The sequence below is a fragment of the Alligator mississippiensis genome, chromosome 9 (genome assembly GCF_030867095.1).
Source record: "Alligator mississippiensis isolate rAllMis1 chromosome 9, rAllMis1, whole genome shotgun sequence".
Lineage (NCBI taxonomy): Eukaryota > Metazoa > Chordata > Crocodylia > Alligatoridae > Alligator > Alligator mississippiensis.
Genome location: NC_081832.1, coordinates 65638106 through 65710194, shown reverse-complemented (window position 1 = coordinate 65710194; position 72089 = coordinate 65638106). Strand labels below are relative to the sequence as shown.

At 41.7% G+C, this 72089-nt stretch overlaps 1 long non-coding RNA gene across 1 annotated transcript; it reads right to left on the bottom strand.

Annotated features, from left to right (window-relative positions):
• Window positions 1–15407: 15407 nt before the first annotated feature.
• On the bottom strand, window positions 15408–26278 carry LOC109280889 (uncharacterized). The gene is made up of 3 exons (XR_002087348.2): window positions 26153–26278; window positions 25347–25537; window positions 15408–16603 (listed from the first exon to the last, which is right to left on the bottom strand). It is a non-coding gene; the product is annotated as an uncharacterized LOC109280889 (long non-coding RNA).
• Window positions 26279–72089: the final 45811 nt, after the last annotated feature.

Sequence of the window (72089 nt, the reverse complement as noted above, 5' to 3'; positions counted from 1 at the left end):
GAAGTGTAGCTTTGGATCTTAGCCTCCCAACATTTTATAAGAAATCATTACCTTTTCAAGGACAGATTATGTCAGGCAACAAAGGTACAAGTTAAAATAAGAGATGTGAAAGTAATAGAGTGCTACCCATAACTAGCAGTGGGTGCCCAACCTTTTCACCTGCTGACATGCCAAAAGTGTTTTTTTCCAGAAGATAAGCCGTGAGAGATGATGATTCTGGAAATTACATCTGAACTCCAGTGAATCACATTTTCCAGCCTGAAGTCACTCACACTGAAAGTAGCACTCTGCTTGAGCTCTTTGAACTTCCAGACACAGCCTGCAGTGAGACAGGAGGCTAAGATATCAGCTCTCACCAAGGGCCATTTGAATTGAAAATACATAAACATTGTTGTTGATGCCCCTAAGTTTTCACTGAAAAGATCACTGTCATCCATCTACTTTTCATCTCCCACAATCTCCATTTCCCGATACCTGAAGAAACTTACATTTTCTTTTGGGCGTACTGCCTCCACACTCACTCATTCTGCCAGTGGCCTCTTTCAAACATGAAAGACCTAGACATCCTCAAAGAGCCATGAAGGAAATATTGCGTTTCTCTTCAGCTCTTTCCCCCTCCAACTTCCCCCTTTACTCCCACACTCCCTGCCCCTTTCTGTATGAGGAATGCTTTATCTGACTTGACATATAGGGGAGAAAAAAAAGTCAGTCTTGAGGCTGTACCAACCATTGTTTGATGTAGCAATAATTTTTCTTCATTCTTCCTGGTCTTCTGCAATCCTTGTACAATGAGTCAGTTTTAATCCCTCCAGTCTCCAATATTAGTGGTCCAGCTTGTCCTAGGTCTTCCTCCTGCTCTTCATCCATTCACAGCACTTTGAAGGATGGTGTTGGTAAGAGTGCTGGGCCTTCTTGCTACATGCCCAAACTCCTTCATGTAGACATGAAATAATGCTCACTGGGTTTCTTCTCAAGTCTTTCTACTTGCAGTTCCAATATCGGTCCAACCACCAAGCAGGCCTCTGATGTCTGAAGCCAGTAGCAGCGATACTGTTAACACCTTCTTCCTAAACAAATCACAAGGCTTCCATTTCATATGAACCTTGCTTGATCTCTCTTCCTCTGCAGCATTACTCTGTCAGTCACACTCTTTTTAACATCATTTAACTTCCTGTCATTTTAGTTTTTCATTACAGTGTCTTCTCCTTTCTCTTTTTTCATTCCTGGGCATTGCTTCAATTTACCTTTTGGGTGGCTATTCTTTTCTTCCTATGGTTGACAGTTTTTTCCTGGTCTCCTTCTATTCCTTCCCCTGTAATTTTATCTGTATATGGATTTAAACTGCTACCTGTGGGTGTATCTACACATTCAATTAATGTGATGCAATCAACCCTGCAGTTGTTCGAGCTGGAGTCAACTGCTCCTAAGAGCAGCATCTACATGTGTGCCCAGGACAGCAGCACAGTACTATCTTATGGCGGAGTAAATTTATTTACTGTGCCCCACTACTGGCGCTCACGTAGAGAGTGATGCTTTACTGCAGAGTTAGTCAATTGTGCACCAAAATGCACATGTAGATGCACCCTGCGCATAGCAGTCTCACTCTCTTGACAATGCTTTTCCATCCAATCCCTATTTCACCTCATTTTTCCATCATATCTTCTGAATGTCTCAAAGTTAGCTCTTATGGTAGAGGTGATACCTTTATCAGACCAACTAGATGCTTGCAAAAAATCCGGAGTTAGCTCAGAATTTGGATGGTGAAAGTGGTCCTCATCCTTTTTCTGAAGCCAACTCTCATATCCTCATTCCTTTATCATCATCTAGATTACTTCAGTCTCCCACCATCTGGCCTCTCCGAGATCAGCATTACTTTCTTCTTGCCTTGACCGTCACACCAAGAGTTACTCCAATGATTGTCCCTGCCCTGCTTTAAAGTTCAACTTCTTGTCATCTCTCATCTTGTCTTTACCTTTAAATGTCCTCCATAACTATACCCCTCCCCCAACACTGGATGGTTCACCCTAAACTCTCCTCCCCATCCTACCTGTGATGCTGGTTCCGACACATCAGTCATCTGCTTGGCCCTCAACAGTGGACGTCTTGCTGCCATGTTATTCATACCATTTCTCACTCAAATCCCATCTTAAACCCTTCCTATACAAACTTAGCCAACTATCTAAATTAGTGAGGACATCTGTTTACTCCAACTAGAAATGCTCCTCAAGGCAGTGCAGGAAACCCTTGCTGGAGTAACACAAGCTGAATGAGGTCCTTTATTGTTTATCTTTCCATTGCAAAATATCTTGTTCTCTTATGTCACATCAGGTATTATCTCATAAACAGAAGGGCAGAAATCAAGCTTAAAATCAACAGTATCATCATGTGGATTAATGTTTATGAAAGACTAACTGCATCATTTTAGACATCTATTGTAAGTACTGCATATATGAAATTCAGTTACTTCTATAATTCTACATTTCTTCTAAAAAGTTTAACTTGCTAACTTCTCTTTTGCTGATTTTTTTCCATCCCCTGCACTGTATGTTGGTTGTCTAAACAAGACAAAAATATCTCATCTAGCTGGCAAAAAATAAAGCTGTATATAATGTTTTCTTTTTCCTTAGTATTTACACATAGCTATTAATTTCATTTTTACTTCAGGTATGGAAGCTGAGGTTTCCAAATAATGGTTAGGCTTGTTTATTTGCTAAAGGTCCTATGATTTAATTATTTATGAGAATTATAAATTAAGAATGATGAATAAACATGGATGACAATTAATAGATTCTTTGTTGAATTCTCATATGGAACCAGATGGTCTAGTGATGCATGTAAATAGATCATTTATTTCATTTGGAAATCTGAATGTTGAATAAGGAATTAGATATTTGTAATTAAAGAGCTCACCAAATGTTATAGCAAATGCAGAATGAGGAAACAGGGGAGTAGATTTTTATCATACAAGAATAAATTCAAAAGCTCCTTCACAATTATCAGTTTAATTGTGCCATATCAGTTTATCATAAAATCCCAGTTCCTGTGGAAAGAACTGTAATATTTTTCAATTGCTGTCTTTACCATCTTGTTTTATGTTATAATATAATATGTTATGTCATAATATAAGATGTATATTATGATGCAAGATGGTATGCCTAGTGCAGTAGAAAGTAGAAGTTTCCTGGTGCTTATTAACATTCGGTTTATTTTTACATGATTACTTCAAATCGGAGCTGCCTACAAATTGATCACATCACAAATGTGACAACTTTAGCTAGAGAGAGACCAAACCAGAAACAAAACTAAACAGCAATGTGAAGATAAATTCATTCCATACGTGCCCTATTTTGTCTCTCGTATTTTAAAAGGAACAGAAAGCAATAAGTACGTGAAACCAAGACATCAGGAAAAGGATGATGCTGTGACATGTTTGCAAATACCTGCAGGAGCAACAATTACTAAGATACTAATCACTGTGGTTTAACAGCTGAATAGTGCACATATATCTATTTCAATAATTGATGAATAACCTTATAGATAAACCACAAGAATTATGATTTCCATTGCCCACTTAATATTTTAGGAAATGGTAAATATGACTGTGACCTTACAGCAGATCAGTAGGGTGCCAGCTCTCTCTAATTAATTGACTCCCTGTATAATTGAAACTTATCACAGTGACCCAGAAAAATAATTTATGAGCATAGATAGAAAGAGCTAAAGCTCCTCTTACTTACACTGGTATAAATCATAGGGCAACAGGGTTATACCAATGTTAAGCTAATCAAAGTGAAAGGCAAAATGAACTTGATGCAATAAAGGCAGAGGGGCTAATTCTCTTCTGCACTCAGTGCCATTTTAATTCTCCAGCAATTGAGAGGAATTGAAATAACCCTTGGGACATGCTGCCTATGCGGGGTTTCCCAGGCTGGTGTAGCATGCCTTCATGCCTCTATGTTGTCCTCCTTCTGGATTGTAGGGGAAGGCTTACACTGAGAGAGCAAGTCAGGGTTGGTGCCAGTGTGACATTAAACTCTAGTTATTCCCTGGTTTCCTTGGCTTGCTCAGAGGCATAGACAGCCCAAGTAAATCTTGGAGTGAGTATCTGGCTTCTTCAACTTATACTGGTGGCTAAGAAGGAGTTGGGCAGGGCCAAGAATATCACAGTTGAAAAGGTGGAGTAAGCCCATCAGTGAAATGGTTGAGGTTCAACACAGTTAATATTTACAGCCTTCTATAGGAGGATAGCACAGCTCTTTAAATACATGAATAAGTTAAGCACACATAACAAGGCAGCATTATTTCCATCTTACACATGGGAACACTGACTCATGGAGATGTCAAGCAATTTGCTTGACATCACAGAGAGAGTCTGTTGCAGAGTTTGGAAAAGAACCCATTTTCCTTGGATCCCAAATCCAGCCTCTTACCTACAGTTACCTGAAATACTGCAGGAATTATGAATCCTTAACCTGGGAAGTAGTCATATGCCTTTAAAGATTCAGATAATTGCTAGGTAGATCAAATGCCTATCCAGACCATCTGAATGATCTGATGATCTAGGCACTAGGCAGTCTCTAGCTAAAAGGTTTACTCATAAAAGATACCTGGTTAAGAGGGCTGAAAGTATTGCAAGCAGAGCATTTAGTGCTTCTGTTGTTAGTCCAAGGATAAGAAAAGCTACAAAAGAATAAGAGGTGAGAGAAAACTTGTCACTATTTTTCTTACCATGAGATTGGAATGAAAGTGTGCGTTGGTTCCCATTTTATTTGCACTAGCTGTGCCTTCCTGGATCTTGATAATCGTTTGAAACCTCCTTTAGCAGCCAAGGTGAGGGCTCTAATCCACCCACACTCCTCCTCCAGCAGGGCTGAGAAAACCCCAGAAGGGACCTCTCATCCAGAGACAGCAGCTGAGCTGGGCTGCTGCTAGAGCTGGAGCAAACAGAAATTAATGAAGTCACTCTTTAAGAGCAGCTTCATTTGACCCTCGTACAATGAGGATTAATTTGTTGCGTGATCAGAGGGCTCTGCAGCCATACGCTTCTGTTTGGTCACAGCTTTAGAGCGATTTCAGGGTGCTGATTGTGTGACAAATGTCATATCTGTCTGTGCCCTTCTGAAGTCATCTAAAGCTTCTCAGTAAGTCAGTTTTTGTGCTCTGCCCTCCATCTGACTGATTTCTGGTTTAAACTGTGAGAAAAGGACTCATTCCCCTCCCTGGGATAACTAGAATGATTAGCATACAAATGGGCAGGCACAACAATATTTAGATTACAGTCAAAGAAGTAATCTTTGTGGTTATGGAGCATCGATCATGTTGGAGTCTAGCAGTGCATTTCTCCAGCTTTCATCTTCAATGAGTACAAGGAAACAAGTATGAACTGCCCTGCATCCTTTTTTACAATTCTAATAAATAAATAGTTGGGGAATGGGCAGGTCGAGTGAAGGATATGAACTGCCTTCAATGGGAAATGGTTAAAACATCTATTGAACACACAAATAGGTGTAGGCCTTTATTTTTCACCCTCCCCCTTTCTTTCTGGCCATTTTCCCTGGGGTATTGAGAGACTTTAAACCCATATACCGAACCCAATACTCCGAATATTCAGTGACTTTGCCGGCACTTACAGAAGGCATTTTAGTGAATTTTGTTTCCTTTAGGGTTGTCTTCATTTCTTTTGGTTGAATTTTAAGCCACTTCAAAGAGTCTAAAAGAATAGCACTTAGAAAACAACACTTACAGGCTGCTGCCTCAGAGTGCGGATACCATGATGAAGCACTTCATACCTATGTGGAATTGATAAAGAACCAATAACTGAAAACAATAAAATTGGAGATCTGTGTAAAGTTAATGAGCTACCAGGTCTTCCACGGATGCATGGGTTATGCTGAGAGAACCAGGAACCCCTCAAAAAAGCAAAAAGATCTTAGAAGTAAAGTTGCAGTCATCCTCACATGCAAAAAAGGGAAAATAAAACTAGAAAGTGACTTGTTGAAAGTCCCTATGGGAAAGCAGAATAGTGAACTCTGGTTTCCTGAGGTCCAAGCTCATACCCAACTCGCTGGATCCGACTCCCTCTTGAAGGACACAGTCTAGCCTGGTGTTTGGACTTTAAATAAACACTAAATGAACAGAATTAAGACCTGCCCTGTTTGTTAAAATTAACAAATATTTGTTACTTTTATTTTACTGCCTTCAAACAAGAATACTACATGCAAGAGTCTCAACCGTTTACTTTTCTATAGCCATGCCAGAAAATTTCCAATTGGAACACTTTCTTTCTCCGAGCCAGGTGCCACCCTGCCCTGCTTTCTGCTTGACTTCAGATTAACATGGCTAACTACCACTCTCCCAGCTATCTATATTGCAGGTGAAAAGTTATCAGGGCCCAACTCTGAGTGGATGGGGTAAGGAAAGGATTGCGTGACATTCGATAATAGCACATTACTTAACATTTAGGGACTGTATTTTATTTGGACCCAAATGAATGAGATTCATATGAGCTATCCCTGTGGTAAAGCAATACTAGACTCTAAAATGTATTTATTTTTAATGGGAACTGGGATTGCACCCATCTTTCTGAATCAGTGCTTCCAACTAGATCACCTGGAGTCTCAAAAAAATGCTTCCTGAGCAACAGCTAAAATGACTCTCAATTAGCATCCATCCTAGCCAGCATTAGTAGATCAGCCAGAATACAGTCTACCATTCAGGATGGAAACCGAAATACACCGTTTCCTGGTCCTACTATCTTGGCAACAGCAGCACTAAATAAACATGCTATTTACAGTTGAACTATACACTGTAGATATTAAAACAAGTTCTAGTATAATCGTTAAACAATACAGCTACCTGTTTCAAGGTCAGGCATTTTTAAACTTTTCAAGCATTGTGGCAGTATCGGAAATAGTCTACAGTTGCTACTATCAAGTATAACATAAGGAGGTGTGGCAGCAAAACACAGCCAAGTGTAAATTAAGGTACACGCTGGCATAATAAGAAGTTAGCAAAATATAAGCACAGCTTTTCATTGCAATGTACTGTAAACATCCTATCAATGGAGAAGCAGAAACTACACTTCTGAAACAACAGCGCTAGTATGTCTTGGATAAACTTACTGCTGCAGAGGTCTATGTGCACCCTCTGGTGTTAATATTAGAACTCAGTAGTGCTGGCTGCTTCCATCTTGTTTATAGTAATCGGAAGTTGCTTTAAGATGAGTGCAATGTGTTGAAACTTTTTCTTCTTTTTGTAGTGCTGGTTTTTAAAATAAGTTATGAATCATATTTATCAAATGCTGAAGGATAGAGGAATATGCATTGTGTAGGCAGGTTAATAAAAATCAGATTTGAAGTCTACTATACCTGGTCATCTTTGCTATTATGGGAAACATCAAGTACTTTTTATCTCCTTCAAGAGATAGTAGTTTTCTTTAAAAAGGCAAATTATTCTTCTGCCAGAAGTTTGTTTTTTTTAAAGCCTTGCTCAGATTTAAAGTATTTAAAAGTCATTGGTTTCATATAGATTAATAGCAGACAGCTTTTCCCCTGCATACAGCAAGTGAAGAGTGCATTTGTAGCATAGCAACATGCCATTTAGACATAGTCAAATAAGTTGTTATGAGCATGCACCAATGCAATCCACTTCTGGTTAGCTTCTTCAGCAGATAGCTAGAGAACATTTTGCTGTCATGTGGGTGTACATGTGAAGTAAATCCAGAGTCCAGGAGAGCTCACTTACATTTGTGCTGATATAAACAAGAAGTAGAAGCCCATTTTATCTCACGCTTCGTAAACAAAGTGAAAGTTAGACAGGCTAATAATCACACTAAACAAAACAGTTTAGAAGATAGATGGTTAAGAGTAGTGATATTTTAAGATGCATATAATGGTTCCTAAAAGAGGAATCTTTGCCCCCCATTCATGAAGGGCCTGATTGTATTCTCATCTCCAGAGCTAACACAATAGTCTCATTCACTGTTACCCGAAATCTAGGCTAGGGACAGAAGTTACACATAAGTCTGTTTAAGTGATCAAAACCGGTTCAAATCTGTAATAGCATGAACTGGTGCTTCCTGAGACTGGGGGGGGGCACCACTTTTAGTCAGCGGTGAATGGGGACCACCTGCAAATGCTGGCGGGGAGGAGGAAAGGGGGAAAGGGAGGGGGCTGGTGAGCAGCAACTGCTCACAGCAGCTTATCTCAGAGGGGGCACATGCCCCTACACATTGCCTATGTGTAACAGAATGCAAGTTCAGTGCACACAGACCAGTTTCAAAATGGCCAAAACTAGTTTGAGATAAACCTGGTTGAATGTAGTATCAGATTTAACCGATTGAGCTCAAACCAGTTTATAGAACTTCTGTCCCAGACCCCTTCACAGTTTAAGTTAAGCCAGAGTCCCCCAGCATCCCAGTGTGCTCTGCAGCCCTGGGCTGGACTATGCTCTATGCTCCAGCAAAGCAGGGCTGGCCCTGCCCCTCTGCTCTCTAGCTAGAGCATGGGTGGGCAGGGGCATGGCCGGACACCAGCCTCCTAAGGTGAAGGGGGCTGGGAAGAGGTTTTTTCCCTTTCCTTCCACTGTCCCACCATCATAGACCCCAGGCAGGGTCTGACAGGCAGGGGCACAACAGCCCCTGCCAGGCATTTCTCCTGTCACTGCTCCAGTGGTGGAGGCATGGCCAACCCCGGCAGCAGACTCAAGTAAAACTGGCCAGGCAGGGAGTTTAATTCCCCACTCTGTCCCACCAGCACAGACCCAAGCCAGGGTTTGCCTGGTGCTCCCCCATCACTGCTGCAGTGGCAGAGGTAGGAGCATGGCCAGACCCTGGCCAACATGCCCCTTGAGGCAAAAGGGAGTAGGGATGGGTGTTTTCCCCCTCTGCCCCCAGGAGACTGCAGCTGGGGTCTGCCAGCCTTGTCTGATCACTACCTGTGCAGGGCAAGTGGTAGAATTTCCCTCCTCCTTCTGGAATAACAGGGAGGAGGGAAATAATCCCCCTCCCTGTCCCCTCGCTTAAGGGGGAAATGCCAGCTGGGCACTGGTTGCTTTCCCACACCTGCCACTGGAGTGGTGAGGGGGGGGAAGCAAACCCTGTCATGGTTTCCCAGGAATGCAAGCCTCTTCCTGGAGTGGGGTGTGTGTGGAAATGGTGCTGCATTGTGGGTGAGAGCAGGGGGGCAGAGCTGCCACAGACTGCACAGGGTGAGTGGTGGGTGGTGTGAAGGGGTCTATGACCTCCCCTTTGAGCCCTGGTGCCACCACTTCCCACCTGCAATACAGCTCCCCCCCTGCCCCCGCTCCCAAAAGAAGCTTGTGCTCCCAGGAAACCATAGCAGGGTCTGCTGCCCCATGAGGGTTGCTCACCCCTCACCCCTTCAGTAGCAGGGGTGGGAGAGCAGCCAGAGCCTGACTGGCAGGGCCCTATTAGGGGAAGGGACAGGGAAGGGCATTATTCCCCCTCCCTCCAGCATCTGGCAGAGGGAGCAGGGAAGGAGCTTATTCCACCACTTGCCATGCCCAGGGAGGGAATTGGCAGAGGCAGCAGTCAGGGCTGGCAGACCCTTGGGGGAAGAGGGGGAACTCCCCCACCCCCTTTGCCTCAGGGGGCTATGCCAGCTGGCCATGCTCCCACCCCTGCTTCTGCAGCAGAGTGGGGACGCTAGGTGGACTCTGGCTCAGGGCCATGCTGGTAGGTCAGGGAGGGGAATTAAACTCCCTCCCTGGCCAGTTCACTTGAGCCTACTGCTGGGGCTGGCCATGCCCCCCCAGCGCAGCTTCCCTGTGGCCAAGGACTCACTCTAGTGCCCCCAGCTTCTGGCTTGTGCCTGCATTGCCCTGAGTTAAAAGTAAATGTCTATTCACTTGCAAATTGGTTCAGTCTAGGCAGGTTAGATTAAGCTGCAAAGAGTGAATCAATTCAGGATCCAGCTTTTTAAAAGTCTGTCCCTAGCCTTAAAGTAATTTCATCCCTGACCACTGTGGGTGTGAAACAGGATGGTGGCATCTTTCGTTGTCTTGATGCAGCCATTTCATTCTGTGCAATGTGTCAGGGAAAAGTGGGATAAACACAGATGTTAAGAAAACAAGTCAGCATTAGCAATGCTGGAACCACCCACTTTGTTATAACTTTTGTCTTGGATTACATTGGCAACCTAGCTATGAATACAGTAGTAAACAGTCTCCCAGCACATGCATATCATTCCCAAAGGAGCTTGGGTCAATGCAAAATTTCCGTACATATTCCTAGTGTTTTATGAACACAATTGAAACTCAGTGAATACGTTTTTTCTCTATCTTCTTACACTTCGGGAAAGATCTACAGTCAATACATTAGGACTTTCTGCCACAGACTTATGTTGAGATCAGGAGCATCTCCCAAGAAAGTGACTTCTTCCATTAGATGACTTACTTTTATTAAGCATTACCATCATTTTTTCCCCCCAATTAATTGTTTATAGATTTCCCTGAAGAGTAAACTTCAATGGGAACTGAACGATCTTGCTCAAGAGCCATAGTAGAGGTAGGAGGGCTTGTACAAACAGACTGATCACACCAACTGTGTACCAGAGAGCAATCCATTCTCCCTAGTGAGACACTTCCCTCTAGGAGTGATTTCTTTCATCTGTTTTATAATCTAGGAGCAACAGAAGTGGCTGCTTGTCTCCCATGAAGAATGGAGAAACAACTGATGTGTTTGTGCTGGCAAATAGCTTTGTTAGTGACATCAGAGCATTCAATCCTGTGGCTCTGTCCTTCCCAAAGCACATAAAAAAGTGCCAGAGAGTCTGATCAGGGATAATTAAAATCAGAAATAAATGGGCAAAAGTCCACATTAAAAACAAACAAACAAACAACTTACATATTGTTTGGGTGATCATAAAACTGGAAAACTTGAAGCCAGGGACTGGGGCTGTAAGAGATATTTTTGGTAGATTAACCATGATGCATCCCAGCTAAAATATGGATAATGCGTGAAAGCAGAGAACCCCAATATTAGAGGAAAATGCCATAAGATCTATAGGAATGAACAGCAGTCGGAGCCTAAATGTCCATTTCTTCTGAAAGAGCATTCATAGTAAGAATCAGATGCTGAAAATAGCAAAGATGTACATCATAACATCTGATTGATTTCTTTGCCCCTGTATAAAATCACTGTGATCCCACCTAAACCACAAGGTTTAGTGATCCAACAAAACACCTGTATCTCTCTCATTGAGCATAGTCAAGTAGTGTCTGTTTTTTTAAGCCTTGTCAGATAAACCCTTTGTTGGCTCGGGCCTAACTAAATCAAGTCAATGATATTGTACTGGGATATGAGAACCGAGACTGGAGAATATGCACGAGCCTTAGTAAAGAACAAAGTTTTATAATGAGATCTTGTATCTAATTACAAGGTATATTTTTAAAATTTCAGTTTTGGTCAGCTCTTGATTTTGGATGAATCCAGCTATATCAGGAAGAAGTACAAGTTCTCATCTATCTACTAGCAGGAGGGGAAGATACCAAAAATGTACCAATATTGTAATCTTGAATATTCACTGAATAGTTTACCACCACAAACCCTTGGCAGACCATTAAAAACAAAGAACTGATTTTGATTTAACCTCAGCGAGAACCAGAATTAACAAAACCCAAAAAGAAAAAACAAAAACAAAATACACAACACAAAACAATGATGCTCTACTAGCATAAAACTAATTTAAACCATAAATTAGGTCCTGTATAACATCTTCAAGGAGGCAATGGTCTAAATGATTAGATTAAAACATAATACTTCCTTTTCCCACCCCCACCCCCCGCCAGCCACCCCCTCTTCCACCCCTATCTTGACTCACTTGCATCAGGGAAACAACTGTGTGTATCCAGTAACGTTGCATCTTGTGACATTCCTCCTTATCCGACTAGGACTTTTGTGATACAACATAAAAACAAAGGGCATTTTTACACGTGCTCTGGGGGGTGGGGGTGGGGGTCCTTTAATTAGAATGGCTCTTAGAGAGATTCTAATTAAAGCACCTCTGCGTCTTATGCATCAGCATCCCTGTGGTTCAAAATGGCAGTGAGGGCACTTGAACTAAAGCTTGCCAAACACGCTTTAGTTCAAGTGCCTTCACTGCCATTTTGTGAAGCATAGGGACACTGATACAAGACATGGAGGCTGGCTGGAGTGCACCAATTAGCACGTTCTAGCAGACTCAGTTAGTTAATTAATTCCAGCACATCAGAACAGCTTCCCAGCATGTCTATGGCCACCCAAATATAGCAAGTGTTGCAGAGATGCACCCGTCATGTGCAGTACTGTATTGTGTTGTTTCATTTTAAGTGATCTTTCTAAAACTTCCAACCCTCCATCCCACCATCCATTGTAGCTTTGATTGCAATGACCTGCCTCACCGCTTCATATGCCTTGTTATTTTAAGAGGTAAAAAATTTGCCAGATGTCACTTTGGTGCTAAAACTTCCTACAGAGCCTCACTAAAATTTCCAATGATGCATGAACTCTGGGCAATTTCTAATGAGAAGAAATTAAAGTAAGTTATTAAGCAGAGTTTCAAAGGCAGTTCATTGTCATTTCCCCTCCCTTCTCATATGAATCTTCAATAGTGCCTCTTTTTAAATGAAAACAGTTATTTTCTCAGTGTCAGGGGTCTGTTAATGCTACAATTTACTCTCTCAAAAGGCATTAGAGAGTCTAGTCTTGATAATGCATTCATGGGGAGAAAGGAGAGGCACTATAGCATTTCCTTTCAGAAGCCCATCCAATTGATTCTTCATGGAACCAGGATTAGGATAGTCCTGCAAAATGATACTATTTATTTTCTAAGTTGGCAGGTCTTCTCATGCAAAGAGTTACAATACTGCAGTCTGAGATTGAGGCAGGAGGTTTTATAGAACAGCGTTAGTTCTACTTTTGCATATGTACTAAAAGAGGTTTTGTAAGTTATTTGCAAGGCAGGCGAGTATCATCCTCATTTTACACATGGGAAGATGGAGGCAAATTATAAAAGGTGACTTGGCCCAAGGCTAGTGGCAGAGCCAGGACCAGAAACCAGGCATCAAGATACCTTCTGGGAATTAATCCATACCGCTTCATCCTACTGGCAGCTAATTGCAAATGTAAAGTGTAACCTTTCTGCCATGAGTTGTCAGTAACAAGAAAGAGTAGGTTCAGATTGGTTTGGAAGTCTTTTTAAAGTTACAGAACGAATTATGTACCTTGAACCAACGTATTCAGAGGGACTCTTAAAACAGCATCTTGCCATGCACAAGCCCCGAGGCCGCGTATGAAACAAAAGACTTCACTGGGGGGGGGGGACCCCGAGAGATTCAACTTGGGAAATGAATGATAAATAAAAGTACTCTTTGATAATAGCTGTATACCCAACTTCTAGTATTGGCATATTGAGATATATTTTGAATAAGCAAAAGGTAAACAGCTGGGTGTCTAGAAGTCAGTCCATTAGTCAGGAACCCAATTGCCAGTTGTGCCTTTAAATTTTTCCCTTTGTATATCCAAATAATCAACTGGAAATAACAGAGTCCCATTGCCAATAGCCACATGGCTATTAGCCACAGAAGGCTATTAGCAAATACCCAATCACTTCCTTGCATTGAGCAGTCTTTTGAAACTAATCCCACTACATTCTCTTCTCTCTGTCATGATCCAAAGGTCTGATTTTTTTGTGTGTGCTTCAGCACTAAGAATTATCCCCGTGGGTTTACAGCTTCATTGCACGGAGGAGTTCTGCTGCACAGAGAACCCGCGTGCAAGGGAGTGTTCCCTCCACTTTGCAGCGATCTTTGCAGGGTGCATTTTCTTTGCAACACAGAAATGCACAGTGCAAAAGAGTTCCCGCTCGTCGTATGCAAATTCGTGCCCCGCAATTGGCTAGTGCTAAATTATTCCCACATGGCGGCTAGCGATTGGCCTGCTAGCCGTATAAGAGGCTTGAGCAGTTTCTGCTCAAGCCGAAGAGGACTCCGCATCCATCTTGTGGGGACTCTGGGTGTGCGTGGCAGGGTAATAGAAACCCTGTGTGTTGCCCAGAGGAGTTTGGCGACCTGATCCACCGCCCACCTCTTCCCGTCTTCGAACGGAGCCTACTATAAGACGTACCGACCAGTTTTATGCGCGCTTGTCCTGGACATCCGGAGTTCTGTCTGCGTGGAGCCTAGCAAACTCCACGTGATTGTTCGTGTTCTGTCTGCGTGGAGCCTAGCAAACTCCATGTGTGTTCGTGTTTTCTGTTGTAACCGCAACTCAAGCAAGTTCTCAGCCTGCACCGCAACCATCTCGGTGTAAGTAAACAATCTTAAAATCAACCGTTACGTGCCTGTGCCCAATTCTAGCTTGGCGCCCGCCCTCTCCGACCCGGCCTGCCGGCCACAGCCCACGTGCAGAGCGACGAAAAGGGCCCAGGGCCTGACCCGGCTCGCCCACTCTCCTCCCCATCCGTCATGAGGGTAACTCTGTTACCCCCAGTTCCATTCATCATACTGCCCTATAGTCTTTTCTATTAATCACTTTGGACTTTTCCTTGCCTTGTGCCTGGCATAGGCATTTACTCTTATGCAAAGTATGTGCAAGGTCTGAAAATCCAGAAAATTGTGACAGGGTTTCAGACTTCTCTTGCAGAGAGATGAGTGATGAACCATTGTCAGTGGGAAAAAAAAGTCACACATTTTTCATGGAATTCTACCCTCGGATGAACATGCCTGGCTCCCAGTAAAGCATTCATCTCGTATCAAAACCTACCTCTTAGTTTGAAAGTATACTCCTCTGCTTCCCAAATTTACCTGCCTGTCAATTTAGTGCAGTCATATTTACCAGCTTCACAGGAAATTTGATGCTTTAATTAATACTGTTTGTCAAACACTTTGAGTTGCTTAGGTGCAAGATTTTATTTATTACCAAAATAATTAACCGCTAATGAGTAAAAATGCTAATTGCTGCCAATAAATTCACATATATTCAAGAGCATCCTGGCTGGATATTTTTAGAGCTGATTTTTCATTATAAGCCAATCCTGACATGAAATAACCCCTCTACCTGATTTACGTAACTATTTGCATCTTTATCCTACTTCCTATAGTGATACATAAACAGCTCCATGTTCATTTCAGGTGGACTTTTCCCGATATGGGAAAGAGGGTCTCTCTGCATGGTTCATTGTGACAAGTGATATCAGAGTCTTAACTTCAAAGGGTGTTGTACAGTTGCACTGAAAGAGTTCTTCTAGTGAGTTGGAAGGATTGCAAACTAGGCCCTTTGGGTAACATAATAGACCATGTTAGTGGTGCAGAAGCTAATCATAACTGCAGTAAGTGGTGGTAGGCAGGCCACAGAGACTTCATGTCAAATGACTGCACTGAACTATCCTTTGCGACTGAACACAGAAAACTGTAGAGGTATTTGGGCATGTCTTGCATTGCATACAAGCAGAATTGGCTGGAGATAGAGGGGGGAAAATAAAAGTCATTAGTGTAGCAGGCATCATCCCCTTTGTGTCTGAACAGATGCAACAGGCTACCAGTATCCAGAGCATGATCTCACTGTCACTACTGTGTACACCGATTTGCAACCTCTTCAAGATCATCTGAAAGTCAATTCTTGTGAAATTTAGAGGATTCATTAAATAACCTCCTAACCATCTCAAAAACAAATCTTTATCAAGAGCCAAAACTGTGCATCCCATAACTGATTGATCAGTGGTTCATGAGATTCCTATCTGTTTAATTGTTTCAATTTGAGATCATTTGTTAGCTTTAACATTACACTATCCACTCTGCCTGACCTAGACAAGGCTGGTAACAGCTACTCTACCCTACTCTTCTTGGCCAGTCCTATCGGAATCACTGTTAGGAGAGCCTCAATATTTCTAATTACCTTTTTCATAAATTAACTCCAAGGGGAAATATGCAGTCAACAGGAATTTATGGAAGGGTGATTCGGTCAAATATTCAAGACATTTATATGGGGGCTTGAATTATATCTTCTTTGGAAGCTCATTTATTGAGAAAGCATTCGGTCAACTGCTCAAACAAGATAGCTTGTTCAGCTTTTCATAATAATGAGGGCATGAGCTGATCTACTTATTCTCCATTGCAAGTCAGAGAGACTTTGTATGTGATCAAAAGAAATAAGGCCTCCATAACTTCAGATTGATTATTTCTGTAGAATAGCCAGTCTGGAATAATGCAGTGCTGTTGATGTCTGTCTTTCAATCTTTCATTAGTAAACCTTAACTAGTAGAAACAGGTATTGGGCTTTAGATAAGAAATGCCTTGCAGATTGGAGGATTGTGCTCTTGAGAATCAGGGCCACTGTCTCTAATGGTGTTAATTATCTTGGCAGCCACAGCAAGCTGGCAAGCACAACATTTGCTATTTGGCCTAAATCCATTTGCATATCAAGTTGCAGGTGCTCAGCATGTTTCAGGATGAGGACTGTAGAAAGGTGCTTGGCTGGCAGTTTGGTCCAACTCTTCCTTTATTGCTTTTGGAAGCTCCATTGTAGGCCATCTTAATTAAATCAATATCAGCATTTTCCCTGGCGACTCCTTAGGTTTAAATTTGAAGCAAGTAGAATCTTCTCTTTCTTAAAAGAAAGGAAAAAAAGTTTAAAATTTGTTCCCACTCTTTCTGTAAAATTAGAAACGCATACACCCTGGCTAGGCCTCAGTCCTCACACTGTTAGCAATTTGTATCCAAATTACTTCTTGCTGAACTAGAATTGACTCTGCTTTAAATAGCTAAAATTGACACCAGTGGCCTTTGGGGAAACCTAAAGACTCTTATAGGATTATCACAGGTGGCATTAAAATGCTGTTGCATCTCATCACCATCTGTTCTTAGATAAACCTTCCTTAAGGAAGAAGCCTGCTAACTAGTTTATGCCAACCTTGAGACTTCATTGCTTGCTGCTGTCAGGCAGTATAGGTTCCTGAGCCATGTTTCTCAGCTCTCTTATTTCTGACACGGTAAGACCAATTGTCCTCAATTACATCTGTGACTTTGAGGGGAGGCTCCCTATTCAGTAGCATCTCAATTCAGCTGTCTCCTCCTTCCAAATGTAAAAGTAGTTAATTTAAAAAGGGAACAAAAATAAAGATCCACAAATCTTGGAGAAGGAGTGGTAGAAACACTCCATCATTGTGACTAAGAGACAGATTTTGGCCCATTTGGAAGATTCACATGGTCACAGAATATTTTATTTTCCTATGAAGATGGATCAAAAAAAAAAAAAAAAAAAAAAAAAAAAGTAGCTGTTCTCCTATCCAGCAAAATAAATTCAATATATTCCCCCCCCCCCCCTCAGGTCTTGGAACTAGCTGCTTGTTTCTCCAACAGTATGAAACCTCAGAAATGGAGGTTTTTTTAAGTGGTACTATTTCAGAAGTTAAGTACCATAGGATTCAAACTATGAAATTAAAAGGGCCATTGACACTGCAGCATAGCTAGCTTAGGTACCGAAAACTATCTAGCAGTGGCAGAATAGAGCTCTGTGTTTAAGTAGCCAAGCAGGACACAGGAAGATAGCACTATAGCAAAAGGAGGACTCTAGGTAAAGCACCATGCCACATTTTAGCATCTTCTGAAGTAGACTGTAGCCTATGAAAGCTCATACCTCTTTGAACAGATTAGTTTAGAAGGTGCCATCTGTCTGCCTTTCAACTAACCAATCTTAATAGCCTGAACCATTGACAATACATAGAAATAAGGTATTTATGTTTCTTTAAAAACAAAAGAAACAAACAAAAACTTATGAAGAACAGGCTGGAAAACAAGCAGTTTAAGCAACGGGCTTCAGATGATTAGCTGAGCTCATGAGGTCCGACTGCCTTCTAAGTAACTATGAATATTCAGGTAAATGTGTTTAGCTGGAAGATTACTCAGATGCCACATGCACAAAATGTACTCCTGTCTAGTTCTAATTAACTTAAAACCTGGTACTGGCCAGCACTCTTGATGGCTTACTGGGGTATGCTTTTAACATTTTTCAGGTATAATTTTTTCTGCTGGCACATTACAAAAGACAAAGCAGCATTGCCATCAGGGTCTGAATAAAGAAAATATGTGGGGGGAGGTCCAGAACATTTCTTTTGAAGAGACAATGGTACCTTCAAGGTGAGTCAAGTCTTCCTGGAAAAAAGAGAGTGTTATGGGAAGGATTTGAGAGAGGCAAAATAAAAGCCTGCAATGCATGGAGTATTGTATTAGGTTTAAAGTTGCACATGGAAGGGAAGAATACAAACAAGGATGCTGGACTTGTACGCTGGGTGGAATAAAAAAAGAAAAAAAAAAAAAAAAAAGAGGCATCTCTGGCCGTCTCCTTCTCAAAAGGAGAATTTAGGGAACGCTTTGCAGAATATTAAAGGTCATCAACCAGAGCAGATTAAAAAGTTATTGCCAACCAGTATTGTGGGCCAAAAACAGACTCTAATCTTATGCACTTAGTGTTGCAAGAAGTTTGGGGTAATGAGGATGTGTATGGGTGAAGCACTGACCCTTGTTGGATGGAGATTTTGGCAGTGGGTATAAAATAAAGAGAAATGCATTTCAGAGAAAGGGGGAGAAGTAAGCTTGGCAGGACTACACAGCAGCCTTGATGTTCAGGCAGAAAGCCCAGATATTTCACTAGAGCCAATACTTCGGCATTACCTGTGGGATGGAAGACATCTTGGAAGACATTGCTTTCTTCACGTTTTCTCCACATGGAGTCTGAATCAGCTTCAGGGCATCTAAGTTACTATGCTACAGTCAGACTCAGATTGATGCAAGGCATACTAGAGAGAAGTGAAGTGTTCTCATTTTTCCTCAAGTGTTTTCCATCATGGATTATTACGGGATATAGAAGTGTATGAGCTATTGCAGCAGCCACCATATTTGACCATTAGTTGCTCTGCAAGATGTATGCCATATGCTCTCAGGTAAAATGGACTCAAGGTGCTGTATCATAGCTTAGTAAACTGTAGATCTATGTTGAAGTTAGTGTATCAGTTTATGCAAATTGGTAGTCAGCTAACTACAGATCGTTTCCCACTGATGGTTTGGCATGGTGTTGCTTTCTAGGGGAAGAAAGAGAGAAAATTAGTTGCTTTTGGATTAGTAGCAGCAGCAGCAAGTTCTGTTTGACAAGCTACCTGCTGAAGTTTAAACAATGGCATTGTACTGGGAGGAAAAAAGAAAGAAGTTTTGCTCTTCAGGGGGACTAGGAAAGAACTGTACAGCAACACTGGTAGCAAGTGGGCCAAGACAGAAGTTGCACCTGTTGGAAGGTCACAATCTCGGCGGAGGTCAGACCAAGCAGCGATGCCTCATTTTATGGGAAGAGCCAGCTGGGTGAGAAGGGGTATTATCGTTATGTTAACTCACAGGTAGGAAACACTTAAAATGCTGAGAACTTTACGCTCGTCTCTACTGTTCTATTTGTGAGCAGATACCATCAAGTTCTTGCAGCTTAAAAGCTCTTAATGACACAGCTTTATCTTCCTTCAGTGACAGTATCACTGCACATTACTACCGACAAGCAAGTGGTCATAGGCCAAGAACACCCCCACGAAATTTCACACCTGCTACCAGCTGCTTCTTTCCCTAGCCCCTGGCAAAGGAAGAAGGATCAAGTTCCAAGGGGTTTGTGGCAAGTCATATAATTAAGTGTAGAACAGAGATATGCTTTTTACACAGATTAAAGGAGGCAGGAAAAAGAGTATGTTTTGCTGATATTATTCATTTAAATCCAGATGTCTAGTTTAGACAGTGGAGGAAGTGCCATTTAACACACATTGTAAGAACTGTTGGGAGACACTGTTAGAAGAATGCATGTTATCATTTGCACAGGACCTTTCACCTGTGAAAGGCCCACGATGCCCAAATCGGAGTGCCAAAGTAGGCTTTCAAATATAAAAATTAGGAGTTCTTGAGAATCCTTGAAAGATTAATTCTCCTGAAAACTAGAATGGGATGGATAGAGACCAGTACAATTAAAAACTAGATAACAAAGTTAAAATTAGCTTTAAAAAGTACTGGTACTAGTGGTGAAGTAAGATTTCCATTCACCCAAGATTCAGACATCCTAGCTCCTTGATAACACGTGTGTGCGTGTACACACACGAACTTACAGGTCAGAGATTCCCAATTGTTAACTCCAGTTATGGGTAATATTATACAGCTGAAAGCATGACTTGATTAAATTCATTTAAAGGATTGACTGCTATAAAAAAAAAAAAAAAAAAGTTAAGTTACGGTATATTTTCTGTTTACGTATTTTAACAAAAATTCAAGTGCAAGGTTAGTTCTCTTCACCTTTCTTATTAATTTTCTATTATACTGTGGTAAACAAATTTAATAGTAGAAAGAACAGTTTCCAGAAATATTCTTATGCCAAGATAAGAGTTTATTTAAAAAGGGAAGTGTATTTTGAACAGAGGTATTCATGCTGGATAAGATGCATCCAATGAAAACCAACAATGCACTGTTTAATGCAATACATGAGCTGAGCAAGAATTTGGAAGATAGAGAGAACAAGCGAGCTTGAATGATTAAATTAATAATAAAGTTGACTGTAATTTCTGAAGAGCAAAAGAGGGGGAGGGGGATCTTCCCCAAATATAAGTTACCTTATTATTTACTTTTACATACAAGCACACCTTTCCCCCCCCAAAAAACAGCTGCTGGACATTGCAGTGTATATTATCTACTAGAAAAAGGTGGTAAGAGAAGTTTCTGCCTTACAAGCAGAAGCAAAATTTACACCTAACTCACAGCGAGCAGAATAGCGAACAGGCTTAGCTCCCTAGCTGCTGCTTAACTACTTACTACAAGGAAACATCTTTTTCTTCTTCTTCTCGCCTTTCAAAGGCAAGGTACATAGTTAATGCTGAAGCATGTTGTATGTGAGAAGATGCAGTATTCCATTTCTGCTTCAAAATCAGTCCTATAAACTGGAGCAATTACTTCCATGAATAATATAAGCATAGTGCCTCAAATTAGAAAGTCAGAAAGAGTTTAAACAAGAGCTAGGTCTGCAGAAACTACCAGTCATTCACACTCATCATTGGGTCTAAACAGCAGCTCTAACTGCTCTTGCCTGTTCGGTCTAGGCACCTGACAAATCCAGGCATGTGCTGCAAACAACGTCTAAATCATCCCCTTCAAGTTACTGGAGAACACCAGAACATTGAAGTACTTGGAGCTTGTTTAGGGATACATGAGCTCTGCTGGCTACAACTCAAGAGCTGAATTGTGTTAAATAGTTCAGCAACAGCCCAGATGGAGAGGACTGAATTTCTCTCTTCGTATGAAATTAATGGAAGAAATAGGGAGAAAAAAAGGCATCAGATCTTAAAAAGGTTCTCAGCGATTGCTAGTTTCCAAGCAGCCACAGCCAAAATTAGTTAAGGCCTATTAGAGCTCAGCCAGAGGATTACTGCATCAAGGGCTTTATTTCTTTCTTGCATCACAAATTAATATTTTTCCTTCAGTGGAAATTGTTTCATTGGCTTTAATAGGTTTTGTTCTATACTCTTAGCCAAAGGCTTGCTGGAAAGGAGACTGTTTTGGCCTAGGTGAGTTTAGAAACCATGTATTCTTTCTACAAAGACATTTGGGCCAAGACTTTCCTCAGGTAATCATGTCATTGTTGTCACAATTCTTGTTAGCTCCAAGAATTTGCATTTTGTTTATATACAACATACACAGCTTACACTCAAGGCTTTTACATTTAAGTTATGCACACTGTAGACCTACTGATCCAGTTGTTAGTTAGCTTAGCAATATACTTAAAGGTTTAATACACATTTTGAGGATTGGATCTTACAGCTTTTGTCAGGCAAACATTTGTGGATGTGAATATTCTGGCATGCAACTACTTCCCTTTAGGACTGACCAGTTTAGGCATATGTAGTGTTACTTGCATGTGTTTGAACATTGTTCCTAGACTCTGAAGGACACGTTGGAGTACTTGCAGACAACATTTACTTAATTAAATTACCATTTACTTGTAAGAAATACATTTCCTTATAAGCAGAGTTAAGAATGCATAGTTAGTTTTAGCTTCTAAAAAATTTCCATGTATTGCAAAATACTAGTGAAAGCTGGTTTATGAGCTCATAATACTTCAACATAGAGAAATGCACTTAAAGAATTTGCATACATTATGGATCCAGTGAAGCAGACTTTTTACCGTTAATTGCTCTGAACTTCAAAAAGAAGGTGTGATTTAGCCAGCAAGATGCACAAGTAATTTACTATTCATTAATAGATACTATAAAAAGTTTTAAAAAACCCACACAAAAAGTTACCCTTTTAAGCACCTATGACGAATAAGCCCTTCTGTGAATTTGAGGATAACCAATTCAGCCATCTTGAGGTTACAGAAGATTATGGATACTGTTACTGGCTCCGAGGTTCCAGCTGTCATTGTGGACAACTATAATTTTATAACTTATCCTGAATAAAGGGTGGTGACCCCTTCCCAAGACCACAGACTAAGCAGCCTACTGTTCAAAGCAATCAGACCAATCTCCTACCATTACTCATCTTTTCCTACCCATACAAGTGAGCAAGCAGTGGTTACTGATGCATGCTTCCAGCAGTATCTTCACAAGCCATTCAGAATCAGGTGTTGTGATAGAAATCCACTCAGTCTAATTGTTTAAATCTTCACATTTGAGCATTCCTCTGAGCTAACTGCAACATGCACTACTTGCTCCTAAAAAAGGTACAATTCCCAAAGGTCTTACTTTCCCATTAAAAAAGAAACACAATAAAGAATCTCATGCATCAAAACCTATTAGCAAGTGTTCAAACACTCTAGTGAATACTTACCCATTGTGAGCCACCCCCCCTCAAGTAGCCATGTTTGTCTGAGCAATTGTTAGCCTCTGGGTGTGTCAAATTCATATAAGTGTGACCTTCCCACCCACAAGTCCTTGCCAGAACTCTATAGCACAACTCATCTACCTCACCTAGGTGCTTTATAAATCCAGCCATGCAGCTCTCTAAATATTTTAAAGAAATCTGACCTCTTTTGCCTACCTTAATGGTAGCTAATGCTAATACTCCTTAGCTTGTTATTGCAGTTAATGATTCCAGCTTGTTCCCTTGCATCTCCCAGGGCATCTACTTTTTGTCCTTTACTATGTAAACACCTTGGGGCAGATGCCACTTTTTGGTGTGTGTATAATGCAATCCTTACAGCATCAGCATCTCATGACCAATTGATTGCAAGGTGAAGGTTTGAGTGAAAGTTTCTATTTCCAAAAATTCTCACTCATTTGAGCACTAAAAGAACAAATGAAAGAGTCTATAAGTTTGTGGGAAAGCTCTGACTTGCTTTCTTTTTCCAGTTGAAAGGCACTTTTCTCTCTAAGGGAGGTTAAATTAAAAAAAGTTTCTTACCTGTAAGAATGAATCACTGCTAAGTCTGGCTTAGGCAAAAACCAGTTGTTATGGCATTTAACATAAGGCAGTGCAAATACAATGGGAGGTATGCTACAAGTAAACATGCAAAGGCACTGATATTTCACCATTACTCTTCGGTAGAGGCTGAAATCACAGACGTGTCAGTGTGAATCACAACTGCAATATCACCACCACTATTAGCAGATACAATAGAGAAACCTGAAAATAGCATGAATATTCTTTGGATGCACGCCAGGGTTGGTTTTCACCTTATATACAGACAGTTGGTTGGCTTCTCTTCCACTTTTAAGAATCTAGAACAGCAAGTTTGGAAATCCTTGACTCGCATTAACCCCCCATCTCTCTTCCTGAGGAACACTGAAGGAGTGTTTAACATGGTTGTTGCTCAAAAGCTATGACTCAAGACCAGGTCTTGTGTGCTTAGTATGCCACAGGATCACGGACCAAGCAAGTTTGAAAAATGCATGTGGTTCTTCCACCAGTGGAGGTACTGCTCTGGAAGAGTGATTGTGGAGTTTGGAAGAGATGTAATACGGTGTTACTGATCTCTTGAAACATTTACCCAGGAAGAGTGAAGGAGCAATCCAACTGCTGTGCTAGGATTACAGCAGTAATGGCTATGCAGACACCGGTGGTTTTAGGTAAGTTGGTACCAGTGAGAACACTCAGACAGGCTCAGCTGTTTTGTTTTTTGTTTTACCTGGGGCATCTAGTCCTGCTTAGAATAGGTGTGAGGGTAGGGTGGTAAAAAAACCCCAACAACCAAGTGCAGGGTATAGTAGTACAAGACCCCAAAGTCTGTGAAACTAGAAGACAGTTTCTAAGGAGTAAAGTTATGTTTTCTATTTGTTGTTTTACACGGTTTTTCAGGTATTTGCTCAGTGGAACGAGGTAGTGCTTTCTCCAGAATCACCAACAGTACTGAATTATAAGCATAACACTGTCCCAGTCTCCAGCTGTTTATTCCCTAAAAGGCTCATTACTCAACAGCAAAAACATTTTTGTGCACATAACATATTATTCCATTTAAAACTAGGAAAGTTAGCTTAATGTTTAAAATAAGCAGCTTCCCTTCACTGCTCCAACATGCCACATACCCATGCAAGAGTCAGAGCTATTTACTCATATTTGCATCATGGTTCAAAGATGACAGACAGGACCCTACACTCCACAATTTCTAACCTGTCTAAAGTGCCAGGTCTACAGAAGTCAAGGGGGGACAACAACAACAAAACACACAAAAACAAACCAGCAAAAGAAACACACAACTCAGGCAACTCTGGTAGGGGAAGAATTTTGTTCCCTACCTATAGTTCTAATGTTGCTATTCGGGGAGTCAGCATATACATGGCTGAGCAAGTTTCAGCAGACATTTGCTACACTTCTTCTTGGTTTTCTGCATAATTGAGTCACCAAGCCCTCCGACATCTGACACTGAATACCAGAGACCATAAACTGTCTATCCTACTCCATCTTCACACCTTTTGCAATAAAGTTCCCCATGGAGAACACATAGACACTCTCTCTCTACAAGTTCAGGTATGGGAACCAGGAATTGGACAATGTACCAATAGCAAGGGCAAAGGCAGGCATTATTTTCTTCTCCAGGGTCTTTTGCTTTGCAACAAGCATACTTAGTTGGCCTCTATTAGTCCGACAGGCATCTGTTTCTAAAGCTTCTTAGCTTTGCTATGCTCCTATAAAGACTCAACCAGCTTTCACTAGAACCTTCTTCAATAAGAGGACACATTTTCAGGTATGATCTCTTCTCTACCAAAAGACTTCTTCAGCCACAGTGCACCCTTTTGTTGCCTTCAGCCTGCAGAACCACGTTCACCGCCAAACAGATCTCTGCTCCCAGACCTGCAGGCCTGCCCAGATGTTGGTAACCTGAAGTATTTTCAGATTTAACTCACCTAAAAAGGGCAGACATGGCACACATGCAGATATACCCTCAGTCTTCTTTTAAAGAGCCAGACTAGCAATTGCTTTTGATTTGTTTTTGCATGCTTCAGAATTTGGTAGAATAATTCTTTAAAAATTCAGTATTTTTATTAAACAAATGCCAAAACACTGTTGCATACACAGCTATCCTTAGGGGCCAGTTCTGTAAAACAAAACAAAATTAACCTGGTCAGTCAAAGCTTTTTGCTTTTCATTCAGAGCCTGATCGATCCTATGGTTTAACTCATGGGAATAATCTGCATTCTTCAGATTATCAGAGTTAATACAGTTCACTTCACATAAGGAATTTTCTTGCAATGAAGCTACAGGATGGATCAGGTTTTCAAGGAAGTTAGAATAACTCTTTTTTTAAATTTGAAGTCAGGCTTTCTTTGCCAATACATAAGGTACTGAAAATGGTGCACACATTAAAGTATTGTGTGAGCATAGGGAGGAACTACTTTACTTCAGTTCATTATTCTCTGGGTCCATTCTGGACAGATATTGCCAGTTGGGCCAAGTTGTAAAGAAAAAAAAAAAATTATGCTGAGGCCATCCTATCAAAAGGATGGAGTGGTTAGTCTTCCCCCTGCAATCACTCGATTGCTGCTTCTGCCTAGTCCGGCATCTCTTATTTTACAGTGCATTCACAAAACAAATAAGTGTTGCAAATTTTAAGTATGTGGGAAAAGTGTAGGCACAAAGGGAAGTCTCTGCAGGCATTAGAAATAAAATATGAACATTACTCATACAAGAGAAAAAAAAAAATCTCACTCACCACAGGTGTTTTTTCACTATGCACTGCTATTGCTTTGCAGTCTTCTGCATTCCTGCAGAGGTAAGAAGAAGAATGATACAACAGACTGAACACAGTAAACCACTCTCCTGCTGTCCTATTCACCAACTTCTCTTTGGCTCTTTTATTTCTTTCACCTTTCCAGTGGGTCACAGCTGAAAAAAATAATTGAAGTTCATGCCATGCAATTAGGACATAAACAGCTGGAGCATGTGGTTTTCATTTTCATCTCTTGGGTTGACACTGTACATTGTAATTTCCAAGAGTTTAATAGTCTGGAGGGATGATGGATTGACATTATTACCAAGGTGCTAGAGGACAGATATATATGTTGGCAATAAAAAGAAATTAAAAATAAATACTTATGTCAAAATCTAGGATATATGGAGCAGCTCTCTGGGGTATTAAGTGAAGTAGATAATGGAACTGGAAAATTAGTTTGAAAGCAAAACACCTGTTACGCAGGTTAAGAAATGACCCGAGAAGACCACTCAGCCATAGGTGTAACTTTAAATGTGCTAAAGACTGCACAGCCAACTAGAAAATACGCTGTTTGTTTGTTTGTTTGCTAGAAATAAGAGAAGCCCTAAATATCAAAAATAGTGAAAAAAATATAGGCTGCTAATTAAGAATATGATTAATACTTTAAAATTTGACATAGCTTTGGAAAAACAATGCTAAGTGCTTTGATTATGATTCTGTTGTTAACTACTGTTTTACTGAGCTGGCTTTTGTATTACTTTGTCTTAAGCTGCTTCTTGCAGCTTCAGTTTGCATTCTTCTGACATATCTCAACCTTATTTGTAAAGGAATCAGGTGTCATTTTAATGCATTTCACTATGTCTCAGGATCCTGTGACCTCACTATCTCTTCAAGACTATGTATGATGTGGGAGCTGCTAACTTGCATATCTCAGCAGTATTACATTTTTCACATGAATACCTTTGCACTTTTTTGTACTCATAGATCCTCAGAACTTGATGGACCAAATCTTTGCTCATTTTCATCCCAGTCCTTTATCAGGCTACCTCCCAAGTTTGGGATGGGATTTAGGGGGATAAAGTGATATGTTTCTACCACTTGTCAGTAATTAAACATTCCAAAGACACTGCACTTGCCATCATTTGTATTATAGGAGCAATTACATGCTCCAGTTGAGGTCAGGGTCCAGTGAGCCCGGCTTTGTCTAAATGTGAATCAGGAGACAATCTGTGCTACGAATAGTTTAAATCTTACCGTATGTATATGAAGTTATTCATGATCATCCAGGAAATGTAGGGTACAGGTTATCTTTCTTCCAACCCCTGGGCCAAATTGGGGACTATTAGTATGAAAATCCATCAATCCAATCAAATGTGAATTATTAGACTGCCAGGTCCATGAAGTCTTTAAGTTACCTTCCCCCTACTACCTCCTGCCAGCCATCAGCATAGCTAACTGGAATCCAAACCTTTGCAGTTCACACTTCCCTGTGACCCTGGATCTTTTTCACTAATCTTACCATTTTGCCATTTATCTTAAACCTAACTATTTTGCCTGACTTATTCATAGTCACACGGATGGCTTTTAGGATTATCCTGTGACTTTTTTCAGTGGAGGTTCCAAAAAAACAGGAGTATAGCCGACTCACAAATTGTGATAAACTTGTTATCATTGGTTAAGCCATTTGCAACCTGTCCTTTTTTTAGGTTTAGTTTAACTATACTAATTATCTAAAGCAATATCCACTTTAAGCCCTGGAAGGCATCCTTCTTGCAATACCTTTGGAATTATTAAATTGACATTATCTATGTTAGATAGCATTTGAGATTACCAGCCTCTCCAATTCACATTTAGCCCCATTCATAGAATCATAGAAAGTTAGGGTTGGAAGGGACCTCAGGAGGTCATCTAGCCCAACCCTTTCTCAAAGCAGGACCATCCCCAACTAGATCATCCCAGCCAAAGCTTTGTCTAGCCAGGTTTTGAAAACCTCCAAGGATGGAGCTTCCACCACCTCTCTGGATAACCTGTTCCACTGTTTTACTATCCTCCTAGTGATAAAAATTCTTTCTAATATTTAACCTAAACCTCCCTTGCTGCAACTTGAGACCATTGCTCCTTGTTCTGTCATCTGCCTTCTCCATTCTGTACCTTTTCATCATTCTTTAAAACCTTTGCTCCTTCATCTCCAAAATGCCTTCAGAAACAGTGGTTTTGAACTGCTGATACTAGTATAGGATTTTTGCAGGTCTGGTTGCTTGATCAATGCCTATGTTGGACTCTGTTTCTGGAAATCCTATGGCAGAAATGAAATATACGTTACAAGGAGATGGCTAATGATGGTTACTAATGAGGTCAGTCAAGGTTCTGTCATTATTTTTAGCCAAAATCTTTTGCTGATGCTAGAAATATTGGGAGGTTCAACCATAGATCTGCACTAGATCTATGTTCTCCACTATCGTCTGTTCACATCCTTGGACTTCACTTAACACTGTTGCCACGCATCCCATCCAGAAATTAGAAGGGATTTGAATAGGCAGCCGCACAATTCTTAGGTGTTATGCTTCCCACCTTTACACAGTCTCACTGGGAATGTTCCCTGCTGGACCCAGGACCCTTTTTTTGACACTGGTGAGCTCTGGGGCATACTACAGTAGGATGGCATCTGTGGCTTCAGCACCTGTTTTTCCTTATGAACCCTTTAGTAGTTCCAAAAGAGCTTAAGCGCCCATGGGACATGTATCCCTCTTGGGAGCTATACAACTAGATGTTTGCTATACAACACTGGACAGCTTTCTCAGATTAAGAGAGGATATAGTGGTCAACTGTAAGGCTCATAGATTATGAGGAAAAAGCAAAACTGACAAGCTTTTCTGATCCAAATGTCCAAAACTAAACCATTTTACCACAAGCTGCAAACACCTCTGCTTTTTGTTTCAAGTTCCTCTGATTCTGTTTTCACCTGTTCTGCCTTGCTTGTCTGGAAGTTGTTAAAAGCTAATGTATCTCCAAAGTACCTCCATTTATATGTTGACAGCTTATGATCGGCAAGTCAGAGTGAGAATAAATTATCTGTGTCAGTCCCACCCACATTGCTAACCTCCTCTGTTCCAAGAGAAAAATTAAAATCATTCATACACACAGGGCACTATCAAAGTTAGTTGGGAAACTGAGACACACATACTTTTTATTTAAAAAAAGAATGCAGAAATTCCCCGCATTCTTCATGCTAATCTACAGAGAAACTTTGGTTGGAGCGATGTTGGGAACAGTTACATTACCACAAAAGCTACTTAGGTGAGTGGTATGGCAACAGACAGTTAAGTCTATTGGCTTGCTCTCTGCACTACACACCTGCATCTTATTTAAGCAGCCATCATAATAAAAAACAGAGAAGGGGATTTGGGAATAAAAGGAGGGGAAAAAAATATATGCATGATAAAACAACAAGTGCCCTCAGATCCTATAAGTTTTTACAAAGCTCCAGTTTGAAAGACTATATCAGTTTTTCAGAGGAAAAAAAAGTCTGATTAGAAATATTTGGTTTGATTAAAAAAAAAATATTCAGAAAAAGGAAAGATATTTCATAGGAAAAAAATAGAATAATGAACCAGAAAAGTAAGGATGGAGAAACCCTTTCCATTGGCTTGAGCGAATGTATAGTATGAATCAGGATTAGGACATTTGAAAAAAATAGAATAATGAACCACAAAAGTAAGGATGGAGAAACCCTTTCCATTGGCTTGAGCGAATGTATGGTATGAATCAGGATTGGGACATTTTAACAGTCAAGTAAAACAAGGCACAATTAGGAATAATTTCCCCCCGGCTTCTGAGTGTGACTTTATAGTGTTTAAATAGCCTTAATCAAGTCCACTGTAGCTTGGTGAATAGAAAGGCTTACCTTTATTGCCTTGTGGCTTTTTATATAGATGGCATTTTTTCTTTGTATGGCTGACCTTTAATTTTATTAACAGTTAAATGTTTCCAATCAGATATCACTGCTTTGATTTTAGAAAAAAATATTTATGAGACTAAAGCATAATTTATCCATGCTACACAAGGAGTAGAGCAGATGTTCATGAGAGAATTTGTTATGGAAAGTCAATCCCTGTGGAATTTGCACATAAAGCAATCTCATACACCAATCGACAGACTAGTTTGAGAGAAGAAAAAAAGAAAAGCCAAAAAATAGGGATTCTCATATTGAAATCAAGAAAGGAACACATTAATTAACATTTTTGTAAAAGACGGGGGTGCATGCATTCTCCGGTCAAGAGAATCTCAGCTTCAGCACATGGAAAATGTCATGAAAACCTTTACTTATGTTTTAACAAGAGTAGGAGACAGAAGAGGCAGAGGTGAATTTTTTCCTCTGATTTTATGAACATGAGTCAGAAGGCTTCTTATTTCTTTAGCATAATTTGTGGGCAGATGTGAATGTCTGAAAAATTCCATATTTCTTTGCAAAAATGTATAATAAATATGTAAATGTTCCATCCTCAATTTCAATGGACACAGTGGTGGAGGACTTCATAGATCTGATTGTATTCCTCCATAACAGGTAAACCACAAAGTGTTATTTTTGAATGGGATTAATGAATGAAAGTATCCCTGCATGCAAGAACATAAAAAAGGAACAGATCCAACATGCCCAATTGTTAAAGAAAAGTCTTACTATGACATATTGTGCTGTCATCAGCTTTCAGAAGCTCAGCAGTCAGGTGAGGTTAATACTTTAATGGAAGACATTTGAAGAGGAACCAATGTGCTTCAGCTCTAATGAATCTGTAGGCAGTTTATTTTCCTCTTAACCAGTGCCTCAACATACTGCCAAAGATGATGATTTAATAGATTAAATGCAAGCAGAATTGGACGGGAAATGGTTTTGTTACCCCCCAGAACTGCAATTTTTAAACCATTTTCCCCCTCTTGAATTGCAAAGAAATAGACAAATGCCCTGTGATTCTGTAATTCAAAAAACAAAAAAGATCTGCTCAATTAAAAATGTTTCAAAACATTGCTTCAATATAATTTTTGTTTATAACCATGTTTAATAAAGTTAATTTGAAAAGCAGATGTTGTTTCAAATTTAAAAAAAAAGAAACTTTTATTGGAAGAATGTCACTATCGATTATTTTGACAATTTCAAAACTTTTTTTTTCTGAAAATGTTTAAGGCAAGCAGTTTTGGTTTTTACAATTCAAAATTTTCATATATAAAAAGTTTTGCCAAAGAATTCCCATTTGGTTCTACATAAAAGACAGAATCTGACCATTTTTTGTAATTAAAACCCAGTGGGTGCGTCCACACATGCTATTAATGTGATCAAATAAACTCTGGTGCAGTTCAGCTGGCAGGGGGCCTGGGTAGCCAGCCAGCCTGCCAGCCCAGGGCTGCTCCAGCCCAGCTCCACATGCTGTGGAGGGGCATGGGGTATGAGGGTGCTCCAGGATGGGGCTAGCCAGCAGGCAGCACCCGCATGCCCCAGCCAGCCTCATCAGCATCTATGCATGTTGAGGTACAGAAAATAATGCCGCTGCCAGATAGCATTTATATTTACAAGTACTAACTTACAGTGGAGTTAGTTTATTGCAGCCTACTAGGACCACACATGTAGACTCTGGGACTTTACTGTGGAGCTAATTAGGAAACTGCATCTCGTGTGGATGCTCGCAATGACTCCATTCATAAGAAGGCAGGGTAGCTTTCCACCTTAAGCTCACTGAAGTAGGTAGGTAGGTAGGCAGGTAGAGCACAAGCTGTAGCTCACTTCATCACATGCTGTGAAAGGACATAAAGAAAGCAGAGTATAAGAAGAGAGAAATTTCTATCTATCTATATCTACTTCGGTTAGACTATAAGGTGCACATATACTCAGCCTTCAACTTGACTTGAGGTTAACACAGCTAACTAAGCCCCCTTTCATAAGAGAAAGAGTTAACTGTGTGTCAGAGTCAAAGTTTGGTAATTGTCCAGGCAGTATTGATATTACGCTGTATTGTTCCTTACTTCCTGGACTAAACAGCATGTGCATTGTGTATTGTTGTAAAATTCCAGCATTCAACATTATATAGCAAGCAAAGTAATTCTTATTGAAAGATTTTTTTAGTGTGCTTTAAGGTCCTCCAGTTTGAGAAACTTCAGAGAAGTTTGTAGTCTCATGTAATTATATAAACTCTTTTACTAGACATAAATAATAAGCCTGCCCTGGTCTAATTCGACTGGAACTGCTGTTGTAAATCTTAATGCTTACATAAACACTTTTTTCCTAATAAAATTTGGGCAGTGGTGATTTCTCTTCTATCTGAGCACATAACCTAATACCTCTGCTTAGTCAGAATGCTTATTATCAGGGTATTTGTCTCTTTTATTGTCCTTTCTAATTCTGCTACTATTCACTTTGAAAAAGTTGATAATGGATCTTGTCAAATAAAATTTATCTATGTCAAACTTTCTCCAGCCAACATGACCCAGGCATGAAATCAAACTGGACCCTAAGGCTTTGCTTAATGGCTGCCAAAGTGATTAGTGAAGTTATTCACAACATTGTCTCACTTCCTTTTCTTGCAGATGACTCTTCAGCCTATCCAAAAGCACCAAATGACATAACTTATTTTTCCTTTGCTGAGCTAGAAATTTTCTGGTGCTTTCACTGAGGCCGACAATATTCATCTTCCCTTTCTCTCCAAAATCCTCACTTTTTGCCTCTGTGCACTATTGAAAAGCTTCTGTGCCCTTCCCCAGAGGTGGTTTCACATTAGTGATGGGTGGAATGATTTCTATGTGTATCATGTGGGATAAAAGGTGCTGAATAAATGTAAGTCATTATCATTTGAACAGGTAATTGTGTTTCCATAATTTATGACTCATCTCTCTCCTTCTCCCCTGTGGAATCAAATTGGATGTTCATGTACCTTCCTGTTATGTATGTCCAGGGCCTTAATTTATCATTTCCTTTTCTAGGAAGGCCTCTAGCTAGAAGGTAAAGCTTGACAGATTAAATACTTCAATTTCTCTGAAACATCTGAGTTTTCTAGGCATCACGTATAGATTACAGGATTTTTTTCCCTCTTTTCTTATTTCCACAGAGTGATTTGTGGTGAACTTTGGATCACTGTTCATTTTGCTTCAGGGTTGCTTTAATAATTTTATTTATGTTACAACATTCAGGACAAAAGCATCTATCAATAGACTAAAATTTATGAGGACTGCATACAAATGAAATGAAGCAAAACTGAGCAAGAGAGGTCTTAATAAGTTCAGATGAATACCCTATGCTTTTTAAAGATGCATAGATGCTACTTCATACATTAGGGCAGCCTAGATAATAAGACGTGATTGATTATAAATGCTGCTGTTTTGCTTTTCTAGCCCCAGTGACATTATGTTACTGTGATTAATACTGATATAAATAAAGTAGCAAGCATCTGGAATTGTGACCCTCTCTTTTAGACTAAAAAAGGATGGCGTTGTTATGTTTAAATAATGTTTTTGTTCTCTTTTCTGATATAGGCATCTTTATAGATATATATTCTATACCTACACAACTGCATATAGCTCATTTATACAGATATAGCCCATAGAGCTGCATTTTAGAGCCTTCAGGGTCCAGAAATTTGGCAACAGGGGGAGCAGTGGCATTGCTAATTGCCACTCCTCTGCATCCAAATTTCTGGACCTGTGGGGAGTCCTGCAGGCTAAATAACATGATCCTGTGTACTAGATTGTACTGTCATGCAGTCAAGCAGCCAGTGACATAACAGGGTGGGTGGGGAAAAGGAGTCTGTAGGGGGAACCGTTCTAGGCACCACTTTAGGAGAAGTGGGGTTGCGGTGGGGTGAAGGCTGTCTCATGATTGCAAACTGGAAGCCACTGCTTATGCTTTGCCCCAGGGCCCACCTGTATCCCGACACGGCAGGCAAATGCACAGGGTTGCTCCATGGCCGGATGCAGGTGCGCGGGATCAGGCCAACATGTCATTGGATTTGGCTCGCAGGATGGGGCCATCAGTGCATGGGGTCAGGCCAGCATGCAGTGCATCTTGCCTGTGGGGCTGGATGAGTGCATGGGATCACAGCTCCAAACTGACCCTACATGCCAAACCTGCACAGGATCTGGTGCACAGACCACCCTGTAGTGCTCATTAGGGGTTTGCAAAGCGGGCTGTATTCAATTCAGATTCAGATTGGGCCTGATTTGGGGGGCAGTGATTCGATTCGTTGATTTGGATCACTGTCCCAATTCGATTCGGCCGAATCTGAAGATTCGATGCTGATTTGGAGAATCGATGATTTGGCCATAGATGCAGCTTTAAATATTTTTTTTACATACCTCGAGGTACCAGACATGGCTCGTGAATGCTGAGATGGTGCGGTGGATGGAGCGTCCCACAGGAGTGCAGGGCAGGGGGGGCACATGCTCGGCGGCGGACCCAGAAGTAGATTTTTTTAGTCTAAAAGCCTTCTGTTTTACCGTTTAATACTTTGAGGTGTATGGTAAATATACACCCACAAACAGAAGTTCATGAAAGATTTATACTGACTTTTTAAAATATACACCTCTAAGTATTTACTTAAAAAATAAAAACGCAAGAGATTACAGAGTATTTGACAATGTTGCAGTTCCCTTTACTCAACATGATCATTCTCTTTGTAGTCTTTCAGGGCACATTTAGGAAGACATGGCATTCCCTTACCTCTGGGCTCAGTACTCGAGAACAAATGACTCAGCTCCTGCCTTTTTCTTGCCTACTAACTCTTGGGTTGGGTTAATCCCTGATCAGCATAGATACTTCTGCCAAGTGCCTGTTGAGCTTCCTTCTGACAACCCAGTTCTCCAAGTTGGCAGCTAGATTACCTAAAATACGGGTATGTTAACAGAAGATCATCTCCATTTATAAGCTGCGTATTGTTAGCAATCTGTGCTCCCACTCTTTGGGGTTTCAGCCCAATATGGAGATGAAAAGACAACAGGAAAGTCAAAGGTTTCACATTCAAAGGATAGCTGCAACAGAGTCCACCACCTCATGCAGAAACCATGAGTGGAACAGCATTCCCAGATTGTCATAGGCCTAAATCTTTCATTGTGAAGCAAAAGAAAGAAGAAATGTTGAGAAGTCATGTTTTAAAGCTTCTAGAAGGGCATAAGAAGAGAGAAAACATAAGCGATGGTTAGAGATCCAACATGACATGGGAGGGAAGCAAGCAGTTAATGATAACAGTCTCTGGGGCTCAGTCAAAGGTGGGAGAGGAATGGATCCCATCACCACCGAAGACAAACTGAAAGGGAGTTAATCCCAGATGCACTGGCAGGGACAGGGAAATTCACACTTGAGGAAGAGACAGGAAGGGGGAGGGAGAAGGAAGATGATCAGGCCTCAAAAACCAGGCGTGCAATTTGTCACCCAAAGGAGTTGGCTGGGCCTCAAGAGACTCAGAAATGAACATTTCATATTGTGACTTCCCTTTCTTTATCTTTAAATCTGTGTTTGGTAGAGGAGTTCCTAAGACTCCAAAACTAAACACAATGCCCTTCCATTGGTTTTATTTTTGCATGCGTTTTTCATGCTTTCCTTTTACAAGATCCATGTGATCTTGGCCAGTTTTCTTAGAAAATTCAGGCATTCTGTCAAGGTCTGAAGGAAGCACCAGGTTCTTTGAGGTATTTAAGTGCTTACAGAGGTAGATAGGTAGACAGAGGGATATTTCAAACAGCCAGTCTGACCAGTGCCATTTAAAGGTAGTTCTATGAGAAGGCACTCATTAAAATCCCACTAAGTGTTTAGCAATGTCTTTAGGCAGACACCTAAAAACATCCCTTTAAGAATCCAGCCCCATTGGACCCCAAAGACAAAGCTAAGAAATTGGCACATGGAACTTAAACCCGCTCAGAAATCCCAGAGAAGGTCTAGCTCAGAACAGTCTCATTTCTAGGGTGCAGATGGCATACTTTATAGGCAATGATGAGAAAAAAAAATCGCTAACTGGTGTGAGTTTAATGGGCTTAATTTGATACAACTGTGCCTACTACTCAGAGATCCCTAACTCTGTGCATTCGAAGTGCTTTGTATTTAAGGACACTCTCTTTCATACATCTCTGTGTACATTTGGTTACTATTGCAATATTAATAATGATTGTGGGTAAATGTTAGCTTTTAAGTGACAGCCCCTGTACATACAGTCCTTATACAGTTTACTTTTAGTGTTTTGGTTAGCAAAGTTCAGAGTAGCATTCAAACACTTGGAAGATGAATTGAAATAATTTACTGCCCTTAAGAAGTTACACTATACTTATGTATACATATAAGGAAGAACATTATGATTTTGGCAGTTAATTTATTCCTGTCAGAATTTAGGATGCCAGAAGTATGATAGCTCTCACATATACTATTTTTCCCTTTAATGTTGCTATTTGTAAATACATTTATTTTGTGGCACCCATCAAAATAATGTGGATTTGTATTTAAAATATGTTTATGTAATTAAATGGTACTTTGCTGACACACAGAGTACAGAGCCAACAGTCACTGGTCTTCATCTGTATTGTTTAAAATGTCCTTATTATGGCCCCCTATCCAGATGTTCTTGCCATTTAGCAGTGATGTAGTAATAACCCAGCTGTAATGAAAAGCAAACCACAAGCCTGAAATGAACAAAATTATCATGTCAATCCCAAATTTATTCCAAGTAATATAAGCTAAAAAAAAAAAGGTATTTTTATGGCACAAGCAAAACAATTATGAGCCTAATAAATCATTAGGCACAGGATGATGGGTCATATTGGCTGTGTCCATTTAGGCACAGGCTTTGTTGAAGTAGAATTCATCATAGGGCCAGTCTTAGCTTGCTACTGCCTGATTGATAACTCTTCCTGCTGAAGATCAATAATTCTGATTGATAACTTTGTTCTCAGTGGTGGCAGATGACAGAACAAGGAGCAATGGTCTCACGCTGCAGCAAGGGAAATTTAGGTTAGATATTAGGAAAAACTCTCTCACTAGGATTGTAGTAAAACACTGGACCAGGTTACCCAGAGAAGTGGTGGAATCTCCATCCTTGGAGATTTTTAAGACCCATCTAGACAAAGGCTTGGCTGGGATGATGTAGTTGGGGATGGTCCTGCTTTGAGCAGGGGGATGGACTAGATGACCTTCTGAGGTCCCTTCAACCCTCATTTTCTATGATTCGGTGATTCTAAGGTTACCATGCTATCTTCTCCCTACATCAGGGATTGGCAGGAGTTTGATTTACCACTGGAGGATTGATTCCCTCACAGTGGGTTGATACTCCACCAGTCAGTCTGGGAGACTGATCCAAACCTTCCTCTCCCTTCTCTCTTATTAATCATGGGAGAATCTCAGGAAGACAGAATCACTTGTCTTTCACTTAGACACCCAAGTGTTGGGAGACAGCATGAATAACTTGGATTCCCTGTTCTACTGCATATTGCATACCTGCCCTTACTCCCAGATGAATGTCCTCACCACAAGGCTGTGAAATCATTATCTCTGGCCTAATTAATTAATTAGTTAATGCAGTGACAAGCAGCTTCAACAGGAGATATTTCTCAAATATTCCTTAGTCTAGTGGTGTGGGTTCAAATCCCTTCCATTCCCATGGCGAGTACTTTAACCACTGAGCTGCTGGATAAGAGAAGGGCACTGACACCAGCTTCTCCCCATCCATGTTTTGCATGGAGCCTAACCCATTAGGGTACCTATACATGTGTAGGGAGGCTGCTCTGATGTGCTATAATTACAGCGCATTGGAGCAGTTTCAATTAATCGAATCTGCTGGAGCATGGTCATTACTGTGTTCCAGCAGACTCCAGTGTCACTTGTATCAGAGTCCCCACACTGAAAAATGGCAGTGGAGGTGCTTTAATTAAAGCTTGGCAAACTAAAATGCCCAGAGCATCACATGTATCAGCATCTCTGTGTTGAAAAATGGCAATGGGAATGCTTTAACTAAAGCTCTATCAATGAGCTTTAGTTAAAATGCCCCCGCCACCATTTTTCAGAGCAGGGACACTGATACATGTGATGTTCTGGGGTGTTTTAATTAGAGCGGCTCTCACAGCTGCTTTCATAGATTCATAGATTCATAGATGTAGGGTCGGAGGGGACCCGAGCAGATCATCAAGTCCGACCCCCTGCCCTGGGCACGAATGAATACTGGGCTCATATGACCCCTGGTAAGTTTAAGCTCATATGACCCCAGCTAGGTAATTATCAAGCCTCCTTTTAAAGACCCCCAGGGTAGGAGCCAGCACCACTTCCCTTGAAAGCTGATTCCAGATTCTAGCTGCCCTGACAGTGAAGTAGTGCTTCCTGATGTCTAGTCTGAACCTACGCTCAATCAACTTGTGGCCATTATTCCTTGTTACTCTGGGAGGCGCTCAGGGGAACAGTCTCACTCATTCCCCTCTGGTCCCCCCTGGTAAGTTTATAGACAGCCACTAGGTCCCCTCTCAGCCTTCTCTTGTGAAGGCTGAACAGGTTCAGATCCCTTAGCCTTTCTTCGTAGGGCCTGCCCTGCTGCCCCCTGATCATGCAGGTGGCCCTCCTCTGGCCCCCCTTGATGCTGGCCTCATCCCTCCTGAAGTGCGGTGCCCAGAACTGGACGCAGTACTCCAACTGCGGCCTGACCAGTGTTGCATAGTGGGGGAGGATCACCTCCTTGGACTGCTCATGAAGCATCTGTGGATGCATGACACGGTGTGTTAGCCTCACTGACTGCGTCCTCACATTGGAGGCCCATGTTCATTTTGGAATCGATAATGACTCCAAGATCTCTTTCTGCCTCTGTGCTTTCAAGAAGGGAGTTCCCCAGCTTATAGGTATGCTGCTGGTTCTTCCTGCCCAAGTGCAGTACTCAGTACTTGTCAGTATTGAATCCCATCCTTTTCTCATTCACCCACCCCTGTAACCTGTCCAGGTCCAGTTGTATCCTGTCCCTCCCTTCTAGCATGCCCACCTCGCCCCAAATCTTGGCATCTTCAGTGAATTTGAATAGGGTGCTTTTCACTCCCTCATCCAACTTGCTGATAAAGAAATTGAACAGTATGGGCCCAAGGACTGAGCCCTGAGGGACTCCCACTGCCCACCTCCCTCCAGGTCGATTATGCCCCATCCACCACCACTCTCTGGGTGTGGCCTCCTACCCAATTTGCAACCCATCTGACTGTGTAGGCATCAATGCCACAGTCACCTAGCTTCTTAATGAGAATGGGGTGGGAGACGGCATCAAAGGCCTTCCTGAAGTCCAGAAAGAATACATCCACCGCGACACCTGCGTCCAATGATTTTGTGACCTGATCATAGAAGGCTATCAGGTTCATCTGACAGGACCTGCCCTTAAGGAACCCATGCTGGTGGCCCTTGAGCATCATCCCTGCTGCTGGTCCCTCCCAGATATGCTCCTGAAGAATTTTTTCAAAGATCTTCCCCAGGACCAAAGTAAGATTAACAGGCCTATAGTTGCCTGGGTCCTCCCTCCTCCCTTTTTTGAAAATGGGGACCACATTGGCCTTCTTCCAGTCTTCTGGCATCTGGCCAGAGCACCATGAGTGCTCATAAAGCCGTGCCAGGGGCCCCACGATGACCCCTGCCAATTCCTTTAGCACCCTAGGATGGAGAGCATCTGGACCTGCTGATTTAAACATGTACAGCCCCTCCAGAAGTTCCCTAACTCAGTCCTCCCTTACCCTTGGCCTGGCAGAGTCACTCCTGAGTCCATCTTGAATTCTGGTGGGGGAGAAGTCCCGGTCCCTGCTCAGAAAAATGGAAGCAAAGAATTTGTTAAAAAGGTCTGCTTTTTCATCTGGTGCAACCACCAGTTTGCCAAGCATGTCCTGCAGGGGCCCTATATTGCTTAGTGCCTTCTTTTTACTCCCTATGTATTCAAAAAAGGACTTTTTGTTGTCCTTGATCCTTGTTGCTAGCTCTAGTTCCGTCTCCGCCTTAGCCTTCCTAACAGCCTCCCTACAGACTCTTACTATGGAGGTATAATCCTCCTTAGTAATAGCTGCCCCCCCTTCCACTGGATGTACGCCTCCTTTTTGGCATTCAGACATTCCTGAGTGCCTTTCGTGAGCCAAGGGGGCTTTTGAGCACTCTTGCCCCCTTTGACTCGCATTGGGACTGTCACCCCTTGGGCTCAGAGGATTGTCTCCTTAAGGAACGGCCACTTGTCTTGGACACCTAGTTCCCCTACTCTCTGGGACCACAGTGCCTCTCCTACCAATCTCCTTAACTCATTGAAGTCAGCCCTCCTGAAATCAAGGACTAATGCCTTGCTGCAGGCCCTTGACACCCAGTGTTGGATGGTGAATTCCAGTAGGTGATGATCGCTATTGCCCAGGTGGTCGAGGACCTGGAGTCCTCTCACCAGGTTGTCGCCTGTGGCCAGGACCAGGTCCAGCAGGGCATTCTCCCTGGTGGGACTATGCACCTCCTGGATTTGGTGGAGGTCTTGTGTCTCAGCAAGGAACCTATGTGAGCAGTCAGACCTGACTGACTGCTGCTCCCAGCAAATGTCCGGGTAGTTTAGATCACCCATGACAACCACCTCCCTTGACTTAACGGCCTCTGTGAGCTGACCCAAGAATTCCTGGTCCATCTCTTTCCCCTGGTTGAGTGGCCTGTAGTAGACACCCACTGTTAAGTCCCTTTCCCCATGACCCCCTTGTATTCTGACCCAGAGCACTTCACCCTGCCCCTTCTCTGTCCCCATCCTGTGTGTTGAGGATGTATATTGCTCTTTGATGTATACCTTTCTTCCCTGTTCTGTCCCGCCTGTATAGTCTGTAGCCCGCAATGTTTACTGCCCAATCACGGTTTGAATCCCACTAGGTTTCAGTGAGCCCTACTATATCTGGGTTTATACCAGCTATCCGGAGGACGAGTTCCTTCTGCTTATTCCCCATGTTTTGAGCATTAGTGTAAAGACATTTAAGGCCTCCTGTTGGTGCATGCACCCACCCTGATTCCTAGGAATATCTGGACCCTTTTCACTTACCTGGGTACCTCTTGTGCTCATCACCTGTCTTGGCTGGGAGGTGTCCTGGTGTCTTTCTGTGGCCCTATCCCCCACCGAAGCTAGTTTAGAGCACACCATATGAGATCAGTCAACCTGGAAGAGAAGACATGCTTGCCTTTAGGGGAGAGGTGAAGCCCATCCCACCCGAGCATACCCCCTGTGCAAAAATGAGGGTCATTGTCCAGGAACCTGAGGCCTGCCTGGTGGGACCAACTCCGAAGCCTCCCGTTAACTTCATTGATGCAGGCCTCATGATGCCATCTGCATCTACTTACTGGGAGAATAGAGGAGAATACCACCTGTGCCCTCATCTCCTTAAGCTTGGCCCCCAAGGTCTTATAGTCCTTCATGATGCGGTCTGGGTTGCCCCGGGCTGCATCATTTGTTCCCATGTGGATTAGGACCATGGGGTATGGTCTGAGGGTCAAATGAAGGCCAGGATGCTCTCTGTGACATCCTGAACCTTAGCCCCAGGCAGGTAGCAGACCTCTGGTGCCATGGGGTGGGGTCGGCAGATGGGACCCTCTGTTGCCCTCAGGAAGGAATCTCTAATGACAAGGACTTGGCATTTCTTTCTCCTGGTGCTCTCTCTCTGTGCCGTCTGTGGAGTGGCACTGTCCTCCCCAGAGACATCCTCTTTGTCGTTCTCTTCCAAGGCTGCCAGGGCCTCATATCTGTTCCCAAGTTGTACCTGGGGAGCCTCTACCATGCTAGCCTGAGCAGCCCTGGGTCTGATGGATACCTTCTGCCACTCCTCTGTTGTGTGTCTCTCCTGGGGGGTCTGTACACAGGACAACTGGTCCTGCAGTGAGCAGAAATAGGTGTCAATCTCGTAAAAGAGACACCCCCCACTAGACATCCCTGGGTGAGCTTGAGCCACCAACCTTTCAGTTAACAGCCAAATGCACTAAGCAGTTGTGCCACAGAGATGGGTGGGGCCCCCCATGGAGTCTGCCCCTGCTGTCAGCTCCTGGGATTTAATTAAAGCATCTCCCTCTTTCCCCTGAGCACATGTATAAATGCCTCTAGTGTCTAAGAACTGCTTGTGGCCAGAACTTCATAAGTGAGACAGGCAGAGATTCCAAGTTTTTGAATGCTGGCAAGGCTTTGGTGTGAGATGGGTACTGAGCTGCACAGGATTGTCAAGACCAAAGTATTTCTGGACTTGCCCAGAAGCAGATTTTATGTACCTGGGACACTTCATTTTGCCTGTGGACCTGCTTATTTCAACAGGATTAATCATGTATTTAAAATAAAGTAAGCATGAAGTAAATGGGTCTATCTTGTATTTAAAGTTAACCATGTTTTTAAGTACTTTGTTCCATCATCAAGGATGGAGTAATCAGCACCTTGTGCTGATTATGTTTTAAGTGAGAAGTGCTATAGGGTTTTCCCAATGATACTGAGAATAGAAACTGAGGGATTCCTAGCTGGGTCATTTCACTCCATAATCTTGTTAGATAAGAGGGGAAAAACAATCTTCAAGGTTTTTTTTCTAATATGTTGCTCTGTTAAATGATATTAGGTGAATGTCCTCCCTGTAGCCTGTCATCTTCAGTAATCATTATTGCCAGGTCAGGTCAGTAGTGCTGAAGGGAATTGATTTGCCTTGCCTTGCTAGCACATTTATGAGTAAGACTCCATGGGAGTTTAATTATGATTAATAAAAGGATTGCAGCTGCAACTTGGATCTTGACATAATAAGCCTCTCTTTCTTTTTGCCAATTGTTCCAAGTATGTCTTAAGTTGACTGTATTCCATGATTCAAACTTCAGTTCAAAAGCAGCACCTAGTGGTAAGCAGGACAGTTTGTTAGCTGTAACTCTCTCTGCAAGACAGTACAGCTCTAAGATTTGCTATTTAAACCTGCTAAGTCCTGTGATGTCTTCAACATTTTCAAGAGCTTTCTCCTTTTTTGAAAAGAAACCCCACACATCATTTCTTGCTCATTCTTTTTCTATATAAGCAAAAAAAGGACAAAGCATCTCTTCTAATGCCAGAAGGAAGACAGCTGATTCAAGACAACTATAGTATTGCATGTACACAGAATTGCACAAGTTGATAGAAAAGACCTAGTAAGTCATCCTGTCAGCATGGTACATGATCATGAAATGGGACTAAATGCTGAATTAGTCCCCAACTGCCAGTGTTCACTGATGAGCTTTAGGTAATGTGCATTAAATCTAGTACCTCTGGGCACCTATACATGAGTGTGGAGGCTGGTCCAACACACTGGAATTCCAGCGCATTGGAGCAGACTCAATTAATCAAGTCTGTTGGAGTGTGGTAATTACCATGCTCCATCAGCCCCCCGTTTCTCGTGTATCAGCCTCCCCACACTTAAAAATGGCAGTGAGGGCGTTTGAACTCAAGCTTATTGAACAAGGTGCAGGGCACTTTAATTAGAGTGATTCTCAGAGCTAATTAAAGCATCCCTCACCTCCTAGAGCATGGCTATGAATGCCCACTGATTTTTGTGACACCGTAATACACGTTAAAAATAGGCTAATGAGCATTAAAGCACACGTGTAGATGCACCCACTGGATATAAAAAAATTCCTGGGTTTTTAGAGATCATAGATCCATAAAAGAAATGGGGCAACTATAAAAATTAGAAGATTTTCCAAAGTGCTGTGCTATGACAAAGTTAAAAAAGAAATGTATAACCAACTTATTTTTTAAAAATTCAGTTGTCATAACAATTCGATGTACCATTTTATCTTTTATTTTAGAATATCTAGAATTTTAGTTACCGTAACAACACAAGCAGTCAGTGTGCTAGAGGCGATATCTTTTTATTAGACCTACTAGAAAGTTGCAAAAAAAAAAAAAATCTCTTTATTTGGAAGCTTTCAGGCACACACACTCTTCCTCTTGTGTTGAGATTATTTTGCAGGTATGTAAATTTGGCTTGAAACAAGAGGTTGGAGTAAGGGTGTCAGCTTCCAGATCTCAAGGTGTTGAATTCTGCTTCCTTCTTGTAAAATTATGAAGTTTTCATTTCAAAACAGCTACTTATGATATCTTCCATGTTTCAGGGATACAGGTTTTAGCTGTGTTGGTGTAAGAATGCAAGCAGTCAGTGTGCTAGAGGCATTATCTTTTATTAGACCAACTAGACAGGTGCAAAAAAAAATTCATAACTTTATAAGAAGGAATCAAAATTCAACACCTTGAGACCTGGAACCTGACACCCTTGCTCAGCATTTTGTTTCTCCTATGCCTGAGGAAGGGTGTGTGCCTGAAAGCTTGCAGATAAAAAGAAAATAAGTTTTTTGCAACTGTCTAGTTGGCCTAATAAAATATATTGTCTCTAGCATGCTGACTGCTTGTTTTCTTAGACCAACACGGCTAAAACCTGTACAGGTACTCCTCACTTAACGACCTACCTGTTTAACGACCGCGCGGACTTACGGCCAGCGAGAACTGGTCGTAAGTACGAGAACTTTGGTCGTGGAAACGGCAGCGCAGTGTCTCAAGCCAAGGCACGCAGTATCAAGGGGCGGCTCCTCGCTTATCGACCAATTCGCTTAACGACCTAGTTGCAAGAACGGAACTCGGTCGTTAAGTGAGGAGTGCCTGTATACCTGTAACAACATAATGAATTTTATCATATAGCTGAATTATTTAAATGAGCGTGTTCTTTAGCCCTTGGAGTACATAGCAATACACCCGAGACACCAATGTGTTGCATTTCTTTCCCCCTCTGACCTCACATTACACTTCATCCTTCATATCTCTTCTATTCCCACCTCACAGACATCAGGATATGCAGGCACCAGAAGTCCAGGTTAGAACACAGACACCTCAATATTTCTAGTACAGAAGTAAATGGGGGCAGACGAATGGTGAGGGCAAGGCAGTGAAGGTACATATCAAAGAGAAGTTCCGGTTCTTGGAGCGTGATCAGAGTGAAATGTACCTGTAGGTGAAAGTAAATGCCTGATCTCACACAAGATGTGATGCATTTGTAAGATCCCAGGCACTCTCACCCCATATTTATTGTTTTGGGATTCAGGGGCACTACTTGCGACAGATGTCATGGAAATCACAGCATTCATGAATTTTATAAACGACACATACATCTTTATGGACTGTTTTGTCGGCTCAGATCAAGCCTAGTCCTATGCTCACCTGGTAGGGGAAATACCATGATCACCATGGTGGCTTCCTAGTCGCACCCGGGGAAGACCGCTCTGCTGGCATGGGATAGTACCCACATAATTAACCTTGGCTTTATGCCCACTTTATGGAAATGGGAGACTCCTCCCTAGCTTGCTCCTGGGGCCTTATGGCTAAGGGCAAGCAAACTCAGGGACCTCCGAACCTCAAGCCTCCAGGCTTGGACCTACAAGTAGGATACCTGCCAAAGGATTTGGGAACATCTGAAGCCCCAGATGGGGGTGGAGGATGTTTGCTGGTAGTAGGGCCAATTATGGTTCTAGACTGACTCACGGATTTGGAATTTGTTTTGGCTAATTTGGCTTGGAATAAGGAAAATTTGAATTTAAAAAACATTTAATGGACTGTTAATGACTGCAGTTCTGGGTAAGTGGGTTGGATAGAGAATGCTTCCTCACACTATCAGAAGCAACTGGAGTAATCACTGGAGCCCATTATATTCGAACAATAAGTAACAAGTCTTTTGACTTCCTCAAAGCATGCAGGCTGGCTTGACCTGGCTCAGAGACCCTCAAAGGACGTGAGACAGTATGAATCACAGTTCTTGACCTGGAAAGAGGGAGATACCATTGAAGAACTGACAGACATGAGACTGACTACCAGAGATAAGCCCTGTGGGAAAAGCTTAGTAGCCCTGCTACACATTCAAATTAAAGTTAGATAGAACTCTGCTATTGAGTTGTTACATATTTTCAAGCGTTAACTTTATATCTAGTTGGTTCTTTTTATAGCTGGATAGTCATTCTTATCATGTGATAATAACTTTCCGTGTGTAGCTGGTCTAAATTTATTGCATGATTGACCAGTTAATTGTGTGATACTTACTTTACACTTGTGGCTGGTCTTACTTTGCACATATGGCTGTTCTAAACTTATTGCATAATTAATCAGTTATTGCATAATATATGTAACATGTAGCAGAGGCCTTTGATTTGTCATGCTCTCCATGTGGAAGATGGGTTATTATCTCCATGCTAGGGCTGTGTGTTGTTCAGAAGTCATGTCAGCGACATAGTCCAATAGAAGCCTACTTCACTGAGTAACTAAATCCTAATTCATCAATGTTGCATAATAAAGCTCCTGCACAATACAACAACTGGTGCCAACTAGGCTATTCCATGCCCTCTTAAAAGCATAGGTTCCCCATGACACTTTCAGGGCTGATATCAAGGTCCAAAGCTTTGCACAGAATGCAGCACTTTTCAAGACTTCTGCAATTCATTTTTTATAGTTAGAATCCTTTGCCCAAGTTAACTGAAAACTATTAAAAACATCATATGCATCAGAATCAGGTCTTGTCAGTGGTAAAACTATTGTTTTTATTGCAGAGTGAATTACTGCTTAGACCTCCTCCCGTTGTCCTCCTCGTTACTGTTGTTAAAGTGGGGCTTTAAACTGATCTGTTCTCCTACCTGAGGTTTTTTCTTTGTTTTTTCCCCTAGTACCATGTTATTGTCTAGAAATCCTTCAGAAGGAGTTTGGCAGAGATCTGCTTTGTTTAGTGTCCGACGTAACAACCAGTTCCACACGGCACACGCCAGAGCCTCGCGAAGGTAGGATTTCCCCACTGGCTAGTCATGTAAATAAATGCTGTGCTCAACCAAACTCAGATTTCTGATGCACTTTTTTAAATGATTTTTTTATGTCACCATGAGTGTTTCTATATTTTCTTCTAACAAATGAAATAAAATAAGAAACATCAGGTCAGTGCTCCTGAACATCCTTGCTATCTCAAATCATTGTGCAGAACTCTTCCAGTAACAGCAAACCAATCCACATAGCTGAAAACTCCCAAGAAGAAAGTACTAGGTATTCTTAATGAACCAGTGTGCACATTAAATTGATTGATTTCTTCTTCAAACAACTAAGGGAACTGAGGGGCTATTGTTAAAAACAACAGGGAAAATATTTTAAAATAATATGTGGGAAGTACTTTGCTTGTTTCCTCTGTAATATGCTGGTTTGTTGCAAGGCTAACTTTAAAGAGCGACTGCAATTTTTAAACTTGGTTGGTTGGATGAGTCATTTCTTATGCAGCCTTTTAAATTTGAATTATAGCATATTAATTATGGCCAGAGGTAGCGTGGAAATGTTATTCCTCAAGGAACAAGTTGGGGGGAGAGGGGGCACTCTATTAAAAACAGATTATAACACTGCACTATCACACACAGGCAGTCTTTTATCCTCAGTGGATCCTGATTTTTATAGAACAGAAAGGATTTTGATATGAAAGCATATGTAACCTTTATAGTGCTTAGTATAACTGAGGATCACGAGTTATATGAACATTGACTGTTTAGACAAACATAGCTATGTCACTGACTATTCTTCACTAACTCCATGGTTGGACTTGTTGAATCCAGTGGCTAGACAGCTTGACCCTGGAGCAGATCACTTGCAGCTCCCATTGGAATCACTGTTCAGTATCCCTTTCAGCCAAATCCAAAAATGCATATTGCAGAGTTTTATGAGCAAAGATTAGTTATTAACAGGGCCAAATGTTAACCATTTCTTACAAAGTTATTGTGTATGATGAATGATGTAGTGATACAGAAAATCTTCGCCCAGAGTTGCTGAATGGCTGTTTCATTAACTATTAATTTCTCTGTATCAGGAAAAAGTCGGTATATACAGATTGCCATCTAATGGCATATATAACTGAGGGTATATGGGTACATATGTTCAATTATGTTTTCTTGTGTATAACTGGTAGTTTCTTGTTATCTGTCAATGTTATTCTGTTTTGGTAGTGACTGAGGAGTTAGGAGGAGAAATGCAGATACTGCACCCCAAAATCTTGAGAGTAAAACTTATATCACATGTATGTTTTAAGCCACAGCAGGGTTAAAACTACAGGCATGCTAGCCCCTGCTGAGGCCACAAATCCTGCCAAGTTTCAAGGTGATAGGGGCAGGGGTTTGGGGGGAACTGTATCTCAAGCTGTGGACAAGCAAAACTCGTGACAGGTGACACTGTGTGTGTTAAGGCGTGGCAGGATGAAAGCTGCAGGGATGCTAGCCCCTGCTGAGGCCACAATGCCTGCCAGCTGTCAGGGAGATCGGTGCGGGGGTTTCTGGGGCCCTACACCTCTGGCCACAGGCAGGCAAAACTTGTGTCATGGGTGCTTGTGGGACTGTGTCTGCCTGCGTTGGCTTGGGGGGGGAACCATTGCAGGCCTGGCTGCTAGGCCCTGATGTGGCCACAAAGCCTACCAGCTGTCGAGGAGATCGGTGCAGGGGGGTTCTGGGGCCCTGCACCCCTAGCTCGTGACATGGGTGCTTGTGCAACTGCTGCCTCTTATCAGGCAGTAGGACTGAAGATCCCCCATCACTTGTCACCAAGACCTGGGGGTTATAATTGACCACAGTATGTACATGAGCCGGCAGTGCGATGCTGTAGCCAGCTGGGCCAACAATACCCTGGCATGCATCAATTGATGCGTCTTCAGCAAACCCATTGCAAAGAAATTATTCTCCTGCTCTACTCGGCACTGGTGAGACTGCAGCTGGAGCACTGCATCCAGTTCTGGACTCCACACTTTAACAAGGATGTGGTAAATCTTGAGAGAGTCCAGAGAAGGGCCACCCATATGATCAGAGACTTGCACAGCAAGCCATATGAGGAAAGGCTGAGAGATTTGGGACTCTTCAGCCTGAAAAAGAGAAGGCTGAGAGGGGACTTGGTAGCAGCTTACCGCTACATCAGAAGCATACATCTAGGGCTCGGTGAACAACTGTTCACTAGGGCGCGCTTGGGGAAAACTAGGAGTAATGGTCACAAACACCTGGAAGATCGTTTCAGGCTCATTTCAGGCTCAACATTAGGAAAAAGTGCTTCACAACTAGGGTGTCCAGACTGTGACCATTACTCCTAGTTTTCCCCAAGGGTCGAAACAGCATCGAAACAAACTGGTGGCGAAATTTCGCACAGCCCTATGCAGACACTTGACAATGGTGTTGCTGACTAATTAGATGGGCTAATAATACAATTTTTATATTCTCAGTTAAATTTCCTCAGTAGGATGATGGTTCCATTGCCCCAGCGGAAGAACATGATAGCCTGATTTTCCAGAAAAAAGGAGAGAATCAGTGTGGAGTATTCCTCACTTCATAGGCTTCATCTGTCTTAATTTTTATGGCTGTTATTGTGCTTGAAAGTCCAAGCTTTTCCCCTGATTTCTCACAACAAAGGTTGCTATCTTGTTTAGAAGTGAGGTGTAAATATGAGAAATCTGATGACAGTGCATAAATATGGCAAAAGCCTCACTAGGATAAATACTTTTTTTATCTTGGATGTCCTGGGTTTGAGCTACCAGTGTCTACTGTTTCATTGTATAAACTCTTCCACAGTTTATCAGCATTTTTAATTCCTGCATGAGAGAGACTGCAATGGGAATAGCAATATAACTTAAGTTAACTGTGCTCTTGATCACAGTTAAGGTAAATTGGCTGAGCTGTATGTGAGGGTCCAAGAGAGGAATAATGAGGGGAGGGAAGGGAGAGCAAACAACTAGTAGTGAGTGAACTTGGCAGAGCTGTGGAGAGGACTGGAGAGTACATATGTTCAGGCCAAGACTGCTTATGTTGCCAGAACTCCTTAGAGGGCACTTGTACAGCATTAAGCCTGTCTGGAGCCAGTGCAATCCACATGTCACTTTTACATGTACTGAAATCACCCAACCCCTTTTCACTGTTTGTGCATTAATCTAAAGTTATAATAAAAAGAAAACATGATCATAGCAACCAGACTAACATAACCCAGTGGTTTCCAGACATTAGCCCTGCATACGTTAGAATGAAACACATGTTTGGAGAATTATACTTTAGGTTTCCATAGTAAGTATTCCCTTAAAACATACTTTCTGCTGAATTACCATGTAAACTAAAGAGATGAGTTTTTGAAGCTTCAGCATGGTGGCTTTAACAGGAATCAGACAGATTCCTGGCAATACTCTTATTATTCAAGAGTCATCTGATTTCAGATTCTAACCTATCTGTATTTTCCTTCCCCATACTCAGCTCTAAAATACTACAAGGATTGCACTGAAAAAACACTATCAAGAAAATAGCCCTTATGACTCTTTAAGCGACTGCGCAGAAATATGAAGTTAAACATAAACAAATGTACTGAAAACAGGAGAGAAACATAGAAGAATACTTCAGACATGGCATGAAAACATTAGTGCTCCTGCAAATTAATTCTTCAGAAAAATACTACACCCACTCACGTATACAAACAAATGAATTAAAACACAAACCAAAAATGTCCTTCCAATAAAGTAATTAAGCCATATCTCCAACATGTATTGAAGGAAGAAAAGATTGTTGCTGGGCTTTTTGTGTTATATATTTATGTGGCTCTCAGATACAATGGGAAGAAAGAACTTATGAAAACCTACAATAGATGCACTCTATTTCTGGATGCATTAACTTTGTATCTCAGTTCCCAGAAAAAGAGGTGGAAATTCATCTTCTGTCAAATTTCAAAGTGCATTGCACAACCCAAAATTCACAAGATGGACTATATGATTCTACCAAGTCATTATTTCTACACACAGGCCACATCCAGACATGCGTGGATGTTTACTTTCTTGGGAACAACTAGCGACGACACACCTTGCACCACTACTAGTCATCCCTGGTGCTTGTGCTGCATGCAACAAGTTACACTGGGTGGGGTAGGAGAGGTTGGGGTCTGCACTGGACTGGCCCCAGCAGTCTTATCTGGGGTCCTGGTGGCCTCTTGGAGCTGCAGCAGCAGTGATTTTGCTGTGCAGAGCCTGGCCAGTAGTGGAGGGTCTGGCTTTTGGCCGTGTATACTGCCGCTGTGTGCGCTGCTCCATTTTTTCATGGGTTTTTTGACCTCTGGATATTCAGGGGTCAAAAATCCCTCTGTGCTGCTCCCTTGCAGCGCAGAGAACAACAGAACATGTGGTATGTGGCGCCACAGATGTGTCTGCGGTGCCATGTACTGCATGGCCATGCTCATCTGGACATGACCACAGGGTTTAAAACCAACCGTGGACCAAACCAACCCTCATTTATGTAAGCATTACCAATGAAGTCAATGAGAGCCTGTAATCAGTTAAAATAACTGCATCCCAGTAGTGGTATTTGTGTGTGACTGGGGCAGCAGTCCCAGGTGCCAGCTTGGCAGACACTGGTAGACTTGATTTGGTGGGGCTGCGAGGAGGGATGACAGCAGGGAGAATGGAGGGGGGAAAGAGTCACACAAATAGCAGCCACTGCTGCTGCTCTTCCAGCTGCTGTGTCACCACCAGCAGCCCATCTGCAGCTGATGCCCCATGTGCCATTCTTACCCAGGGCACAGAACTGCCTAGTTATGCCTCTACTTCACACACCAATGTTTTTGGTCATCTGGTGCCCAGGATGAGACCACATACAGATCAGTTTGTAGCTACTGCATCTGTGGAAAAATATTTTTGTCATATCAACTTGTCCTTTATATTTCTGACAGTGTATTACAAGTGTTGTACCAAATTAATTCAATGTATTTTTTCATTATAAAATTAGGTGAACTCTATGAACTTTACAAACATAACATTTTGAATAGCAAGAAAATTGGTCAGTTTTTAATACAGACGTGATTCCTTACCGCATTCATTTATTATTCATAATGATTTGGAGATTATTTTTAATAACATATTAACATGGGCAACTGGTGCCTCCCAAGTCTGAGGGGTGGGGTACCAGATCACTGATGGGGGGGGTCCCCCCAGCAGCTGATCGCAGACTGGGGTACTCCAGTGGCCAGTTGCCGACAAGGGAGGGGGGCGGGGCCCCAGCGGCTGATCACCAAGCCTGGAACCACCAGCAGCGAAAACGGAGGCAACGGAAATGCAGTTCCACGAGCACTTCCACTTTTGTGGCTGGCATTTCCAGGGGGTGCACGGCTAATCTCAGGGGGTGTACATGTACCCGCATGCACCGCCTAGGCGTCGCCAATGCATATTATCCAAGAAAGAATAATAATCAGGGATCCTGGTTTTCTCCATTTAAAAATTGCAAATTCTCTGATTAAAAACCCAAAATCTGAGATTAAAATGAAAGGCAACTATGTATGTATGTATGTATGTATGTATGTATGTATGTATAGCAGCCACTGCTGCTGCTCTTCCAGCTGTTGTGTTGCCACCAGCAGCCCATCTGCAGCTGATGCCCCATGTGCCATTCTTACTCAGGGCACAGAACTGCCTAGTTATGCCTCTACTTCATACACCAATGTTTTTTGGTCATTCATTTTAATCTCATGAACTGTAAATATGTTAATAACACACTGTGTTCAACTGATACCTATAAATATATATACATATATATATATATACATATATATATATATACATATATATATATCTATAGGTATCAGTTGAGCACAATGTGTTATTGACATATTTACAGTTCTAAAGCAAGTTGGAAGTCTACCAGTGCCTAAATCACTATAATAAAATAAATTTTATATACCTATACATTTTGGCTTCTGATTTTGGTTTTTTCATCATGGAAAATCAGAGCTCCTGCCCCCTCACTTACCAGGATGCAGGTTGCCACCCCCAAGATGCAGGTTGCCACCAGGATGTGGGTGGCCACCAGCTGCGGTAGCCACCCCCACCAATGCTTTGTGGATTTTGAGCAGCCCGGATATACCATTGCCCCTCCCTCACAAGCCATACCCCGCTGAGCCCTGCCAGTACCCCTCACTCCTTGCCTACTCCTTAATCGCTCCCTTCTGGCAGCAGCTTCCCCCCCCTGCACCAGGATGTGGGTCCAACTGTGGCTGTCCCCCTGCTGCTTTGTGGTGCTGAGCAGCCCTGACATGTTGTTGCCCCTATGAAACATGTCCATAGAGCTCAGAGGTATTACATGGCATGTAAAATGAGGTCTGGAGACAGAAAAAAAGAATTTAAACATCCCGTCAGCAAGGCCTAAACAGCAAGGTCTAAAACAAAGAAAAGGAATTATTTTTAAACAAGGCTTGAAAAAGGCTTGTTTAAACAAGTCTTAAACAGCAAGGCCTAAAACAAAGAAGAGATTTTTTTTAAGGAATTCAAGCAACACCTGGCATTTTCCCAAAAAGAAACTCCTTAAGGTGGCTACAGTCAGAGAACATTTTCACTATTTGAATGGGAGGAGGAAATGTGTGGTTAAGACAGACTGTGCTTCCCTCAGTCATATGCACACCTGGGTGCAAGCATGGCAAAATAAATTCCTTGTCCAGAAAGCCTACTCACAGCAGAGGTGGAAGGTTGGTTGCTTGGGAAAACTGTGCTTAGAAGAGATAGCTGTCATTTCTGCCCATAATTTGCAAAATGAAAATGTTCCCAATTCATCTACTGGATAGATGTACCAAGAAGTTAACGCTTAAAAGTTTTCCAAAGCAGGACTCTGCTTTTAATACTATATGTGATCATAAAAATAATTTGGCAAAACAGAGTCATCTTGAAATATAACATCCTCTCAGAATACCATGGCAAAACCTGTCTGGTCACAAATATGAAACGTTTTATGGAAGATAATGAGAATTAGTGGAAGATGGATACAGATAACAGCCAGGATATACCAGATACAGTGTAAAATCAAGTTCTGATATCATGCCATAATGTTAAAATTGTAATCGCTACTCTTAAAGATAGCATATGAAACAACTAAACATCTTTATGAAATTAGTTGAAAGTATTGTAGCCTCCATCCCAAACACAGGATCATATCACTGCTTCAAGCAAAGGTATATACAGGGCTTATGTGAATGCAGGGTTTTTGCAGGCTACTGGTTTGTGAAAGGCTGTGTATCTGTGAAAGAGGCAGAAAAGGGCAGAGAAGGTGAGAAGGAAGGCAGCAAACAAATACCAGATAAGCTGAACAAGCACTGAGGATGTACACTGAGAAAAATTGCTAGGGAAGGAGAAAGACAGCTCTTGAGCTGCTTTTGTGCACTGCTGACTGAAGAGGCCTGTAACTATGAAGAAAGACACTGTCTCTTCTTGGTCAAATCCTGCTATATTCAGAGAAATGGGACTCTATGAGCGCGTCCACACATGCAAGCGCGTCCACACATGCAAGCACGTGCGCTTGCAGCAGCTCAAATAGAAGTGGTGCAAATTTGAGCCGGGGCTTTTTGCTTCAGTGCATGTGCTCGGACATGCACTTTGTTGTGGAGCAAATTGTGCCACTTGGGGCAAAATAACCCTCCTGGATCTGCAGCCAGGGGGAGCTAGAGCCTGAGACCTGCACCTGTGTTGTCCCCAGCAGTATAAAAACCTGCCCTGTCCTGGCCCCAGCAGTATAAAAACCTGCCCAGTCCTGGCCCTAGCAGTACAAAAACCTGCCCTGGCCAGCAACTCAGGGTTACTTGAAGGTAGGAGGGAGGTGGGGGGATGTGGGTTGGTGGGTGTGGAGGGATGTGAGTCACTGTGTGGGTAGGTGTGGGGGGACTGTGGGTGTGGGGGTTGCTTAGGAGGGGTGGGTCCCCTGCATGAATGACGCATGCCCCTGGTGGCTCATAGGACATGGCGGCACTGGCAGCAGTGGGGGCGTGGTGGCAGTGGTAAGCAGGGAGCTCCTACAAATGCTGCTGGCACTGTTAGAAGCGGGGGGTGGGGTGGTAAGTGGTGAGCACCCACAGACACCACCAGCAGTGGCCAGTGGCAATCGCTGACTGCTCGCAGACACCAGTGGCAGTGGGGGTGGCAAGCGGTTTTCTTCTGGTTCACACTGGTTCTCCACCCATGTAAGTCAATACACTTCAGTGGAGTATTAGTTATTTACATGAATAGGAGGAAAATCAGACAGTTACAAATGAAAGTTTCAATGAGTTCATATACATTTGCAGCTGGACTTATAGATCCCAGGCTTAAATACTGTGGCTGCTATAACAGGATACTGTGGCTGCTTAAATACTGTGGCTGCTATCCTGGTATATTCTGCTTTTTATTGCAGGCAAATCAATTTACTTAGGTTGCTAATGTTCAAACATGGCTGTATCAGAAGAACAAGTATCATAGTTTAACTTGAAAGTAAATAATAAGCAAAATGCTTAAAAGAAATGATTTTTGCTCTGTCAGATTTCAGCTTCCTCTGAGTCTTCCAAGTCCTGTTTTACCCTTCCCCCCTTCCCCCTTATTTTCCCATTTGTCTTTTTTTTGTGATCTGTAGCCTATAGAAGCTAGCCTACACCCCACAAAAAACTGATTTTAGAAGTAAAACATGCATTACATGATACTTATAACCTTTGTACTTAACTGCTAGTAATGCATATTGCTTTGCTCATTGCATCAATGAGCAGTAGAGTGAGGGTGTGTTTTGCATGGATTTATTACAAGCAAGTACACTTTTGCAGGTAGAAAGCTTACTAACTATACTGTTAAAGTTCTTTTACTGTTTAAAATGTTACCCAAATAAGTATAATGACTCTAGCTGTGAAACTATTATATAACTAAATATTGTGCCAACAGGCAGAAGAGTGCCTGTTTAGAGAAAACTCTAAGTTTCAATACTGCTGCAAAACATTACACTATAGGCACAGACAGAAGTTGTCTGCCGTGGAATTGGCCCCTTGAAAGCTCTCCACAGTGTGCACGGTGCTGAAGTGCATGGCTGCAGAGCACTTCAAAAGGGCTGAATCCCACAGCAATCTGAACCCTCATTACATGAAGGTGCTCATGAAGGCACTCCAAAGACTTCATTAATTTGTGTCCACTCACACCAGGAGCAGGGCTGGGCTGATACAGCTCCAGTCCACCCGCCCCACCTCCCAGTGCTTCCTGAAACCCCCCCAGTTGGAACTCCCTCCACTCCCTTCCCCTCTCCCATTCTGAAGACAGCACCAGGGCTGGGACGGGGGTGGAGCAGAGCTAGGGGAGAGCAGCTGCAGACTCACACCTGCTCCAAATTGCAGCTGGATCCCCCAACCCCTGGGACCCAACAGTGACTCTGTTGGGTCCAGGGGATCATTTTAACTCATGGCACTTCCTTCAAATAACCATGAATTACAGCAGGGAGCTGCACTTCTGTCTGCTATCCTACAAAGTTACTATCTTACAATAAGCTCTAAATTAACTTATCCCTAGTTTCAATAACTTCAGAAAAAAAAACACATACCTGCTCATAGCTGGATTGGGGCTCTAGTTGCCTGTGTTTTTTTCCTGTCAACATGGCATGTATGCTTTTTTTGTTACTGGATTTTCTTACTCCTAAATAAAAAAATAATCTAGTCTGAAAAATACTTATTCTGCCTCTGTGCATTTGAAAATATAAAAGCGAAACTCAAGAAGCTTTTACTCCCATATGATGGAAAGTATTTCTCAGGCAAATGCAACTTTTCTATACAAAGCAGTCTTTTGAACTGCACTGAAATAAAACCATTGCAAAGAAAAGCCAGTGTTTTCCACCAACTGATGTTTTATATTTTCTCCACAGGTATAAGCAGGCTCAGGTGTGCTAGGGGCAGAGTGCCTCTAAAATACTGCTTCAGGCACTGCTATATATAAACGGTCAGGAATGGCTGTTTGTGAGGCTATGATTATTCGAATTTCTAACTGTATTTAGACACAAAGCTAACTTTCCTTAGGCCTTGGAAAAACCATCAGATTCTTAACTTATGCATGTGGAGTAATTTTATGCACAAATACAATCCCACTGAGCAATGTGAATCTATCTGGAGGTGTAAAAGTTTGCAGGACTAGGAGTTAAAACCATCTAACTCCTAATAGCTGTGTAGGAGTAGATTGGAGACAGGCTAGTGGGACAGAATGCAGCAAAATAACTTTAAGGATAGAACTTGCTATATCTCATCAGATATGCTATATGGTTAGAAGTGATTTATTTTTAGGTGGAGAAGCCAAAAAATATTCCCTCCTGAGCAGTGTTCCCTGACTCTTAATATTAAACAGCTTCATTGCCATGGAATGTATTTTTCCCTTCTGCCTTCCATCCTGTGCCTTTAATTATCATTTGCTAAATATATTATGGTCTATTATGTACCTCACTCTGACGCTCTGAGACCTATTGTGGCTTACGCAACCCTGGAAGTCCTTAAATAAACCATTGTATATTTGCAATAAATCTTACGAAAAAAGATAGTACTAACATACTCAAAATGTAATTGTTTTCCATATAGGCATATGTTTAAATGATCTGCAACTAAATAATTTACCAGGCAAAAAAGAACATTAGAATCCTCTGCACTATATTCTACATCATTAAAAAAGATCCCCAAAAACCTATGCCTATTAATGGAAGAAATTATTGGAAAGGAAAACTATCAGTAACTTTTTGTATAGACAAGCTGTGTGTTCTTGGAATTAAACCATGACAGTTATGCTAGATTTGAGAAACAGAAATAAGAACAGAATTTGGCCTTTTACATCTAGTTGAAACTTCAATCAGCCAAAAATTATAGGATATTGAGACTGATACTCCGTGGGCACTTGGGCTGTGTGAAGCTTCAGGTGGTGATTTGATTCGGAGAAGATTCGGCTCGATTCGGTGGCTGAATCTCCAAAACTGAATCGAATCAGGGGACCAATTAAAAGATCTGAATCGATTTGAAGCTCTCTGAATCTTTGGAAAAAATTTGGAGAGCTTCGATGATTTGGACAGTCCCTGCCCGCTGCAGCAGGGAGCCACATCTGGACTCAGAGCTGTGGGGTGGGGTGGGGGAGGGGACCATGAGGGACCCCTGCCAGGCCCCATCCCCTGCCTGCTCCTCCAGCACCCTCTTGACCCCCATCTGATCCCCCAGACCCGCCATGGCTGCCCTGCCTGCCCCAGCTCCCAGTACTTAACCCCTCCCCCAACTCACCAGTGCTGCCAGGCAGAGGGTGCGATTTCTGCTGCCCCCCACTGCCCCAAGCCATGTGGGGGGGGTCTGCCACAAACCCCCCAGTCTCCCTTGTTCCCCCAGCCCCCCCGCCCCCCATAGCTGCCCTGCCCTGCCCAGCTCTGGCCCTTTAAGAAAAAACAAACAAACCCGAGAAAACCCCCAGGACTCTCCGCTCCTGCTGTGGTCTCAGGGCTTTGAGGAGGGGCTCATGCAGAGCCCCCCATGTGGTGTGAGGAAGTGGGGGGCAGCAGGGATTGCCCCCCCACCAGCAGGAATGGTGAGTCCAGGGGGGTTGCTCGGGGGGGGGCGGGTTTCTTAAAGGACTGGATCTGGGGCGAGCAGGGCAGCCATTGCCAGGCTGGGAGGGTGGGCGGGGGATGGGCCTGGCCTGGGTGATTCAGAGATTTGGCAGCAGCTGAATCTCCGAATCAAATTCAGCCAAATCGAATCGGGACAATGATTCGAATCACCGCAACGAATCAATGTCCCCTGAATCAGCCGAATCTGAATCCAAAATGAATACTAGCTGCTTCGCACAGGCCTAATGGGCATGTCTACACATTCATTAATGTGCTGTAATTATGGAGCATTAAGTTAGTACCAGTAATGACAAGTACTAACTTAATGCATCATAACTGGTGCTACTGTGCATTAGTACAGCTGAACGCTTTTTTAGTGATGTTAATGTGCATTAGACTAACTCTTCTGTGCATTAGCATGGGTTTTGACCTCTGTGCTAATGCGCAGTAGACTTAGTCTTCTGCACATTCAGCATCTCGTGTAGACATGCCCCATGTGTTGGTGAAACTCGGTTAGGCTTACTCCCATTCATAGTGATGCAACTCAGAAAAGAATCAGTCCCATATTCTGTGCAATCTCTCCTTACTGTGAACATATACTTTATTTTTATCCTCACCGTGCTTATTTCAAGTGTAATTTTACTGCTTTATTCTGATGTGACGTTGCAATCTTCAAGGGAATAGCAGGAAGGATAGAGTGGAATGAGGAAAGAGGTTTCTCTTAAAATAATTTTATAATTGAAGGCAGAGTATGCTACTTAAATATTAATTGATTAGAGATAAATTAGACCAGAGTTTCAAAATTAGATTCTGATTGTGTGTACATTTGAGTAAATAAAATAAAGACATGCAATATAACAAAATCATTTAGAGATCGTGGAAACAACTTAATAAGAAACAGCTGGATGGTTCAGGACATTGTTAATGGCATACAGAATCTTTAATTTTCTGACCACCAGCTCAAATTGGATGGTAGTTAGATATATCTAGTATGGATAACAGGATTTAAATTGTGAGAATTCCAGGAGATTATACAATAGAAAGAGGCTGGTTTTAAAACAAACTATAGCTAATCTAACAAATAATAGGAGTCTGGATACGTTGCATTGGAATCCATATTAGGCTTTCCTTTTTCCAACATTATATTAAAAAGTCTCTATTTATTCTTTGACTGTAAGCAAAGGACAAGTGTGGTTATGAAAAAGGTCAGTTGTTTTAATGTGTCATGTAGATACACAATTATACAAATAGAATTTAGTAAATATGTGTTAATGTCATTTTGACATTAAAGTATGTATCATTCATATTAAAAATATTTTAATAACGTTATGCCAATTGAACCAGTTTGTACCATAGTGCTTAACTTTTGCTTTTCCTGTTGTTAAAAAATAAAATTGCTTTGGTTTTGCATCCTTGAGAGAAACCAACTCCAACTCAGAGAACATACTCCAGGCTCTGGAAGAAACAATTCCATTTTTTAATTGACAAAATGAACTTGGACCAAAACTGTTGTATGTTCAAGCTTTAAGGGAGGCTTATAGGTGGTGAAATGATGTTGTGGCAATGATGGGACATATCACCCACAAAAATCCTTGCCTTGCTCTCAAGTGACCTGATTTGCAGAGATACTAAGCACTTCCTTAAAAATCACAGGTGTTTCAGAGGATGCTGTTTCTCTGAAAACCAGGTACTAGTGGGGTTAAACTAAAAAGCCTTCACTGCAGTCTTCATTGCTATGTATCATCCCATCATGTGCTAAAACCCATGGCAAGGGCTATATGGGACATTTCCTTCATCAAGTGTTCTCCGGGTTGTTCTGTCAGGTGAGAAGTATGATTAGCTCCCAGGCAAAATGGATACAGGGCTCACCTCCTAAATTTGGAAGATTTTCCCAGAATTCATGTGTGGTTTAGATAACATGGGTGGACGTTCTATGCCTGGAAACTGGCGTCCACTTCCTTGGCAGTACGGGCCTGAAGTACAATGGATATTCCTTAGCTACAGCACCCGCACAGTCAGCAAAGGGGACTACCCAGACTGTAAAGCCTATGATGTGAAGGAATGGAGGGGTGCATGTCTGGGTCCATAGCCCATGGCCTCTTCTTCCCCAGCTTAACACTGAGATCCATTGCATGTGTAGCTTGATTCCCTTTCTTGAAAATGAGGGTCATTTCTAGATGCAGTTTGCATTGTTGAGGATGATATGAGGAAATGTATTTGCACAGACTGATGATGTTACATATCCACCTGAGATCTAGCTATCTGTTAAAAATCCTGTCCTGGAGCCTTTTGCTAATCTTATTGGAAACTTAATTATATCACTGTTATAAGTGTAAATTATAAGATATTTTTCCTATGAATTAAGTCCATAACATTTCTTTTTTCTCATTTATGACTGTCCCATTAAATGAAGATTAATTAGCTTGCAAAATTGAAGTTATTCTTTAACCTTTACATTTTTATTCCGCATTAAGCTGAGCCAATTAATTTATGTCTTGTAGTCTGAACATAAGCTCTTTGAACTCACTGATATTCCATGTGTTACAGTCTTTCTCTCTTTGCACCTCTTTCCCCAAATTAAGCATTGTTTTTAAATTCCTTAGCAGTTTCAGTCACATTTTATAATTGGTAGATCAATTCTAACATATTGTGTTTTAATCTAAATGCATTTTCTATGTGGAATTAAATTATAAAAACTAGTAGTTTCATTTTTGAGTGACTTGGGGACACTTTAGTTTTCATGATTAAGGGGCAGGGGTGGGGTGGGGTGGGGTGGGGTGTGAGTGGGCAGGACTTGTCCTGTCCAGTCTGGCTGAGGCACTTCAAATATGACTTATCAGTCTCTCCACGGTTCAACACTTCTGAGCAGAGATTGTCAGTTGATCAAACTGACTTGTGAGAACATTCAGAGATCAGCACCAAGTTAAAATCTATAATCCGACTTCCAGCAAGACCAATGTAACCCATATTCCCAAAGACAAAGCCCTAGGGTGAAAGGCAAGCTTAGAAAGCCTGTCTGTGCATTTCCCCCGCACTGTTAAGCCCTAATGAGGGGCTATGTTAAGTTCCTAATGAGGGCCCTGTGGTGGGGGGGGGGTCTCTTCTTTTATGGGGGGCTCAGTTGGTCATCTTTTATTAGAGCAACTAAATAGATGGAAAATATTTTCTTAGAAAGCTTTCGGGCTTAAAAACCCTTCGTCAGGCTGAGGAAGCATTTGCAGGTGGTGTGTGCTCTTCCTGGAAGGAATAGTAAAGAAGCTAGAGGCTGGGCTGCATGCAAGAAAGCCAGTCAGTGAAGATATAAATTGAGAAGTCAGTGGGTGAGAGACAGGCTGGGGGGGTGAGGAGGGGGATAAATGTAGCAGGCAAATAGTGGAGAGGTACCTGGGGAGTCAGATACCTCTCCACTGAAGAAATATCAGGTTTTGTTGAATCAATCCTAAATCTGCTTGTCACCCAAAGAGTGAGTTTTGTCCAAGACACTACAGACTTTCTACAAAAATTAAAAAAAACATAGACCACCTTGACAACAACACTCTCCTAGCCACCATGGATGTTACCAGCTTATATACCAAAATCTCACACCAGGATGGCATCCAAACCTGCCTTACATATCTACAAGAGCAAGATGACAACTCAAAGTATAGACCCAAGGATCTTACACATTTCATCCTCACATACAACAGTTTCACTTTTAATAACCAACACTTTCTCCAGGCCATTGGCACAGCTATGGGTACCAAAATTGCCCCACAGTACGCCAACCTTTTTATGAGCCACCTGGAAGATGAATTCCTCAAAGACCGCACCATCAAACCCCTGCTATATATCGATGCGGGTTTTCAGTCCAAACGAAGATGTCAATCTCTGATTGAGTTCCATCAGAAATTCAGCAATCATCATCCCTCCATCTGACTAGCTCTTGAATACTCCAGCACCAACATCTCCTTTTTAGACAAGATTTTCAGTATCCAGAATGGTAAAATACAGACCACGTTATACAAGAAACCCACAGACCGACATACGTATCTGCACAGAACCAGCAATCACCCTAAACACACCAAAAAAGCTGTGATATACAGCCAAGCTTTCAGATACCAGAGTTTGCACTGAAGAAAATACCCAAGATTGCCACCTCACAAATCTTAAAAAGGCTTTCACTCAAGAAGGACACTTCTCCAGAGAGAAAGATCATACATTTGAAAGAGCCACCCGGATACCACATGAAGAATTGCTGCAGTACAGAAGGAAAACCCCCACAAATCACACACTGCTGACTATGACATCACTCCTCCCTCATCAAATCCTCAAACAACTGCAACCCATACTAGAAAGAGACCCTATTCTTAAACAGATCTTCCCAGAGCCACCCATCCTAGCCTTCAAATAAGCACCAAATCTTGCTAACCTCATCACCAGAAGCAAACTTCCTATGGCCCAGAACACACCGAATGGATCCAGACCATGCCATGAAAGAAATGCAAAACCTGCCAACACATCCCCACCACCCCACAATTACGACACCCCGCAACAGAGCCATCAGCATCCCTGCGTCTTACAGCTGCACCTCCAGAAATGTTACGTATCTCATCCAATGCTCCAAATGTCCTGATGGAAAATACGAAGGAGACACCAAACAACAACTGCACACCAGAATGAACGCACGCCGGAAATCTATTAAAAACAAAAGTACCCAATTACCGGTGGGGGCACATTTCTCACAAGAAAACCACCCTGTCTCCAATCTCTCAGTTCTAATCCTCCGAGGGAACTTACAAAACACTCCTCAGAGACGAGCCTACGAACTCCACTTCATCAACCTCCTGGATACAAAAAATCATGGACTATAGACATTGGATTTATGACGCATTATAACCTGCCTGACATCTGACTCCCCAGGTACCTCTCCACTATTCATCCCCCTTTTTTCTCCTCCCCCCCAGCCTGTCTCTCACCCACTCACTCCTCCATTTACATCTTCACTGACTGCCTGTCTTGCTGCAGCCCAGCCTCTGGCCTCTTTACTCTTCCTTCCCTCCAGATAGAGAGCAGGCACCAACTGCAGAGACTTCCTCCGCCTGACCAAGGGTTTTTAAACCTGAAAGCTTGCTAAGAAATTTTTTTCCAATTATTTAGTTGGTATAATAAATGATATCAGATTTACCCAAAGAACCTTGTCTGCTTATGTCCTTAGACCAACATGGCTACAACCTACACCCCTGTCCCATAGAGACTGAGGAGGAGGTCTTGGATTTCCAGAATTGTGTGAACAGTTCTGAACCGACAAAATCAGAATATTAGATATTTTGGAACAAGGTCCTACTTTATGCAGCCACTAGGCTGAACTCCCACCGAGTTTGGCAAGAGAGAGGTGATGAGGTGAGGCAATTGTTTTCAATTTTTACTCTATATTTAACTCTTTAAAGTACTCTTCTCATTATCTCTGTAACTGTCTATTCCCAAAGACAAAAAACCTCCCTTGGGTTCCTGATGGCTACATTTTCTCAACTCCCTTTTAAATCAATGAAAGTTGATTCTTTACCCTGCAGAATCATTAAATATAACACTGTGGAGGGTGGGTAGCATTTGGCAGAACAAACCTGGTAAGAGAGGAGAGACAGGGAAAAACAAACGTGACAGCTGTTACTGGCATTGGTTAAGTACAGATGCTGCGTTCTTCAGATATCGTAACCTTGTCTGAACCAATAACTTTTAATTGGGACAAAATGCTGGAACAAGAAAATCATCCTGAATTTAAATGTTTCCATCTGTGAATCTATAAAGCAGCCGCAGTGTCAGCAGAGCTTTGCCAAGATGCTGGATTATCTTCTCTTGTTGACAATTAACATTTGAACCAGCTACTAAAAAATCAGACAGTTGATTCATTTTAATAACCTGAATATTAACTAAACAAACCAAAAGGCACTAGGTTCATTAAGGCGCTCAATAATCTGCCAGGAATCTTTAGTATTTGTCTCTATGGTGTGATTATGATAATCTGAACTCCAGTTTTATTGGGCAATTTAACACAGCAGGTTATTTAAAATACATATTTCTCCTTTTCCTTTCTGTAGGCATATTTTATTAAATTGAACATCTCCTGTGAATATATTTTCCATCACTTCCAGGGTGTTGCTCGGGGGGCTTGTGTTATTTGACATAAATAAAACCCTTCTCTCTGTAGATGATGCAGGGTCCTCCATGCAAACTCAGAGGTAGGGGCTTGGGCTTTTGATTGTGACTGATTCAGTTCTGCAGTATCAAACTATTCAATCTGTGTAATTATGTTTTTCTATCAGTGCAATGAGAATAATTGTGATTTGCCTGCTTCATAATTAGTTGGCCATATCCTGATGTTGCTGATTCAATTGAATCTCCCATTGATCTAGATGGGGACTTTGCCAGAATAAGTGAAAGTTCTGATCTAGCTACTATTGAAATCAATGGGACAGATTAGGCCCAGAGTCAGACCCTCCAGATCTGATGCATATACGAAATGAAAATCTGCCAATCTGAGAAATGCACTTTATATATGAAACCCTTGCCTGTGCACTGTGCCAATGGAAAGGCTGTGCAGCAGAAATCCAGGATGCGAGCACAGTTGAACCACCAGCACATATCTGACTCCAGTGCCTTTTTCTGTGATTCTTATGGGTTGAAAAGATAGGTGGGTTGAGAGGTATGAGATAGTCTCAAAGGGTGTCTGTAGACATGTGGGGAGGCTGTTTCAATGCACTGCAATTACAGTGCATTGGAGCAGACTTGTTTAATTGGCTCTGCTGGACTGTGCTGTATCAGCATCTCCGTGCTTCAAAACAGCAGTGGGGGGGCGCTTTAACTAAAGCTCATTCGGCACTTTAACTAAAGACCCCGCTGCCATTTTGAAGCATGGGGACACAAATGCATGAGACATTGCAAGCGCTCTAATTAGAGCAGCTCTTGGAGCTGCTTTAATTAAAGTGCCCCCCCACATCCTGGTAGCATGTGTAAAAATGCCCAAAGGTGCTGACCAAGGTGAAAGACTTTTCTGTGATATATTTAACAACTAATGCTGTGAATCACAGAAATATACACAGAAGGGGAAAGTATATTCTCTGCCTGGGGAGCTATTTAGTCCATAGTACAAAAGAACACATACATTAGAGATGGGGAATTTTCCTGGCTATTCTCTAGCAATAAATCATTATTCAACAGACTTCCTCCCATGAGGATTCATGGGCAAGTAAAGAGTCTCTTTGGCGTGGTCTGGTCTAAAGCCTGATGATAACTTCATGTCACTACAGAGACTATGTGCAGTGAAAGAGAGGTGGGAATGTGGGCAATTGTATAGTCTTTCCAATGGAACCATATAATCCTTCTTATGCTCTGTCATCAGCTCTTGCATAAAAGCAGATGCACATTCCACGGATGGGAAAGCAAGAGGGTCTGGTAGATGTGTCCAAGACAACTAGATTTCCTGATGTGGCTGCAGAGGAGGAGGACTAGGAAACACTGACATTAAAATATCATTAATAGTAATGCAGAACAATAATAGTAATAGGACTACAATGCTGCGAAGTGTTGCGGTAGGGCTTAGCGTGCAAAAGAATGGAATACAGCCATACTTAATATAGAGGAGACACTGAAGTACTTCTTTTTTTTTTGGGGGGGGGGGGGGGAGGGGGAGGCCAGTTCAGCCATTCTAATGCCAAATTTTCTACAGGGTGACATTTCATCAGACTTCCTAGTAAATCTTTATTAATGAGCATCAGAAAATCCTTGCTTTTTTATATCACTATTTCCTATACTGCAGTTTCCCAAACTTTTTCTGGGTGCTCCCTCAGACCTAGAAGGCACCAGTCGCTGAGCAGGGGGAGTCCACCACCGAGCATGCTGGGGACACCCCCGCGCTCCCCTGGGACACTCCATCCGTCCTGTGATCTCAGCATTCATGAGCCACCTGGTACCTTGAGGTATGTAGAAAAAAAACATATAAAGCTGTGTCTATATCCGAATCATTGAATCTCTCCAAATCAATTCGGAGGGATTAAAGGGTCTCCCGATTCGATTCGGAGATTCAGCCGCCAAATCAGGCCAAATCTCTGCCGAATTGAATCAATGACCAAAGCTTCGCACAAACCTAGTCAGCATAGCTTGCACCCACTCAGAAGGTTTTTAAGATCTTTTCTCACCCATACTTGATATAGCTATGCCAACAAAACTTTGCTGTGTACACCAGCCATGGCTTGTTAAATGTGACATTAGTCCCAACCCTCCTTGCCTTACAGGGTTGTTGTGACAGTGCCATAAAGACTACTGAGGAATTGGGGTCAGAAGTACAGCAGCTAGACAGTCAACAAAAATATAGTAAATGTGTATATAATTGCTTTAGGTGCCACAGGGTTAGGTGACAGGAGGATACATCAATGGATGGGAAAAAAAATCACAAGAACATTCACTTTATTATACTGTTTTTCATACTAGGAAATAGTTTGTGAAGCCCTACTCTTACATGTTACACTGATCTGAGGGTGAGGTGGGGTGAATTAATTACACCGACACAAACTAATACTTTTTTAATTGATTTTAATGTGGTTACAGAAGGTTATGAGACTTCCTGCTGAAAGGAAAAAGACCAGTGCAGAGTACAGAATTAGAGCATTAAGCACACAACATGAAATGGTGATGCCCTCTCAGTCATCACCAGGGTTGCAGTTGCATCTGTGAGGCTAACAACAGCATCTGTGCCAATTTGAAAGACTGCAATTGAAATGAATCCCTCATCCTTTGCAGGAAATATATCTGAATTTGTAAAAGTTGGGAGTTGAACTGCTTGGGACTTGAATTCCTATTGATGTAGCTAGGTACAGTGGGAGAGGGATGGAAAAAAGGTTTTCTTTGATCAACTGGGGTAGCTGAGAGCACAGGCTTAAACTGCTTCAGATATGCTGCAGGCCCACCCAGTGGAGAATTGGAATATAACAAGCCTAATAATTCTTCCTCCTTTTAAAGTGTAGTATAATATACTTACTACAACTCAGGTCAGGTAACTTAGGTTTGGTTTTATCTGTGCCTGTGCTTTTAAATCTAAAAATCCTTAGCGACATGCAAAACTCTTTAATGAAGGGTAGTGAGGGGAGAATGGTGAGCGAGGAAGGAAGAGCTCTGAACTAATATAGGAAAAGGCAACAGGAAAATTTCTAAAGCATAAATGCCAGATAGGCATTTAATTCACTCTCACTAACTACCGTATAGTCCTTTGAAAATGTTGGTAGATTTTCAATGTGATTAATGGTTTGTGATGTCTTGCTTGAAATAGCTTATAGAGGGTTGATTACTAAAGGCAAGTGTTCAGCATTGTGTTAGATGCGGCCCTTCTAGACTATATGGTTCAACTTCTGTTCAAACCTTGTTATGTGTGGGTGTTTTCATCAGTAGTCCTATTGCTTCAGCCTTCTGGGTCCATACGGGAGTGCAATTTTCTTTTATGCTTATCCTGAACAAAAGGAGACTATTATGTCCAAGCACTTAAGTAACGTTTGACTCTACCCATAGCAATATGGAGGCTATTTCTGTGGCATGCAGTTGTTTTAATTTTTCTCCTTCATCTATAATGAGACTCACAAAACGCCTTAAATCAGGCACCCTAAGGTGTGGGAATTTACTTGATGCTGATTTAGATCAGTGAACCTTTCAAAGACTGCAGAAATGGATGTCAAACTCAGAAGTTTAGAAGTACACAAAAAGGAGGAAAAACAAAAAACACATACTTTCTAACTTCCAGGTTCAACCAACAGGCCAAGTCTATTGTCTAAGGTTAGAGCAGAGCACTATAAACATCAGAAGGACTTTCTCATGAGATTTCAAGTCCAACTATTTATGATCCAAGATGTTTATTGAGCTCAGATATTATGAGGTTCTCATTGTTTCTTGAGAACCTTCTCTGAATGCTTTGAAAAATAGGCTTTGCATTGAAGTTTTGTTCAATACTGCATGGAAATCACACTTGTACATAAATGTACTTTTGTGAATCCAGCTGTTGGCTACAGTAAAAGTACTTCTTCATACTGTGGCCTAAGAGGAATAAAGGTAGGCTTTCCAATAGGTGAAAAGAGAAGATAATGTAATTACTACATCATGAAGCTCTTAAGCAGCTGAGCTTTTGAAGAGGCAACCCACAGCTGTCTCTGAGCTTCAGTTTAACGTATCCTTTAGTGAATGATCAAGCATTTTTTTGTCCAAATGAACTATTTTTTGAATTTCTTGTTATGAAATGGTATGAAACTGAACTGCAACTCTAAACTCAGAGGCTCTGTAGTTTACAGGAAAAATAGTTTCAACACAACTGTATTTTGTTGAAAGTCTTTGGGAATTAGGTGTACAAAAAGGGATACAGCAAATGCAAACAGGTCAACAGGCTTTCTTTAAGCAGCTCTACAACTACCTGACCACGGCTGAGTTGTACATGGTTTCAAAGACCGAGAAAAAATAAATTAAGCAACTGTTAAAACTAGTTAGAACACTTGTTTGCATCAAATATTTTGGAGGGAGACAAAGTGTTTCACTGTAGGGCTAGATCTACAAGAGGATGTGGGCATTGCAACGATGACCATCCAACTTGAAAATGCTTGTCTGCCTTGCGAAATCTACAGACCTGGGCCAAACTCCCTATACCTGGAGAGACTTAGCCATCTAAGACTAGGATCTACAGGAGTCAGTTCAGTGGAAAGCCAGTAAGAAACAAAGAATAGGGGTGTAATGAATATTAGGAGCTTTCCAGGACTGATGTTTCTTTTTCTGAACTGTAGGGCATGATCATGATTCACAATCTTGTTAAGCCAGCTCTTAATTAAGTCATAGTGACATCTTGTGTCCCGACTTCTGTCCGACAGTTCAAGGGGGTTAAAGCACTCGTACAGGATGTGGAAAGCTGAGTCAAATTCTGTCTTCAGACTACAAGGTGCCTTAGGTTGGGGCTCTCTTCCACCATCCTTCTTCTTGAAGCTGTTCCACTTTGTATTTTGTATAGTCATTAAATTTCACAGGCATTATCTTCTTAAAAAAAAAAAAGAAGATATGTACACTGGCATTTTAACATGGGCTCAGCAGCCTAGAGTACAAAGTTTGCTCCAAGACAGAATGAGAGCGAAGGTGATATAACCTTCAGAAATTCGGAAGTCATTAACTACTTGTATTATTGGCCTAATTTTAATAAGAACCTATAATTTGGAAAGGCTATTATGCTACAAGAGTAGTTTAACAGTGTTCTCCTCCTGCTTAGGTATTGACAGCTGATTGTGAATGACCCAATGGAAGTTTAATTTCAAATCTAAGCCAGGTGCATGGAAGGAGCTGGAAATAGCCAGTGTATCCTTTTTCTAGAAATAAAATACCGGGTGACATGGGAACCATTACTGTGAACAAAAGAAAGTAATAAGAAAAGCTATTTGCTCACACATCTGGAGCAAGTGTTGTTGTTATTTTATGGGGGAATAAGAGGACAATATTTCTTTTTTTTTTTTTTTAAATCATTACCATCAGTCATCAGGATCAGAGCAAATGCATGGCTTTTGTTTAGACTGGTAACTTCTCCAATTCACTTCTCTGAGTCTATGCCAATACATTTAACATGAATAGGCTTTTTATTTGTTAACTACTATTTACTCTTGAATATTAAATATTACACCCAAATAGCAAAGTCTAAAAGTAAATGCAATACTTCTGTCAACTGTTTGTCTTATGCTTTCATAGTTGCCCAAAATATCTGCAGTTCTAAGTGTTTTAGCCCTGTATGACAACACTGTTTGCTTTTAAAATGAAAAATGGATTTAATCAGGAAAGTAGATGTAACAGATTTTCTGCCTTTTCTCTTGTGTAATGTTTTCCTTTTAATAGGTCTGATCATGAACAGCAGTTTAAATAAGTAACACAACTTCTTTCAGGGGCTCACCTCCCTGAGCCCTGCTAACATCTAGCCACGCAATAAATTACAGGGCTTAATGTGCACAAGTGATGATTTAATTCCTACAAGTGCATGTAATTCAAAAGACATGATGAAAGCACATCAGCTTGAATACCCAAAAGAAATCAAGTGAAACTCAAATCACTCAACAGTCATAAAAACTAAAGAGAAAATCCAAGCCAAACATTTTAATCCAAGGGCCGTGTAGAAGGCATTCAAGGGATAGTGCCCCTTCTGTTATTTTACTAACAGTATCTCTTAGAAGCTAGAAAATACCAATCTATCCTGAATTCTATATTCCTTCATGTAGAAAACATTATTTTGAATGGGGCTGAAAATTAACCTTTTTCTTTTTTTGAATATTGGATGTTCAGGCTAGGGACAGACATTACACATAAACTGGTTTAAGTAATCAGAAACTGGTTTAAACTTGAAACATAATAGATGTTCAGTGCACACAAACCAGTTTGAGAATGGCTGAAACCAGTCTGAGATAAACCTGGCTGAATGTAGTATCAGACTTAACTGATTTGGCTCAAACAGGTTTATGCAATGTCCGTCCCAGACCCCTTGCTGGTTTATCTTAAATCAGACTCCCCCAGCATCCCGGCATCCCTAATCACAGTGTCCTGCCAGGGCCTCTCAGCTCAGCTCTGTGGAAGGGAAGGTGGGGCTGCTCTAGCACCCCCTACCTTCTAGCCTGAGCCACTGCAGACTTGTGCCTACATTTATGGGATGTCTCTGGTTACAAAACCAATTTAGCCTAGCCAGATTAGACTAACTTGCAAAGATTGAATCCATTCAGGCTCAGGCTTTTTGAATGTCTGTTCCTAGCCTCACTCCATGTGCAAGATTATAAATACCAATCTCCCACTTCTAAAATGTATTAAGTTGCCCTCAAGTCCCCCAATATTTGGTTCCAGATTTCTCATCTAAACTATGAGGTCATTGGAACAAACTAATAAGGAAAGAACTGGTGGAACTGGGAGGAGGGAAAAAAAAAAGTGAAGTCATTTGCTCCAAGACAAACATCCTTGTTTTCAGAACCCTGTGCAGGAAGGCAGGGCCTGAGAAACATGTGTCTACACACTTAGAGCCCTCATAGCCAATTCTAGGTAGACTGACAGGTTTGTTCTAAGGATGCCTATCCCCTGTCAACCAGTAAATACCAAATCTTGAACAAAAGACAAAGGAAAAGAAATCCAGAAATACATCCAGTTTTTAAGGTTGGGCACATTCTGAAATTAAGCAGATGCTAAAGATGCTGCCTCTAGAAAAAAGTCAAACCGTTTAACAGTTACCAAAGCAAAGGAGCTTGAAAAAATGAACTTTCTGCCAAATTACCACTTTGGGTGCAGAGGGTGATAAGGAAATCCATAAATGAAAAGCATTAGCTGCATTTATACAGTTGGGCCTTGATTTACATGGTGGTTACATTCTTGAAAAAACACTGTGCAAATAGAAATTGCATAAAAAGATACCAAGAGTCTATGGGAAATAAGGGTTTAGGTTCCAGATGCGGTCATTAATTTGGCCGATAAATGCCCATACATGTGTGCAGCTGCAGCACAGCATGCAGACAGTGAGGAGCAGAGCCCAGCAGCTTGGAGAGCTGCATGCAGCTGGTAAGTCTGGTG